Below are 72,089 nucleotides of genomic sequence, written 5' to 3'. Positions count from 1 at the left end.
GGGAGTGTTTTCTTGATTTCACTTTCAGATTTTTCACATTAGTCTATAGGAATGCCAGAGATTTCTGTGCATTAATTTTGTATCCCGCTACTTTACCAAATACATTGATCAGCTCTAGTAGTTTTCTGGTAACATCTTTAGGATTCTCTATGTATAGTATCATGTCATCTGCAAACAGTGACAGCTTTACTTCTTCCTTTCCGTTTTGGATTCCTTTTATTTCCTTTTCTTCTCTGATTGCTGTGGCTAAAACTTCCAAAACTATGTTGAATAAGAGTGGTGAGAGTGGGCAACCTTGTCTGGTTCCTGATCTTAGTGGAAATGCTTTCAGTTTTTCACCATTGAGGACAATGTTGGCTGTGGATTTGTCATATATGGCCTTTATTATGCTGAGGAAAGTTCCCTCTATGCCTACTTTCTGCAGGGTTTTTATCATAAATGGGTGTAGAATTTTGTCAAAAGCTTTCTCTGCAACTATTGATATGATCATGTGGTTTTTCTCCTTCAATTTGTTTATATGGTTTATCACATTGATTGATTTGCGTATATTAAAGAATCCTTGCATTCCTGGAATAAACCCCACTTGATCATGGTGTATGCTCCTTTTAATGTGCTGTTGGATTCTGTTTGCTAGTATTTTGTTGAGGATTTTTGCATCTATGTTCATCAGTGGTATTGGCCCGTAGTTTTCTTTGTGACATCTTTGTCTGGTTTTGGTATCAGGGTGATGGTGGCCTCATAGAATGAGTTTGGGAGTGTTCCTCCCTCTGCTATATTTTGGAAGAGTTTGAGAAGGATAGGTGTTAGCTCTTCTCTAAATGTTTGATAGAATTTGCCTGTGAAGCCATCTGGTCGTCTCCTTTTGTTTGTTGGAAGATTTTTAATCACAGTTTCAATTTCAGTGCTTGTGATTGGTCTGTTCATATTTTCTATTTCTTCCTGATTCAGTCTTGGCAGGTTGTACATTTCTAAGAATTTGTCCATTTCTTCCATTTTATTGGCATAGAGTTGCTTGTAGTAATCTCCCATGATCTTTTGTATTTCTGCAGTGTCAGTTGTTACTTCTCCTTTTTCATCTCTAATTCTATTGTTTTGAGTCTTCTCCCTTTTTTTCTTGATGAGTCTGGCTAACAGTTTATCAATTTTGTTTATCTTCACAAAGAACCAGCTTTTAGTTTTATTGATCTTTGCTATCGTTTCCTTCATTTCTTTTTCATTTATTAATGATCTGATTTTTTGATTTCTTTCCTTCTGCTAACTTTCGGTGTTTTTTGTTCTTCTTTCTCTAATTGCTTTATGTGCAAGGTTAGGTTATTTATTCGAGATGTTTCCTGTTTCTTAAGGTAGGACTGTATTGCTATAAACTTCCCTCTTAGAACTGCTTTTGCTGTATCCCATAGATTTTGGGTTGTCGTGTCTCCATTGTCATTTGTTTCTAGGTATTTTTTAATTTCCTCTTTGATTTCTTCAGTGATCACTTTGTTATTAAGTAGTGTATTGTTTAGCCTCCATTTGTTTGTATTTTTTACATACCTTTTCCTGTAATTGATATCTAGTCTCATAGCATTGTGGTCGAAAAAGATACTTGATACAATTTCAATTTTCTTAAATTTACCAAGGCTTGATTTGTGTCCCAAGATATGATCTATCCTGGAGAATGTTCCATGAGCACTTGAGAAAAATGTGTATTCTGTTGTTTTTGGATAGAATGTCCTATAAATATCAATTAAGTCCATCTTGTTTAATGTATCATTTACAGCTTGTGTTTCCTTATTTATTTTCATTTTGGATGATCTGTCCATTGGTGAAAGTGGGGTGTTATAGTCCCCTACTATGAATGTGTTAATGTCCATTTCCCCTTTTATGGCTGTTAGTATTTGCCTTATGTATTGAGGTGCTCCTATGTTGGGTGCATAAATATTTACAATTGTTATATCTTCTTCTTGGATCCATCCCTTGATCATTATGTAGTGTCCTTCTTTGTCTCTTCTAATAGTCTTTATTTTAAAGTCTATTTTGTCTGATATGAGAATTGCTACTCCAGCTTTCTTTTGGTTTCCATTTGCATGGAATATCTTTTTCCATCCACTTACTTTCAGTCTGTATGTGTCTCTAGGTCTGAAGTGGGTCTCTTGTAGACAGCAAATATATGGGTCTTGGTTTTGTATCCATTCATCTAATCTGTGTCTTTTGGTGGGAGCATTTAGTCCATTTACATTTAAGGTAATTATCAATATGTATGTTCCTATTCCCATTTTCTTAATTGTTTTGGGTTCGTTATTGTAGGTCTTTTCCTTCTCTTGTGTTTCTTGCCTAGAGAAGTTCCTTTAGCAGTTGTTGTAAAGCTGGTTTGGTGGTGCTGAACTCTCTCAGCTTTTGCTTGTCTCTAAAGGTTTTAATTTCTCCATCAAATCTGAATGAGATCCTTGCTGGGTAGAGTAATCTTGGTTGCAGGTTTTTCTCCTTCATCACTTTAAATATGTCCTGCCACTCCCTTGTGGCTTGCAGAGTTTCTGGTGAAAGATCAGCTGTTAACCTTATGGGGATTCCATTGTGTGTTATTTGTTGTTTTTCCCTTGCTGCTTTTAATATTGTTTTCTTTGTATTTAATTTTTGACAGTTGGATTAATATATGTCTTGGTGTATTTCTCCTTGGATTCATCCTGTATGGGACTCTCTGTGCCTCCTGGACTTGATTGACTATTTCCTTTCCCATATTAGGGAAGTTTTCAACTATAATCTCTTCAAATATTTTCTCCATCCCTTCCTTTTTCTCTTCTTCTGGAACCCCTATAATTCGAATGTTGGTGCGTTTAATGTTGTCCCAGAGGTCTCTGAGACTGTCCTCAGTTCTTTTCATTCTTTTTTCTTTATTCTGCTCTGCAGTAGTTATTTCCACTATTTTATCTTCCAGGTCACTTATCCGTTCTTCTGCCTCAGTTATTCTGCTATTGATCCCATCTAGAGTATTTTTCACTTCATTTACTGTGTTGTTCATCATTGTTTGTTTCATCTTTAGTTCTTCTAGGTCCTTGTTAAATGTTTCTTGCATTTTGTCTATTCTATTTCCAAGATTTTGGATCATCTATACTATCATTATTCTGAATTCTTTTTCAGGTAGACTGCCTATTTCCTCTTCATTTGTTAGGTCTGGTGGGTTTTTATCTTGCTCCTTCATCTGCTGTGTGTTTTTCTGTCTTCTCATTTTGCTTATCTTACTGTGTTTGGGGTCTCCTTTTTACAGGCTACAGGTTCGTAGTTCCCGTTGTTTTTGGTGTCTGTCCCCAGTGGCTAAAGTTGGTTCAGTGGGTTGTGTAGGCTTCCTGGTGGAGGGGACTAGTGCCTGTGTTCTGGTGGATGAGGCTGGATCTTGTCTTTCCGGTGGGCTGGTGGTGTGTTTTGGAGTGTCTGTGGACTTATTATGATTTTAGGCAGCCTCTCTGCTAATGGGTGGGGTTGTGTTCCTGTCTTGCTAGTTGTTTGGCATAGGATGTCCAGCACTGTAGCTTGCTGGTCGTTGAGTGAAGCTGGGTGCTGGTGTTGAGATGGAGATCTCTGGGAGACTTTTGCCATTTGATATTATGTGGAGCTGGGAGGTCTCTTGTGGACCAGTGTCCTGAAGTTGGCTCTCCCACCTCAGAGGCACAGCACTGACTTCTGGCTGCAGCACCAAAAGCCTTTCATCCACACGGCTCAGAATAAAAGGGAGAAAAAATAGAAAGAAAGAATTAGTAGAAGTAGAAAGAAAGAAAGGAGGGAGGGAGGAGGGAGGGAGGAAGGAAGGAAGGAAGGAAGGAGGGAGGGAAGGAAAACAAGAAAGAAGGAAAATAAAGTAAAATAAAATAAAATATAATAAGGTTATTAAAATAATAATTATTAAGAAAAAAATTGAAAAAAAAAAACGGATGGATAGAACCCAAGGACAAATGGTGGAAGCAAAGATATACAGACAAAATCTCACACAGAAGCATACACATACACACTCAGAAAAAGAGGAAAAGGGGAATAAATTATAAATCTTGCTCTCAAAGACCACCTCCTCAATTTGGGATGATTCGTTGCGTATTCAGGTATTCCACAGATGCAGAGTACATCAAGTTGATTGTGGAGCTTTAATCCGCTGCTTCTGAGGCTGCTGGGAGAGATTTCCCTTTCTGTTCTCACAGCTCCCAGGGGCTCAGCTTTGGATTTGGCCCCGCCTCTGCGTGTAGGTCGCCTGAGGGCGTCTGTTCTTTGCTCAGACAGGACGGGGTTAAAGGAGCCGCTGATTCGGAGGCTCTGGCTCACTCAGGCCGCGGGAAGGGAGGGGCACGGAGTGCGGGGCGGGCCTGCGGCGGCAGAGGCCGCCGTGACGTTGCACCAGCCTGAGGCGCGCCGTGCGTTCTCCCGGGGGAGTTGTCTGTGGATCCCGGGACCCTGGCAGTGGCGGGCTGCACAGGCTCCGCGGAAAGGGGGTGTGGAGAGTGACCTGTGTTCGCACACAGGCTTCTTGGTGGCGGCAGCAGCAGCCTTAGCGTCTCATGCCCGTCTCTGGGGTCCGCGCTTTTAGCCGCGGCTCGCGCCCGTCTCTGGAGCTCCAGACTTTTCCGCGGACTCCCTCCCGGCCAGCCGTGGCGCACTAACCCCCTGCAGGCTGTGTTCACGCCGCCAACCCCAGTCCTCTCCCTGCGCTCCGACCGAAGCCCGAGCCTCAACTCCCAGCCCCACCCGCCCCGGCGGGTGAGCAGACAAGCCTCTCGGCCTGGTGAGTGCTGGTCGGCCCTGATCCTCTGTGTGGGAATCTCCCCGCTTTGCCCCCCACACCCCTGTTGCTGTGCTCTCCTCCACGGCTCCGAAGCTTTCCCCCTCCGCCACCCGTAGTCCCCGCCCGTGAAGGGGCTTCCTCGTGTGTGGAAAGCTTTCCTCCTTCACAGCTCCCTCCCGCTGGTGCAGGACCCGTCCCTATCCTTTTGTCTCTGTTTATTCTTTTTTCTTTTGCCCTACCCAGGTACGTGGGGGGGTTTCTTGCCTTTTGGGAGGTCTGAGGTCTTCTGCCAACGTTCAGTAGGTGTTCTGTAGGAGTTGTTCCACGTGTAGAGGTATTTCTGGTGTGTCTGTGGGGAGAAAGGTGATCTCCGCGTCTTACTCTTCCGCCATCTTCCCGGAAGCTCTCGGTCATTATCCACTGTCTTCCTTTGAGGCTAAAAGCACGGGCCACCTGCTTGATAAAGCTAATGTTAATACAGGAAGCCATTTTGCTTCTGACTTCTATTCTGCCCAGGAGAGATGGAAGCAAATCTAATAGTACATGGAATGGGGGAAAATATGTTCTGGGCAGGCTCCCAGGCTGAAATCTGACTGCTCTTAAGAACTTGTCATGAGGCAGTGAGCAAGAATTGCTTGGGAATCATTTGTCAATAATTTGTATATTGGGAGAAAGACAAATCTTCTTTGGCAGAAGGAGGAAAGTTGGGAATCTGAGAACTCCAGGGTCCTAAAAAAAACCTCCCTCATCCACCTGACTTTCTCAGATATACGGAAAACCTCTGGGTCTTCAGTTGTGAAAGAATCTCTTGATAGGATGGAGAAGAAAACAGGGAAGTTTTCTAGTGAAGGTCCCACCCTTTCTTCTAACTTAGAATTCCTCATCTGGGTCATATTACAGAGGTGGGAACAATGTTTCCAGAGGGCTGCATGAAAACATTCTCTGAGAAAGAGAACCGGAGGCTCTTAGGGTCCCTTTCTTCAACTCCTTGGCTGGATTATTGGTTTTTGACACCTTGGAGAGACCAACAAATCTGGGTTGACAGGGAAGGGGGGGCAGTTCTGGGTAGAGCCTTCAGGCATCTACCAGGCATTTAGAATAGCCAGCAGGAGCACACTGCTTTATCTTTCTGATGAATAAAAATTCTTCTATCCATGATAATATTGACTCTTTGCTATTTAAATTGCAAATGCTTTTATCCCATTTGTTGTTGCCTTTCAGCTCTGTTATGTTCTTTTTTCCTTACTGAAGGATTTTATTTTCATTTAGTCAGCTTTACCTTGGCCTTCATAATTTCCACTTTTGGCTTTATACATAAAGAAGCCTTTAACACCCAATATTATAAATTATTGATATTATTACCAAAATCTAGCCAAATAACTGAGAGCCCCGTTCTATAGTACACCTCCTGCAGGAGGATAAACTCTACCCTGTTGAACTCAGCTGGGGCCATATAACTTGTCGGTCAATGAAATGCAAACAGGAATGACATGTATCATGTATGAACAGGAGCTTAGAAAACCAGTGAGTGGCTCCAGTGCTTCTTTTCCCTCTATAACAATATCATTAACGTTTCTAGAGATATAGCTCCATCAGCCCGGGCCTGAGGATGAAAGCAATATGGAAGACAACTCAGCTTGACCCATGATGGATATACAGCTCGAGCAAAAACCAGAACTTTATTGTAGTGAACTCCTGAGATTTGAGGGGCATTGTTACCACAGCACAACCCAGTCTATCCTGACTGAGGTGTGTTTCTGGCCTTTCTCTTATGCCTGCTGTTGTATTGGAAACACAGAGTCTTAATTCTTAATTACCTACATCTCACCCAACTAAGACTTAAAAGAAGCATAACCTCTCATCTGAAAGTCCTAGGAAACAAACAACAACAAATAACTATGTATATACAAACCACCTCCTCAAAGGTTTTACATGTTTGCTATTTTCTTCCTAAATTCAGCATTCCAGAATGATGCAGAGTGGCAAAAGGTGGGAATTGAAAAGGAAGGATAAATCCTTGGGGGAAAAGCGAGAGTTGCATTAAAACCATCTTGAAAACACTTGGTTTTAGGGTTTTAGTGTTGCCTTTCTTCCACTCACACAAGAGCCCTGGAAGAGAATGGGTTCTCGCTGGGCAGGTCTGCATCACCATTTCATCTGCGACCACCTCCCTCTGTCGATTCCTTCTCCATCTGGGCCTGACTCAAAGCTCCACGTCCAGTGGCAACATCGGGTTGCCAGAAGAGGTTTGGGAAAGTGAAGAATGGAATTTACCTAGGGGAACGCTGAAAGGGAGAGAAGCAGCAAGCCAGTAAACGTTTGCCAAAATCCTGTTTCTTCCAGCCTGTGGCTGCTGTTTATTCCTCATGAATGCAAACACGTCTGGAGAGGCTGCTGTGTCACCGTCACCCTGGAATGCACTGCGCTTCCTCACAGGTGGCATTGTGACCTAAACGCCACCGGGGTTGGAACGGTCAGACGCACAAGCCAGGAGAGATTTTCAGGGGAAGATTTTTTTAATACTCTGCCTCTATCTGGAAGAGATTCCTCCATCCTCAAAGGGGTGGAGCAGCTCTGGGAGATGCCACAGAGGTCCTGGAGAACGTTCAGAATTGCATCTTCTCAACTTTGAAACCATCTTCATAGCCTCTGCATTAGCCAGTAATGAGAATTGTTGGATTCTAGTCAGAATCCCATTTCTGTATGAATAAGACCTACTTCCGCTCTTCTGCCCAAATTTTGACATTGAAGAGTAGCCAAAATTTGATTCTTTTTTTTTTTTTTTTTTTTTTGCGGTACGCGGGCCTCTCACTGTTGTGGCCTCTCCCGTTGCGGAGCATAGGCTCCGGATGCGCAGGCTCAGCGGCCATGGCCCACGGGCCCAGCAGCTCCGCAGCATGTGGGATCCTCCCGGACCGGGGCACGAACCCGTGTCCCCTGCATCGGCAGGCGGACTCTCAACCACTGCACCACCAGGGAAGCCCTGACTCTCTTTTGAGCCTGAAGTCAGGGCAAACGATACTGTTCCAAACCCCTCTGCAGCGCCCTCCACAGCTCAGCAGAGATTCACAGACATACAAACCAGCGCTGGCTCCATGTAGAAGAGGTTGGAGATCCGGACAGCTGCCGGAGAAGTCATACCCAGAACAATTAGTTACCAGCAACACGCATTCCAAACAACGCATCACAGAAAACAGGAACCTCCCAAGTTTGGTGCACGTAAGAACAGAAGCAGCTGGAAAAACAGAAAAAAAAAAATTGGCAAAGATTCTAACACAAGGCTACATTTTTGCTTGAGACTGAACATTTGTGTCCTCCCCAAATCCATACGTTGAAACCTAATCCCTAAAAGGATGGGATTTGGAGGTGGGGCCTATGGGAGGTGCTCAGGTCATGAGGATTCTGCCCTCATGCATGGAACTCATGCCCTTAGAAAAGGGACCCCAGAGACCCCATGCCTCTTCCACCATGTGAAGACACAGAGAAAAAACAGTTAAGAACCAGGAATCAGGCTTTCACCAGCCCCTAACCTCCAGAACAATGAGAAAGAAATGTTTGTTGCATATAAGTCAGTCTGTCTATGGAATTTTTGTTACAGCAGCCCAAACAGACTAAGAGAACTTTGAACAGTGAGAAGAAGAAACAGAGAAGCCGCTACAGCTGTTACAGGAAGCCCTACCATGAGAAAAGGACATTCCAAAACGGCATTGGAAGAACACATCAGTGAATTAGTTGATGGAAAGCAGGAAAGGATACAAACTGGACCAAATCAAAGATAGTCTCATCACCTCCTTCATAGGAAGGAATCTAAAGGGAAGTATTATACAAGTTAGTTTTTACCATGATAGTCATACTGAAGATACTATGCAGTAAATTCAATATGGTTCTCACTTCATAGCTTATGTGCAATCATTCAGAATTAATAAAAATATTTTTTCTTCCTAAACTCCCAGGGTAAGGAATCCCTTCAGGTTTTTTCTAGATAGGTATCTGATAGGTCTAGATAGGTCAACCCTGCCGCCAAGTAAAGTCAGGATTCCGGTGCTCAGACTGGAGAGCTCAGATAACCAATGCTCCCTACAGAACTGCACCAGGACCAGGCTTCGTCCCACCTGGGTGTGCTCCAAGCTACCCTTCACATCTACCATCTCCTTTCATGCTCACATGCTTTTGTAAGGCAAGTAGGGTAGATATTTGACAGGTAAGGAAAATGAGGCCCAGGAAAGCGAGCATCACGAAGTTGGCAAATGACAATGCTTTATCATTGAAATTGACTCTTGGGTCCTTTTCTCCAGCCCCTACTGCCCACCTGGCAAACCCTTCCAGAAAAGTGCTGTGAATACTCAGTGTTCAAGGCAACAAGGAAAGATGTGTTTTAGACACTTCTGAGGATGGCTTCACAGTTTCTCTGGGATCTACCCTGAGCCCAGAGGTGGACCCTCAGTAGACATATCTAAAACATGAGACCTTGCTGCACCCTGGCCATGGCTGATGGATCCAGGTGGATACCTGTTCCATTCAGAACATATCTCACAAACACACACACACACACCAAATTCAGAGAGAGGGAGTTGTTGGAGCTAGATTCTGTTGGGGGAGATTCTCTGAAGCAATTTTTTTTTTTTTTTACATCTTTATTGGAGTATAATTGCTTTACAATGGTGTGTTAGTTTCTGCTTTGTAACAAAGTGAATCAGTTATACATATACATATGTTCCCATATCTCTTCCCTCTTGTGTCTCCCTCCCTCCCACCCTCCCTATCCCACCCCTCCAGGGGTCACAAAGCACTGAGCTGATCTCCCTGTGCTATGCGGCTGTCTGAAGCAATTCTTCTTGGATGCTGGTGAAATACTTCAGTATCCATTCAATTTTTTAATAGAATTTAATTTTTAAAAAAATTTGCCTAATTAATCACTTTCTGCTACCTGCAATCAAAGAACCATAATTAATACAATACAATTTCTGCAATCTCTCCCATTCTGGGTCTTAAACGTGTTTTCACATAACACCTCTTGCTTTTATCCAAATGCAGTTCTCTCTTCATTGATTATCTTCTCTGCATTTCTCTAACAATGGCAAAGTTGGGGTACTTTCCATTTTGGCCACATTTTCCTTAGACTCACCAGCTATTGACCTTCTCAGATGACCAAGAAAACAAATTAGAGGCTGGAGAGAAAAAACACACTTAGGCACTTAAGAGGGATGAATGGACTGGCAGAAAGCCAATGGGATTGTGAAATTCCTGTTAAATTAATAAACTCCCTGTCAAATTGCCTCAGTTCCTCTGAAAACTGAGAAGGCCCACCAAAACCAGCTGGTTGATTCACATTGCTGGCTGGGTCACTTCAGTATTCTTAAATCACCTTTCTTTTGAGTAGACATTGCAGTTCACATAATACCAGATCAGCAGGCTGGTAGGTAAAATAACACTCAGAAGAAGAGTATTATGAGCTCTGAGCTTGCGAGTGGAGTTGTACATATCTTAAAAATCATCGTTTAAACCTTATTCCCTGCCTTTGCTTGAACTAAGGGAGACAAGGGTGGACTTTCAGTGGCTCTTCCATTGGATAAGGCTGAGTGCAGTGGCTATAAATTAGAAAATAACAAGTAGAGCTGTGAGGCAGCACTTGCCATGCCCTGGAGACTTCCCACAGCTTTCCTGACCGCTGTGCAGGATTATGGGGAAAGCAGATCTGGCCCGGACTCTAGAGAAGGGGAATGATTTGCGCAAGTGCCTAAAACACTGCACACAGAGCCCTTCTCATCCCTAGGTGGCATCAAGCATGGGTGACCAAGAGGGTATTTTATGAGCCTCCAGAGGCCTGCAGTGTAGCTAAAGGTGCTCTTAATTGGTTTTCTATTCAGAGGCATTAAATGAACTTTACCTAAAAATATTGCTTACTTAGGTCAATGAAGGAAAATTGGATTTAGATTTAGAGACTCAGTACAGCTGCAAAATAAGCTCTAAAACTTCCACGTTTGTACCATATGGGCGAAGCGAGAGCAAATGACTTTGCAATTCTTGATTTGAGTGTAAGTACTATTGTGTCTGACACCAACTACTTTTTCACTCTTTCAGTTTGATATTGGGGGAAGATAAAAAAGTTAAAGAGACAGAGTCAGACTTGGATTCCTCTAAGCCGTTAGTCACCACAGATGGCTAAGCCACCTCACTGAGCTGGAGCCAATAGAGAGCAGCCTTGCTCTCTTAGTCGGATATATTTAGGCACAAAGAAAGAGCACTGAGGAGTGAGTCCTGAGGCTCAGGTCCAAAGCCCAACTTAGACAAGCACTTTCTCCCGAGTGAGACTACAAAATAAAGGATCTCAAGATTCCATCACCTCTAAATCTCCTTCCAAGTCTGAATCATGCTTATAAATGGCCATTTTCTTTATTCTTTCTTATTATCCTAAAATTTGGGTAAATTTTATCTCTAAAAGTTCTATGCAAAATCTGAAGATAATAAACTCTTTTTTTTAAATTTTATTGACGTATAGTTGATTTAGTGTTGTGTTCATTTCTGCCGTACAGCAAAGTGATTCAGTTATACATATATATATTCTTTTTCATATCCGTTTCTATTATGGTTTATCACAGGATATCGAATATAGTTCCCTGTGCTATACAGTAGGACCTTGTTGTTTAGCCTTCCTATATATGCTAGTTTGCATCTGCTAATCCCAAACTTCCAATCAATCCCACCCCTCCCCCTCCCCCTTCCCCTTGGCAACCACAAGTCTGTTCTCTGTATCTGTGAGTCTGTTTCTGTTTCATGGATATGAACATAATAAACTCTTATTTATCTAAAATCTAAGCACCCCAAAATTTCAAAGAGTCAGAATGATCTTTGTGAAAACATATAATGTTCATATTAATGGTTACTACATTGTACAATATCCTAAATGAGCTTCAAAATCATAAAGAAAAGATAAATTTCTGTTCAGTTTGGCTTTAGGAAGTATATTCTAATTCTCTTCCAGGGAAATTCTGAGGAAGTGAGAGACAAATCAGAGTGGCTCAAAAAAGATGAGCATCCTCTATCATTCCGCCAGATTCTCTGAACCTCAGCAGTGCGGCTGTGGCTTGCATTGATCTTTTCCCCCCTTGTAAGTAAATCTCCTTTCATTTGAACTTGCCTCATTTCCATCAGTTATTCTTGGCATCCAGAAAAGAGATAATGGTTTGCGGGTTTTTTTTAATTTGTTTGTTTGTTTTACTAAAATGAGAAAACTGCCAGGCCAGCAACACGAAGAAGAGAGTCACAGAGGGCTTCCTTTCTTTGGATCTTAAAAGGACTGACCCAACTTGGAGGGAAAGTTTCCTTTAATCCAAAATTGTGTTAGAGGCAACTTCTTTTGTTTTATCTTAGAGAACTAAGTGCAACCATTGAAGAAGTTTATTCTTTCCCAGAGCGAACACAGTTGCTCAGTAAAGATGCTCAGAGAGCAGCACGAGCCAGCCACCCAGCGGACCTTGCGCACATGGTGATGTGTGAGATGCTGTCCCCTCTTCAAGGCCGTACCATCTCTCTGGGAGACAGACAAGTCCACCCTGGCAAGCCCCTGGCTCGGGAAAACACCACGTGCCATGGGGCAGCAGAAGGATGGGAAGAGAAGCCCCCCTGAGTGCCGTTTGCGTTAGGGGAAAACTTCAGAAAGGGTTGACTTTACCCTTTCTTTTCATTCTTTTTTTAAGGGATTGTATAATAGTGATCAAGACCAGCAGACCGTAGAGCCAGGCAGGCGGGATTCAAATCGCAGTTTAGCCACTTACTAGCTGAGCGACCCTGGGTAAGTTATTGAACCTCTCTGTGCCTCACATTTCCCACAGTCAAAAGGAGATAATGACAATGCCTGTTTCCTAGGGTTGTTGTGAAGATTTAAAGTGCTCAGACCCATGCCTGGAGCGAGCTACTTACAGGTTCCTATTTGCCTTCAATGTTTTAGGTTCTAATGCCTGGCCCATTTAACCTCAGTCTAACACTTTCAACGTTCTCACACATAGACGAGAAGGTGAAACTGAGTGGCAAGCTCTCTGAAGAGTCAGCGTGGTTTCCAAGCAACCTGGCCCCCATCTACCATCCCCACCTCCCCGCTCACCGCTCTCCCCAGTGAGCTCCTGTCTGCCCCGTCCTTCTGCCCTTCTTCCCACCCCAATCCCTCACCCACCCAGTGTTCTGGTCGCCTTCTACTTCCCCCTTGGAGGCTCCCTGATGACATCAGGCTGCGTTCCCTATCTCTGTGCTGCTCCTCAGGACACTCTATTCCTTTTAGGGTCCTGCTTTGCATACTACTCAGTATTATAGTTAGTATTTTAATACTTCTTTTAATCTCCTAGTCTTACTAGATTGTAAATTCCTTAAAGGCAAGGCCATGTCTTACTCGTATTGGTATGAGTTGCGAGCACAATGGCTTTCAAGCAGTTGTTCCTGAATTTGTTGCATACATAAATGTATGAAGTAAAAACAAATAAAACCCATAAAAAACATAGCCAAGTCGAGGGCAGCTTCTGAAGTCAGACAGACTTCAGTTCTGCTCTGTCAATACTGGCTGTGGGACCTTGTGCAGTAATTCTATCTGTTCCTAATCTCTCCGTCAATAAAGAGGAAATCACAGGACCTCCCTTACAGGGTTGTTGGAGGATTAAATGAGATAATGTGTATAAAGGACCTAGAAGGGCACCTGGCATTTAGTAAGAGTTCAATAACTGTTAGCCATAGTTGCAATTGTCTTGTTACCTCCCTCTTTATTATAACTAATCTGGGGTAATTTTGTTTACGGGAAAACATCCCTCCACTTACCAATGACCTCTAAGGAGAAAAATGTATTCTAATGCAATACAGCCATTAAGGGTAACGACTATGAACCTGAGTTAATAAAAAAAAATTCTAAATATGCTAAGCATATCTGCTTAAGAATTCCAGGAAGTAAGTTTAGTATTTTAGGAACCTGTCCATCAAACAAACATTTTCAAATGTCAGCACTTCAGAAGAGTTCCCATCTATAAGTCATTTTGTCCCTAGCCATATAATAATACGATCTATACTTCACCTGTCTGAAGGCTTTGTAAAGGTCACTCGGTGGCAGGTTCTATTTTCCCTTAGTATAGCTAGTGGGAAACAAGGCATAGAGAAACGTTTGGCTCCAAGATAATAGAATTAGTGGCAAAGCTTATCCAGAAAATCTATTCATTCCCAAGCCCTTGTCCTAATACCAAATGCAGAAGCAAATCTCATTGAGTTGTTCTTTTAAGTATAACTTCTAGTAAAAGAGCATATCATTAAACTGAACCTTCAAAAATCCCAATCTCCAGTGAAGATGATGTGATTGAAATATATAGCATTCTGGTGGTCTTGCCTGTTGATAATAAAAACTTCAAGTATCAGCTGGGACCCAGGCAGGAGATAGAAACGAGTTATTTTAACAGAGAGAAGATAATATAAAAAGTTGTTAACTAGCTATCAGAAACCTTAAAAGGAAAAGAGAAGGCTATCATGGAGGTAGCAGCGGCAGGAAGCAGCTACCAACACTAGACCTAGAGGAAAAAAGGGAGGATGTTGGAGTTATTAAAACTTAGAAGCTTGGAGGTAGGGTGCCATGGAGATGAGACTCAGATGCTTAGAAGGGGCGTTATACCCATTATCTTGTAATAACAGATAATGCAATGTATCTGCCAAAATACTGAATCACTCTGCTGTACACCTGAAACTAACACAACACTGTAAGTCAACTATACTCCAATACAAAAAAGGAGGGGCAGCTATTTGGCTGGTACTGGTTTCCCTGAGCTTGGAGGGAAGGCTCCATGGGCCTGGGACCCAGACCCCTAAAGAAAGGGCATCAACCAGCTGCTGCTAACTTCTTGGAGGGGTGTGAGGGGTCTGATTCTGAGTATTACAAACACTGCTGCCTGGATTCAACTACTACTCCAGGAGTGAAATGTGACTGTAGGATGACGGCTTTGCTAGGGTGATACAAGGACAGGAACCAAAAGGAAAGAAGGAAGTCCCCTTACTAAACCCTCCTCCCATCTTCTTGTCTTTGGCACGTGCAGTCCACAGAGCTGAACCAGAAAGCAGCTGGCGAAGCAAAAAAGATGCTTTGCAGAGGCAAGCCTGGTTGATGTCACAACGTAGTGAAGGAAAAGGCGGGTTGGGGACTGAGAAACTTAACTGGCACATGTGCCTAGAGGAGGGGACGTTTTCAAATATTTTGCTTCACTTTATCATAATTTGTACCCAATCAGTGATCTGCCTCGTATATTTCGCTTGGCTTCTGTTTGCAAACTTCCAATCGTAACTGAGGTAAGAAAATTGTCTTACCAATCCAAACATTTGTTTTTATTAGGCTTTTAGATTAAAATTAGAGGTTTTTTAAGAAAGTACAACAGCAGATTTTTCTACCCTGAAGCCCTAAAAAATTATGATTTATCCACTATACTTATTTTCATAAATGCTGTTTATCGTCAAGAAAATATATATGAATCTGTAATTGTGAAAGACGATTGAAAAATAACACTGTGAACCTAATAGACTCTGTAATGTATCAGTAAATAACTATAATGAATAACTTTAGTACTGGGAATTGCTAATGGAATGCACATATCACTGGAAAATGCTCAGTGTTTTTGTTGCTGGCTTCGTTTGAATTGTTACAAAGAATGAATTGTCCAAGACATCTAATCCCTAACCCAGCCTGTTAAAACTTGATTTCATTTTGCTCAAAAGTAACTAAGAGGGCTTCCCTGGTGGCGTAGTGGTTGAGAGTCCGCCTGCCGATGCAGGGGACACGGGTTCGTTCCCTGGTCTGGGAAGATCCCACATGCCGCGGAGCGGCTGGGCCCGTGAGCCATGGCCGCTGAGCCTGCGCGTCCGGAGCCTGTGCTCCGCAACGGCAGAGGCCACAGCAGTGAGAGGCCCGCGTACCGCAAAAAAAAAAAAAAAAAAGTAACTAAGAAGTTGCATTCAGATTCAATGGAGACCAATACTGAGTTATTTAGCCAAAGAATATACTCCTATTCATATAGGAGTGCTATCAATTCAAGAAGCATTCTTAGGATGGCTTAAATAATACATATCTGTCACTAAATATAACTTTGTAGATTAAGGTTAAAAGAAGGTCTGTAATTCAAGGAGCCAATATTTTAGTTGAAAAGATGCTCCTAACACATGGAAAAGGGTCTGAGTCTGAGACAGGTAGCTGGTCGCCTCCTGGCAGTGGGGCATCTGGAAGCCCAGCTAAGCACATTTCCCAGCCTCCCTTGCAGCAATCTGTAGTGATAAATTTCTTTCCGGTGGACTCTGACAGAGTTGGGATGCTTGGGTCATACAATAGCCCACACTTGCCCCTCCATGTTTCTCCCCTTGCCTTGGGATACAATGGCAAAGACTGACTAGAGTGACACTGAAGGCCATGTACTGAGGACAGCAGAGCCACATCATCCTGAGTTTCTAAATGACTGTACAGAGCAGAGAGGATCCCCTCCCACCTCCCCCAATCCACAACCTAGAACTACTTCCTTGGACCATAATAGGAGAAATAAACCTCCACTACAGGGAATTCCCTGGCGGTCCAGTGGTTAAGACTCCACGCTTCCACTGCAGGGGGCACGGGTTCAATCCCTGGTCAGGGAACTAAGATCCTGCGTGCCGTGCATTGCGGCCAAAAAGTAAAAATTTTTAAAAATTAAACAAACAGAAAAAACCCCTCTACTACATTTAAGCTAATATACTTTGGGTCTATTTGTTACAGGATTTGCAGTAGTCAGGTTAGAGTTCCTAGAAGAAATAAAACCTAATCTGGGTTTTAATTAATAACAGCCACAATTAATTTAGAATCTTTTCATGCCAGGGACTATGTCAAGAACTGACATGTATTATCTAAGTGTCACAACAGCCCTTCACATCATGTGTTATTAAACCTTACTTTGCCAATGAAGACACAGAAGTTCAGAGCAGTTGGGTAATTTTCCCCTAAGTCGTACAGCAATAATGAATGTTAGGCCTATAATTTGAATGCAGGTATTTCTGCCTCCAAAGCCCTTGCAGGTGGGTTGGGAGATAGTATAAGGAAAGGCATGGAGGGATGTATTATCATGACAGGTGTGGGCTGGGGGTGACAATGGCTATGACTTTTCCTTCCCAGTAATACTCTTGTAGAAAAAGGAATCCACCTTGCTCTCCCTTTCCTCAAACCAGCCTTGACTCCTGAAATCTAATCTGTGCTGCTGTCTTCTCCATCAGTGCTACAGCAATGGGAAAGCCCAGAATAAATTATCAAAGTATTCAGAGATGATAAAGAAACCAAAACCCAGCTCTCATTCACATCACCCACACTCCCAAACAGGAGCCCAGTCCATCTGAGAGATGATTGAATAGACACCAGAAGACAATAAAATGGGTGACCCTTCCTATGCTGAAGAAGGCCCAGGAGGATTGGAAGGGTGAGGGGATAGGGATCTTGGCCACAGAACAGAAGAAGCCTAATCAAAGGCAAATACACATTGTTCAAGATTGCCAACCCTTTGCATAGATGATCAAGAGTGTAATGACTGTAAGTCATCTGTTTTTGGCATTTGGATGGCCCTACAGGAATCCAAGGCAAATAAACAAATGTAGGCCTGGGGATATCTAAATAAAACCACATCTACTAGGCCTTGGGAAACCATGCAGAGCTTTGAATAGAGGAGGTGGACATCAGTGGTGTGGCAGGGGGAGGTATGGATAACACTGTCTTTGACCTGACATGTTTAAAGTCTTAGAACTGGTCTTTTTAGTTTTAATGGAGAACATTTATAAGTCATTTATATTGCAGACGGTTCAGTGGCTCAGATTGACATGCAAAAGTTAAATAGAGCCTTCTGCTCAGCCTGCTGTTCTCTAAGACATCCCCATTCTCCCTAACCAGTAGTGACAGCCGGTGACCAAAAAGGTTAAGGCCACTCAGACCGAGAGCACCAAACGCTTTCACTATAGAAGCACTTAGGATATCCACAACAGAAACTGTGGATGTCCTGGCGCTGTCTGCCCCAAATCCTTGCCCTCTGCCTTCTGGGCACATGGTACGGCATGTCACATCCTGGCCTCTAGGTGGTCAAGTGCGGCCATGTAACTAATTCAGGCCAATGAGTTAGGAGCAGAAGAGACAATACCACTTCCAGCCTGGAGCATTTAACTGCTGGTGCAAGACCCTCCAGAATTATCTTTCCTTCTGCCACAGTAACTGGCAGCGTTTGAAATAATGGCTACTCCCCGAGGGCCATGTAGCCTGAGCAAGGAATGAATCATTGTTATTTGAAGCCACTGGGATTTTGCAGTTATTTGTTAGATTAACCTCGCCCTTCCTGACTGATAACAATAATTAGCTATCATTGAGTGTTCTATTCTGAACACTTTATACATCCTCATTTAATTCTACAAACAGTCCTTTGAGATGGCTAGTATTGTCTCCTCGTGGTGCAGATGAAGATATGGAGGTAGAGAGAAGTTACATCAGTTGCATAAAATGGTGTAACTAATGCAAAAGGTAGAACTAGATGCAGGTACAGGAAGTCTGTCTCCAGGGCCTGAGATCTAACCACTGAGCTATGGCATGTCTTGACAATACATTTTAATATGATCGCTGTAACAAGCTTTAATAAAATTGCTCATCCTCAAAAACATACACATTGAAAACTGCAGTAAAAACATACTGTCGTATCAAAGTCACCATATGCTATCCTCAAGTTTAACTCTTGTTTGCAGTTAATTGCAATTATTTTATAAGGTGGGGAAAAAATTGGCATTTGAAATAACTGCACCCCAGATGCTACTACTTGAATTGCCAAGTTGCATGACAAAAAAGTAATAGCACACCCATGAAATAAGTAACCTCTAATCATGGAGGCTGCACTTTCTGCAAGCTCTGGGCCTACACCCTTGAACCTGAGTTGGAGTCATACCTTAAAAGAAAAACAGGAACTGGAAACTTTATCTATTTAGCGTGTTTCATTTTAGATTAAACAGATTTTACTCCCTGTTCCCTGGTAATTATATATAATTAAAAAGCACCAAGGAATGTGCGTAAAAGCACGATGAAGTAATAATCATGTGAACGGTGGCTTATTTTAACTCACCCCTGCGGGGAAGCTGCTTTTATTTAGATTAATTTGTTGAAGGACTGATGCAAACATGACAGTGAGACAGAAGGGAACATGTTCTTTCAAACTGCTTGGCTCAGAAAACACAATTAATGAAACACATCTAATTGCATCAGTGTTTCAGAAGGCATTATTACCGAGTACATTTTAATGTACTCATGCTCCTAGGGAACAGCTTTCTCTTTGGGGGGACCCATCCTATTTTTCAGAACCTTACCTGAAATCAGACTGACTCAGATCACTGCTAAAGCAAGACCTCTCTGAGTAGCTACAACTGTTGGGAGTTGTGTTCAGGCATCATCTTAGTATCACGCTGCCCTCCCCTCACGTGTATTCTCCAGAACAAAGGCAAGAAATGCCGACCAACAGCTAAGTCTTTCACTTGTTTAAAAGCAATGAATTGGGCATTACTGCATTAAGACACTGAGCTGAAATTATTAGAGAAATGCAAATCAAAACTACAACGAGGTACTACCTCACTCTGGTAAGGATGGCCATCAGTAAAAAGTCTACAAATAACAAATGCTGGAGAGGGTGTGGAGAAAAGGGAACCCTCCTATACTGTTGGTGGGAATGTAAATTGGTGCAGCCACTATGGAGAACAGCATGGAGGTTCCTTAAAAACCTAAATATGATCCGGCAATCCCACTCCTGGGCATATATCCGGAAAAAAACATAATTCAAAAAGATACATGCACCCCAGTGTTCATAGCAGCACTCTTTACAATAGCCAAGACATGGAAATAACCTAAATGTCCATCAACAGGTGGATGGATAAAGAAGATGTTGTGTATATACACAATGGAATACTACTCAGCCATAAAAAGAACAAGATATGGCCTTTTGCAGCAATGTGGATGGACCTCGAGATTATCATACTAAGTGAAATAAGTCAGAAAGAGAAAGACAAATACCATATGATATCACTTATATGTGGAATCTAAAATATGACACAAATGAACCTATCTACGAAACAGAAACAGACTCACAGACATAGAGAAGAGACTTGTGCTTGCCAAAGGGGAGGGGAGAGGGACAGATTGGGAGTCTGGGGTTAGCAGAGGCAAACTACTATATATAGAATGGATAAACAACAAGGTCCTACTGTATAGCACAGGGAACTATGTTTAATATCCTGTGATAAACCAGAATGGAAAAGAATATAACAAAGAATGTACGTGTATGTATAACTGAATCACTTTGCTGTACAGCAGTAATTAACACAACATTGTAAATCAGCTATACTTCAGTTTTTAAAAAGACACTGAACTGAGTACTACAGCATGCAAAGCATAAGGACATGAACATGTGCCGGGAGCTTACTCTATGTCAAGTAGTACCTCATTTAATCCTCACAACAACGCTATGAGATCACGATCATTATGATCACTATGTTTACATCAGGTAGGAAATAAGCCTTGTGTTAACACATATAGAATGCTATATCGTGATTTAGGTGTTCAGAAGAAGCATGGAAGGAGGGTTGGAAGGGCCAGGGCTACATAGCAATTTTAAATAGGGTGGTTAGGGAATGTCATGAAAGTGACATTTGAGTAAAGACCTAAAGGAAGTGAGGGGAAAGCCGCAGAACTCTGTGGGGGAAGGCACTCTGGGCAGAGAGAAGAGCAAGCACAAAGGACCTGAGATGGGGAATGTTGAAGGGACAGCAAGGAGGCGTGTGTGGGAAGTAGGGGGAGATTTGTCAGAGGGGAGGGAACCAGAGCATGGCGGGTCGTGGAGGTAACTGAGAGACTACGGACTTTAAGTGACAGGGGAAGACCTTGGAGTGTTTTGGGTGAAGGAGGGTCAGGATCTGACCACAACAGAATCACTCCAGCTGCTGTGCTGAGAATAGACCAAAGGGCAGTAAAGAAGAAACAGGAGGCTTGTTAAGAGGCTACTGCAATTAACCAGGCAAAAGGGGACAGTGGTCTGGCCCAGGGTGGCAACGGTGGAATGTAAAAAAAAGGCCAGATTCTGGATACACTATATTTTTAAAGTAGAAACAACAGGATTTGTGACAGATCAGATGGGGCACGTCAGAAAGAGTGGGGTCAGGGATGGCCCCAGGTCTTTGGCCTGGCAACTAGAAGCATGGGGTGGTCTTTTACTAAAGTGGGCAAGGCTGAGAGGAGCAACTTTGGAAGCCCCAGTTTGGGGCAGTTAAGTTTGAAATACCCAGGAGACAACCAAATGGAGATGTCAGAGAGACTAACAGGCCTTGAGCTAAAGAGACAGAACAGAGCTGGAAATAGACAATTGAACATCATTAGCATTAACATGGTACTTGAAGTCAAGGGAATGGAATGGGGCCACCAGGGGAGTGAGTGTAGAGGAAAGAAGATGCCCGGAGGCTGAGGCCTGGGTCGTGCCAGTGTTTCACTGTTGCAGGATGAAGAGGAACCAACAAAGGGGATTTGAGAGCGGGCACAGAGGCAGGAAGAAAACCACAGAGTCCAGAACAGCGACCTGTGAGTCAACCACGCCAGAGGAAATAACTTATTCCAGCTCTCTCTCCTTCAGCGGTGCTTTGAAATAAAATAAGAGGATAAACGGGAAATCCTTTTAAAAAGTTGTAAAGCCTTCTATGTGTCTAAGATTCTTAAGAACTTTCCAAGTGTGCATGCAAACTAAGTATATTGATTTTAAAAACTAAGTGCACACATTTATGATATTGATTTAAAGTGTATCAATTTAAACAAGTCAATCAACCAAAGTACATGAGGTAAAGCTCCGGAAATAACAATACATTTCAAAATACTCAAGTTATAAAACCCATCAGGATTTTTAAATGTTGCTGTCATCCTGCAGCCGTTCGATCAATCTTTCAGTGGCTGTGGCAGCTGAAAGAGAAAAATATTTGCTTCTTGTGGTATCGGTGTCACTCCGGGATTTAACCTCCTGTTTCTCTACCAGAGGCTACAGAGCTATCCTTAGAGAGTCAGGAACCAAGAATGAGGCTGTGTCCCCATTATCCCAAAGACGGTGACATTCTAAACCTAGTGACTCTGAACCTTGTATGCTATCTGTCATACATTTAAAACCTATTTTTAGGATCATGATATTTGTGTTTATTGGACTTAGAGCTTATAACGAACATATGAATCTTTAAATAATGGTGATGACAGATGCCCATTCACTTCTTCAGCAAAATGTTAGAGAGGCAGCATAAGGCAGTTTTTTTAGAGCACGTGCTCTGCAGTCAGACTGCCCAAGTTCAGATCCTACCTGAGGATCTATAAAATAGAGACAAGCGTAGGACCTACCTCACTGGCCTGTTGTGAGGATTCAATGAGTTAATATTCATAAAGCTTTCAGGATGGTGTCTGGCACATGGTCAGTGCTACGTGAGGGCTCATTCCATATTTGGAAATACCTCACACATGTCCCCTGTGTGCTCGATATTGTCATAAGCGCTGGGGATACGATGGAAAATAAGACAAGATCCATCCATGGGTGGTGGGGAAAAACAAACAGGGAAACAGATCAGTGGGATAATTTTAGAGTGTGTGAAGTATTAAACAAAGACATGTGACAGAGAGTGGCTAGGAGTGGAGGGAAGTGAGGAAAGGCCTCTTGGAGAAGGCAAAATTGAACTAAGGCCTGTGCACTAAAAAGGTACCAAGCACGTGAGGATTCCCAGCGGAGAAAACCACTTAAAGCAAAGAGATGCAGCCACTAAGACCAAACAGCCAACTTGATCTCAGAAAATAAACCGTCTAATTTAACGTGGGCAAGGCATGTGAGTCAGACATGCAAATTAAGCCACTCAGAAATCAGGCAGGGAACATATCCACAGGGGAATCGTTCACACCCGTGGGCAAAGTTTCAGAATGTATCCATGAAGTATTGATAAAGCTTGGTACTAGAACGTAAGGATACATTTGAATTCTAATGTGATTGACCTGCAGATTTTTGCCACAGGATTTAGGAGTAGGCTTCCTCCTTTCACCCACCCCTTCTCCCCTCATTAATGTGTTAATATGACTATTTTCATATATGCTTCGAACCAAGGCAGAACAAGGGACAGGTAACTTTCTCCCCTGTATGAAATGGCCTTCCTGTATGTCTTATTTTGCCCATCTAAATCTGCTTCAAGTCCTTTCTTTCAATTGCTGAAGAAATGGCATGAATTCAGGCAAAAGGATTACCTGGTCCATCCGCTCCTGTCTGAGGCTGTCCTAAGTGCTAAGTTAATAACCACCTAGAATCAGGCAGCTCAGGAAGGCTTTCCACCTTCTGCTTGCACAGCCTGATGGATGAGCTTTTGCCTTTCTGCCATCTCCAGTCCTTTACTTTGTTTTGCTCTTGACAGCTACAGACCTCGCAGAGAAGCCAGACAGGTTTAGAAACCAGTTTGGTCCCAGCAGACCTGCACAGTGGGAACTCACCTCTACACACACAGATCTGGGGCAGTGCCTGCCTGGGTACTAGGAAGTCAGCCCAGGTTCCCAGAGAGCCCTAAGACATCCAGTCTAAACAGATACATCAGTCTGCTCACTGAGAGAAGAAAGCTGGCTCTCCCAATATAATTACGAGGCTGCTGATTTATTATTCTGAACTTTGGTGCACGGCAGGGGTAGTGTTATTTGTGCCAGTTTTTGGTATTGGGCCAAAAGATAAAATACCTAGTTAGTCTGATTGGTTCCAAGAATCCATTTGCACAAACAGAGTTCCTGCATATGCCAATGTGTGTTCAGGGATTCTGCATGTGGCTTGATCTCTTTGGCAAAGCCCTTCCAAGAAGGAAATTACAAGTCTCCATATATTCAGAACCATTTAATAGCTGGCAAGCTACTGCCAACCACCAAGGCTACTGCCAAATCTCCTGAAGTATCTTAAAGGGTCCATCCTCGTCAGGTTAGTTTTAGAGCTAAATAAAGATACCACAAATGACACACGCTACATTTTCTCTAAAAGAAAAAAACAAAACAATTATTTATCTCTAGCCCTGGTCCCTGGCAGTATAAACAGGCTAAAACCCCAGATGGGGTTTTATAAAATAATACTTTATAAATATAGTATAAAATACTTTTATAAAATAATACTTTATAAAAGACCATGGACAGGCATGTGCAATCACGGTCCAGGGAATGGTCCATGGAATGACAGAGACAGAGAATGGAGGTTAGAATTATAGTGCCTCCACCCGACAACTTCGTATCCTTCAGCAAGTTTTATAACCCCTGCAAACCTCAGTGACCTCATCTGTGAAATGGGAATTAAATGTTGTTACGGTGAGTGAGTGGTTCTAGGTAAGTCACCTGGCACAAGAAAGGCACTCAATAAACCAATGTTTCTCAAAGTGTCAGGGTCTGATGATGAATCTTTTGGATTTGGCATTCTCTATGAAACATTGTTACACTGTGTTTACCTTTCAATCATAATTTGAAATTAATATAGCCATAGTCTAGGTTAGCTGAAAGACCCATCTGGATTCGGTTTTAGGCCTCAACTTGGAATCTGCGTTTACAGTTCCATTGGCAACAAGTGGTATTACTTGAACTGGCAGGAGCTCAGGAGGATAGAAGAAAATTAGAGTTGATATAAAGGAAGCATCCATGCCGAGTGAAGGCCCTTGACGCCTGTGGGCTGTGTGCATTAATTCCTAAGCGTTCAGGACAGAGAGAAGTGGTGGGACAACAAAGTGATCCCGTAGCCCTGGTCCCATAGGCACCAAGAGGACATGATGCTTGGATCACAGCAGTGAACAACAGTCAAACTCACAAAACAATGTTTGTCGTGTTTAATTAACATTGTTGTTTTGCAATTTATTGCTTTTGTAGTTTTGTTTCTAACATATAAACTTGTTTCGATTTCATGGTTGTTTGCAAGTAGTAAAGAAGTTTATCCCTGGTTAGTAGAAATAAAAGCAATTCTTAGCCACAGTGGATGTTGAGGCAAATTTTTGCCCCATAGAATGTGTTCATAGAGTATTCAATTTTCAGAAACCCAGTAATAACCGGCCACTGTTAGTATAATTATTATGAATGAAATAAAGAACTTGTTGCAAGGAATAAACAGCCTTATGTTAGGTGAAAAGGTAGATATTATGATCAACATTGTGTTTAAAAAATGATGTCCAGGAAAAACAGCAACATAAAGGAATATTGTAAATAATAAATGTAACATTTAGGTGATAAAATTATGAGTGATTTTTTTCTATTTTAAAACATTCTAATTTGTCCTTAAGAGACATGAATTTCATCATTTTAAAACACATATCTCAAAGGTAAGCAGCTCCTACAGGGTGAGAACAAAACTTGCAGCAAATTCAGGCTGACTCCAGACCAGCCACCGAAGGGCAGGGGACCCCTCCCTTCCCAGCACTTACATCCCGAGCCCCCAGTCCCTGGTTTCAGTAGATTCCTGCAATTTGTGCTTCAGATCCCTAAATACCCCCCTGGTAGCTCCAACAGATGTGATTTACAGGGAAAGTCTCTCTCTTAAAACACCTTTCCGGGAGCTCTAGTTCTCCATAGCACTGGTGTGTTTCAGGAACCATCTGTGCAGCAGTGAAGGTGGTCACCACGCCCCGCCATCTTTTCCCTTGGCACGTCTCCAGGGCCCACCCCTGGCAAAATGGGGAAGTAAGCTTCTGATGGCTCTCTTGTCTAGCACCCCTTTTGGCCACCTCTGCCTTCTTGCTGGCATTCTTCCCCAGCCTTAGTCATTGCACCACACCCGTACCAGACCTTCCTTGGCTGGGTTTCCAGTGTTGTCTGCCCATTCCTCCTTAACACTTGCCTCGGATAGTGTGGTGGGAATGCCTGCCTATGCCAGCTGCACTGGCAGTGCCTAAGGCTAATCAGATTGCAACACACACACACATATGTATATGTATATTAAATACATATCTATCCATATACATATTTAATACCCTGGCTACCCCAAAGCACATAAATTAGTATCTTTGGAGGTCGGCCCTGGCTTTGGAAATTCTAATGTCCAGCCAAGTTTGAGAACCATCAGATCAACAGCCCAAAGCTGAGGCAATATCCCAAAGGTCTGAGAACACACACTCTGAAACCAGCTGCCTGAAATTGAATTGTGGCTCCACCACAAACCTGCTAGCTGTATAAACTTGAGCAATTTAATTTACCCCTTCCTCTCTTCATTTCCTTATTTGTAAAGTGGAGAGAACACTGATAAGGGTTTCTGCCTCATAGGGTGGAAGCAAGGATTAAGTCCCATAACCCCTATGGAGCACTTAAGGTGGCCTTGCATACAGTAAGTGCTTCATTCAGGCCGCTTCCTACTGACAACAATCATTACTCATCATCTCCTAATCACCTAGCTCAGGGGCGCCCAGCATGGCAGCTTCAGGAATAAAGGAACAGAAGCTTTTCCCTCTGGCAGAGTTGGATGTGCTCTGTAGGTCAGCAGGCTGGAGAAAGGGTTTGTGACGCCCTCCTCTTCCTCTGAAAGGAGAGCTCCTGTCCTGAAGAGACCTTTGCTGGTCCTCAGTCCCCATCAGGGGCTGCGGCTAAGGATGCCAGTGGGTCATGTTCATCAGTCACCCTTGTCTGGTCCCCTCCTAAGAGTCCCCGGCAGAACTCTAAGAAGTGCCTGATGGGTGCTTTTCATGTGATTAGGGAACCGATTTCTGCAGCCATCTCACAGGTGAACCTGATTTTCTTTCTTTCTTTTTTAAATTGAAGTATAGTTGATTTACAATATTGTGTTAGTTTCTGGTATACAGCCATTTATACATATATATACATGTTCTTTTTCATATTATCTTCCATTATGGTTTATTACGGTAGGACTTCGTTATTTATCTCTTTTAAATATCGTAGTTTGTGTCTGCTAATCCCAAACTCCTAGTTTATCCCTCCCCCTCTTTCCCCTTTGGTAACCATGAGTGTTTTCTATGTCTATGAGTCTGTTTCGCAAATAAGTTCATGTGTGTCATATTTTAGATTTCACATATAAGGGACCTGATTTTCAAGGGGCCACTGAAGCCTTTGGCAACCCTCCCTGCGCCCCAGGCTTGGGGAATCCCGGGTGTGGGGTGACCATGTCCGGTTGGGGTCAATTTCCCCACTTCACCAAACCCGGTTCACCAACCTTCGCGTTAGAATAAACACCCTCCCGCTCTGTGTGCTGCACACCTGTGAGTGTTTGTTTTTAGCTGACAGTGTTGGTTTAGCATTAGGCCCATCAGGGGATGTGGTTACAGGGCTACGATAAGGCTCCAGGCCACTCTGTACACAGGAGGAAAATGCCAAGTTCGGTACTGAATGCTGAACCACCTCGGGCTCTGGCTTAAAAATATCTTTACCAAAATTATGAAAGCACCACAAAAACAAAACACAGCACCAACCGTCCCTCTTCCCCAGGGTGATTTTCCTTCTCCAGCCTCCTCCACCCCGGAAAGCAGCGTGGGTGTTGGAATTGGCACTTAACTCAGGTGGGAGTCCTGTGTTCTAATAGTACGTTCCCCTCGCCTGTGTGGGCAGTTTTTGCCGCTCCGTGCCTCAGTTTCCCCAGCAATGAAGAGAAGGGTTTGAATGCTCTGATCTCTACTATTCCTTCCAGTGCCCCATCTCCTTAGCTGTCGTGTTGGTGAATCCACGGGGCCACGGGTACATGAGGCATTCAGTCACTGAGCACAAATATGCATCAGGCAGTGCGGGAAAGAGAAAAGAGACCAGAGCACCCTGGGAGTAAGTGTGTAAACAAACAGGCACGACCCAGCGTTTTGTAAACACATGCTGGCAACAACATACGTTGAGGGGAAAGATGATTTTTGCAAACCAGGATCAGAAGGTGACTCAAATTGAGGGTTGAGTAATGGTTAGGTGCTCGCCAATGTGGGCCAAGTTGTGAAGGGCCCTGTCACAAGCAAAACTTCAGTCAAGGCTGAGCTGCAGCAGAGACTGGTGGGCTGGGGAACTGCAAGCCCCTCAGAGTCAGAGACCTAGATTGTGAGGGTGTGTGTGTGTGTGTGTGTGTGTGTGTCTGTGTGTGTGTGTGTGTTTGTGTCTGCGTGTGTGTATGTGAGGGGGGATGGGATGGAGAGACCAGGAGAGATGAAAGCTGTTGGATAACAGAAGAGAGGAAAAGTGAGTAGGGGCCACATGAAAGATGTATGATATAAAGGAATTTAGAGTTTAACCTATAAACACAGAGGAACCAATCACAACCAGTTGTAAGCACAACCCAACCAAATCTGAGCCAATGAAAACTTCATGCAAAATAGTTATATATGCAAATGCTTAAGAGATTAGAACAGGTGCTTTGTTTCATTGGCCACATGTTTTTTTCATTTTTAAAATATTTATTTATTTATTTTTGGCTGTGCTGGGTCTCCGTTGCTGCGCGTGGGCTTTCTCTAGTTGCGGTGAGCAGGAGCTACTCTTTGCTGCGGTGCGCGGGCTTCTCATTGCGGTGGCTTCTCTTGCTGCGGAGCATGGGCTGTAGAGCGCAGGCTTCAGTAATTGTGGCACGTGGGCTCAGTAGTTGTGGTGCACGGGCTTAGTTGCTCCGCTCCACGGCATGTGGGATCTTCCTGGACCAGGGCTTGAACCGGTGTCTCCTGCATCGGCAGGCAGATTCTTAACCACTGCACCACCAGGGAAGCCCCCGGTTTTGTTTCTTGTTGTTTTTGTTTTTTTTTACAGTTAGATAACAAATGTGCAAGTAGTGGTATAATCCTGTTTCCTTGCGTGCTTCTTAAATGACAGTACTTGAGGCTTCAGGACATAAGTTTACAAGTGGTTGGCTTTAATTTGCAGCCTTCTTCTTAATGCCCCTTCCATTTAGAGGATGCAGATTGAGAAACTATCACTTCCTAAAAGCTTTCGAGATTAATTCCATTGTGCTCTTACCACTCCCCGACTGTCCTGTCTCCCTCTATCATGCATTTTTCTTCTTTTGTGTGTACCTTGATTATCATCTGGCAAGCGGAGATTATACCATGAATATTTTATAAGCCCATAGTGCCTGCGCAGAAGAGGCTATTAATAGCTGAATGACTTAAAGGAATATTCCCACACACCTAGCACAGGCCTGGCATGGAGCAGGTACATAATTAGAAGAAAGCATATAGGCTACAGGAGTCAGAAAGAGCAGGAGTTTAGGCCTGGCTAGGTCCCTTGATCATTAGTGGTCCTGAGCAAGTCATTTCACTCTGAGCCTCAATTTCTTCATCTGTAAAATGGAGTTAATAATATTGTTAAAGGATTTTTTTTAAAGATAAAATTATACCTCTTGTCCAGATATGAAAATTATACCTCTTGTCCAGATATGCATGTCATGCTAAAGATTTTCTTTAACCGATAAATGTTAAATTGGTTCAAAGGAGAAATAAAAGAAGCATGGATATTTATGGTGTAAATGAACATTGAAATAAGTTTATAAACAGATAGAAACTGGCTTTTTCTAATGGGAGAGGGAGGAGTGAGTGGAGAAGCCAATTTTTTTCTATCCAACCAGTATATATTTGTATACCTATAGACAAGAATCATTTGCATTGCTATCTGTTATCGATAACGTACAGAGTAGCAAAATAGCTTAAAGGCAATGCAAGGCTCAGAGCCCCCCCTCTTAGAATCAGAGTGAGATAACTTGAAAGAGTGTGCACTAAACAATGCATGGTTTTCCACTGAAGCAGGAACTTTTCTCTATAACACCTAGTTGGCATCCTGTTGTTGCCAAGAGGTTTAGAGCTCACGAATGTGGAGCACCTTGCATAGTTCTGAGAATATACCAGTTTCCCAGCAAGTGATAACTGGTTTTATTATTATTAATATAAGCTTTGAAAGAAAATTGCTTCTTGGGTAAGTTGTTGCTCATCCAACCAGAATCTGTATTCTTTCATCACTGTTATCTAACGGCATCCCGTAGAGTGCTGGGCACTGGCTTGCTACTTGGTAGATTTTGAATGAGAAATTTATATTAAGGGTGACACGCTGATGAACTGTGAAATAGATTTTTTAAACAATTGAAGATTAACCTTCTGAGTTAGGAGAGATGGCAAGGGAATCTAAATGACTGCTGCAATCATGTTCTCTTTCTGAAAGGCAGTGCTCCTTGAGCCCTATTCGTATAAAATGATGGCGGTTGAACACTGCTGTGCCGCGACCCCTTCCCACTGGAGGCCAGTGTGAGTTATACTGAAAACGAGTATTTGCTTTACCCTGGCTCTAAGTCCTTGTTCAAGTACAGCTCTCACTGATGCCAGCTGGATTTTCCACTGTGCCTGCTATGACGTTCCAGTTGCATTTTCTTCAAAGAACCCAAACCAAATTATGATGGTACCATTGTCACTGGCAGTTGAATTCTTGTGGGAAACAGACTAAGACACACTCTGTTTCCTGAACTCACCCCCTTTTAAATGATATGGAAGCAAAGAGAGAAGGGGAGCTCAGTAAGGAGAGTTTGTATGTACGTGTGTGCACATGTATGTGATTAAATAGTAGTAACAGAACCAGCCACCCCAAATGTAAAATGATGCTCTTTGCATAAAGCTGAAATAACTTTTTGGTGGTAAAGAGGGACGTGGGATGGGATAGGGATAAAAGTTGGATGTATTTTGGAACTGTCTCTGGTTTTAGCGGTTTGGACCCAAAAGTGGTTTCATTTGGCTGTTTCTTCTTCTTCTTCTTCTTCTTCTTCTTCTTCTTCTTCTTCTCCTTCTTCTTCTGTCTTTAATTTTAGAAGGGTAACAAGGGACCATTCAATTTGTACTTAGCAGTGAACTTGACTTCTATTAATTTTCAAGAGCTAGGGAAAGACAGAAAAAAATGCCTTTGATTTTCTTATGCTGGACAGAGTCTCTGGTGCCCCAGCCCACACTGCACCCCTTCAGGCATCCTGCCTGGGATTTGGAGGACTGCTGGCCTAGAGACAAACATCTCTCCCACAGCTGCTGATAACCCCTCCGTGCATAAAAAGAGCTCTTTGACTGGACAGAAAACTTGTCTGAGGACAGGTATGGGCCAGGTTTGTGGGAAAGGAGTGATGTCTTTAATCGGAAAGCAAAACTCACTGTGGGTAAAGACAGGGCTAGTCTTTTGATTGAGGGGCTATCTACAATGATTTCATGAGTTTCTGATTAAAGACCCATTCTGCCAAAAATAACTATGCTTTGCAAGAGGATGCCAGAAAGGCCACAATTTTGAGCTTCAGTCCTGTGACTTAAGTATCTGTTAATTTGCAAGGATGCATGTATCCAATTCTTTCTTGAAATCTCAAGGAAAGAAATGACCATCTAATCTAGCGATTTTTTTTCTAATAAATTTATTTATTTTATTTATTTGTTTTTGGCCACTTTGGGTCTTCGTTGTGGTGCACGGACTTCTCACTGCGGTGACTTCTCTTGTTGCAGAGCACAGGCTCTAGGCACACAGGCTTTAGTAGCTGTGGCAGGTAATTAGTGATTTTTAACCTTTTATGGATTATGGATGCTTTTGAGAACCTGAAGAATTCCACACCTCAGAAGGATTCTCACATGCACATCGTGAGTTGGACTTTTCGCCCGTTGCAAAGAACAGAAGCCGACTCTGGCTAATTTAAGCACCAGAGGGATTTGGTGGAAGGAAATGGATTGGGAGAGGAAATAAAGCTGCTTTGGGATCTAGGCAGCAGGAACTCCTCGTGGGCACGATTTGGTGTGTGCTGCCAGTGGAATGAATCAGATAAGTCATTGCCTCCCTCGCTTTAATCACGATTCCCCGAGAGGAATTCTGTTTGGCCTAGATTAGACCCCTGGTCCCTCCACAGCTAAAGGAAGTGAAGCTTATTGACCGGTGGTACCATTAAGACACTATTTGGAGTGAATTAAGGTCCTAAAGAAAAATCAAGGTCCTGAGTTTACCAAGAGAGGAGAATGGTCCAGCTAAAACCACAAATGTCCACTAAACACACCTACTCACAGCAGTCTGCATGTCATGGGAATAGGGGAGACATGGACCTTTGTCATGGACCCCAGCTCTAAAAACTGGGATCTAAAAACTGCTGATGAGCTTACACCCTATGGCCAATATTTAGATGCCTTCTTCAACATACTCTATTTCCTGAGCATCTGTGTATTGTTGGAAGACCTAGAATGAAAGAAAATTGGGCGGACCTGATAGAAAAAATGAGAGTGAAGATACTAAGAACTGACGAGAAACAAATTAAAAAGCTGAGAATAGTAAAATGAAGTTTTCCCCAGACCTGATCCTAGATTAAGTCATCTCCATGTAAAGAAGAAACCACTCTTAACACCACCCACAGGCTCTTACACCAGGGATCTGCTGTACATGCATGGGGCCCAGGGCCATTACAGTGACTAAAGTCCCAGGGAGGATGATCAAGAGAGACCTTCTATGAAGGATGATGCCCTGGAGTGAGTGGTGCTACAGAATCAGGCCTTTGGCTTGATTTCTGATTTCCCTGGAGTGAGTACATCACCAGAGGAAGCCGTGATGGGGGAGGAGAGTCTCTTGCCCGTCTCAGCAGGGATGTGGCATGACCTGGATCTGAGATGGCCTGGGACACAGACCCTGAGGACCAGCAAACACACTGAGCATCTCTAAAACTGCTTGTTTTATACATGGCTATGGGCTATGTGGAGAAATGAGCTTCTCTTGGATGACTTCACCATTTGAGAGCTTTATAACTCAGTTCCTGAACAGGTGGTACAGATACCCTGTGAGGCCCACTGTGATTTTTTTTTGTCCCTTCCCACTTCTCCAGGTGTGTCCCAAGCTCCTCTCACTCTCACACACTAATCTTCTACATCTACAGGAGGCCACACTGGCTTCCTTTCCAACGCGTCATCCTCCCTGAGACCTCAAGACTTCATCACACACTGTACCCCTGCCTGATGTGGTCTCCCCCAATTCCGGCTAACTCCAAACTATTTCTCAGACTAAGCTTAAAGTTTATTCCTCAAAGAAATCTTCACTGATGCAAACTTGATCAGGCCCCCACCCATCAGCCTGTACCATTTTTTCATGGCGCTTCCCATACTGGTAAAGTATTTTGTGTTAATCTATTGCATCCCTGTCTCCCTAACCTGGGAAACTCTGCAAGGGCCATAACTGTCTCATCTATTTTGTAACCCCAGTGCCAGGGACATGATAGGTGACCATTAACTATATGTTGAATAAATACTGCACAGAATTATATTGAAGAAGAGGAGCTATCGAGGACAAATAGTAAAACAAAATTGGTTAAGTTAGTAAATTTAGAGAAAGACTTACATGCTAACGAGTGTAGAGGTGGAAACAGATACAAAACATAAGACACTGGCAGAATTGTAGCATATCTTCCATTCTTTCAACCTCAGGAATGAAGGCAGCCAAGAAAACATATGGAATGTAGCCAAAGAGAGTTAAGGTTTTAGTTAAAGCTAAAAGCTCATATATCACATTTGGTTGCCCTGGCAACAGAACCACCATCTTATGATAATGACATTATAATATGAGAAAGCAAATACAAATAAATTAACAACTTATCAGAAATGGAGCAACAAATGGTCCAGTTAGATTCACCTTTGGAGATTCTAAGGTGAAATCTTAGAAAAGACTCTGTGCTGCAAAGGATGCTGTCCTAGAACTTGAATTATGTATAAAAGGGTTAAACCAGGTCACAGAATCTGACAAACCAGTTTTAAACTCTATATGGGGAAGCACATAAGGCTATGATCAACTAAGATGGTTTTAAATAACAGAACAAGATATGAGACTCACTGCATATGTCGGTTATCTTTTAGCACAGTTATGGTGTAGAACCCACAAGTACAAAACCTCAGTGGCTTAATACAATAAGCATTTATTTTGGCTTAAAAGTTTATGGGTTGGCTGTGCGGTTCTGGTGATCTGAGCCAAATGTGGCTATTTTGGCTAAGCTCGCTTGTAAGTGAAGCTGGTGAGTTGGCTGGGCACTGGCTGGTCTAGGATGGTCTCAACTTGGATTGACTCTATCCTGTATCGTGTGCTGTCTTATCCTTCAGCACACTAGCCTGAGCTTATTCTCACAGTGAGGGCAGAATTCCAAAAGAGGGAGTAGAAGCAGACAGGGTCTCCTGATGCCTAAGTTTGGAACTGGCACAGTGTCACTTCCACAACATTTGATTAGCCAAAGTGAGAGGCAAGCCCAATCTTGATCAAAGGGTGGAGAAATACATTCAACTTGTTGATGCAATGAGCTGCAAAGTTGCATTGCTAAGGGCATGGATACAAGGAAGTCATTAATTATACCCCTCAAGTCAATTAACCTACCATACCAGAAATCAGCTTATTATGAAACTGTAGTAACTAATTCAGTATAATATTGGTATAGAAATAGGTATGATGTAATATTATAATCCGAAAGAGACACACATGATAATAAAATATCATAACAGAGGTGGCATTGAAGATTCTCTGGGGAAAATGTTAGACTATTAAACAAAAGGTGCTATGATAATAGATTATCCAATGGGGGAAAAATGGATCCTTACTTCACATCATACACAAAAATCACTTCCAAGTTTATTAAAGATCTAAATGTAAAAAGCAAAACTTTAAAATTTTAGAAGAAAATACAAGAGAATATCTCTACAGCTTGAATGTTGGGAAAGATTTCTTAAACAAGACACGAAAGGTACAAACCATAATGAAAATGTAGATAAATTCAATGATGTTATCATTTGTATTTTCTATGCAAAGCAAACACCAAACATTGAAAAGAAAAGCCCCGGTCTTCAGGAAGATAAGAGTCTGTGCTTGTCACAAGTTACCACATCTTAAAGTACCTAGTAACCTACTTCATTGCAGCACACAGCCAGAACTTGGCTTGACACAGCCTGGACCATTTGGGGAATGATGTTAACAGAGCTTGCCCAGGCACTCTTTAAAGTGAGTGCTCTGTTTGGTTCTAAATCCATCCCCAGCTAATGGAGAAAAATCTATTCTGTTAAGAGTTACTAGATACATGGGGTTTGTGTGTAAAAGGAGCTGCAGCAGTATGCAGGGAGATTAAATAATTGCTTGGAGGCAGGGACTTGATGAAATCTCCCCAGTTAGCTGGGCTGTTCCATGGTTAAACTGAACAGAGGATCCAGCCTTTCTTATGTGCCAGCCTGTGCTGTGCTTGCTTGCCCCAAAGGCACGTGCTTTCTTAATGGGCTACTTTTACAATATCATTTGCTCTAGAGACAGATTCAGAATGACATGAGGCCACCTCGAACCTAGCAAGGCTGTCATGCCAAAATGACCTTCTCCTTAAGGAGAAGCAGCCATAGCACGGTGGTAAAGAGCATGAATTCTGAAGTTCAGCTGCCTGGGTTTATGCCCTGGACCTAACTGTGAGATCTGGGGCAAGAGACTTCAGCGACCTTCACCAAATAACCATACTCACCTGACACGGCAGCTTTGAGGATTAAAGGAGCTAATCCAGAGACAGAACCGTGTCTGGAAAGTAGACTGTAGTCCACAAATGTTGCTTGCTATTACTCTCGGTGTAATGAAAGAACCTCAAAAAATCACTCTGAGATCAATTTTTTCTCTTTTAAATTGTGAAAAGGAAAAATAATGATACCAACAAACAGGGCCACCTTCATTTTTGTATATTAACGTCTAGTTCCTAGCACACCTGGAGTGTGAATATAATTTTATATGGTGCTCTTTTTAATGTAAGCAGCGTCTGTGTTCCTACAGTTGTTCTAATTAGCTGTATAGGGTTCTGTTGAATTAATGCCCCAAATTTTACCTAACATTTCTCTTATGGTTAAATATCTGAATTTTTTGCTTTCGTTATGTTAGGTACCACTGACTAATATCACTTTGTACAAACCAGTGAACTTTTTCTCATTAAGACAAATTAACCAGGACAATCACCCTTAAGCCTCTACCTCAGGCTCTTCGTTTCAATTTAACCCTCCTCCATGTGTTCTGACCTGAATTACCTTCCTCATAATCACTTCCCCACCTTCTGTTTCCCAAGCTCTAGTTACGAAAGCCAAATCTCCTTCACTACTTCTTATTCTTCCTCTGCAGATCTCCAGGCTCCATGCTGTTCCTTGCTGGGTCATGTCACCCTGGACCTACTCATCCCTCCCTCCACTCCCCCCTCCATTGAGCTCACAATCCTCTTCCAGGGACATCCAATAGGGGGACCACAAGGTTGGGGCCATTTGGCATATCGTGTACTCCCCTTCTTATGCTGTGTGTGTTCTCAGAATCTAAAAGGGAAACAGTGTAATTCTCTCTAAAGCATCCTCCCTACTGCTCTGTTCCTGTCAGACTCCTGTTTATCCTTCTACGCCCAACTCAATGCACTAACCCCCAGGCATAGATGACTGATCCATCCTTACCGTTCCTAGGGCACTTGCTATGTATCTTGGTATTCTCAGCAACAAACAGTGATTGCATATTGTAGATAAATAAGCCAGTGATGGGCAGATCTGTGTATGAGAACTTAGAAGCTTCTTAAATTGCCTGTTTTGACATGATTGGATAGGAGTACAATAGTTAACAACAGGGACTTTGGAATCAGATAGCCTTGATTTGAATATTAAGTCTACTTTGTGCTAATTAGGAAACTGGGAAATGTAAGCCAACTTCTCTGCAAAATCCCATCTCTCTGCAGATCCCCATCTGCAAAATGGGATCATTTCTGTCACCAGCTTTCTTGGACAGATAAGACATGGATTAAATGAATTAATGGTTGCAAAGCACATGACAAGCACATGGTTTAAATGGCAGTTTGTAATACTACCAGAAAAAAAAAAAAAAAAAGATGCTAGAAAGTCAAACTGGCCAAAAATTTTGTCCACCTCACTGGATTTTGTCAATGGACCCCAGGTTCTCACCTCAAGATATAAATGGGGGCAGTATCATTAATTTATTAGGAGGACTGAATAACCCATGTTTTCAGTGAATTTCCGGTATTAATGTTGATGGGCATATTCTGCTCTGGTCTCTCACTCTTCCTTGCTCGCTCTTATCAGGATGCTCATTTAACATAAAGGGCTGCTAAAAGCACACCCCACCCTGTCCTCCTCCAACTCTAGTCCATCCCCAGGGCTTTTTCACAGCTGCTTTGTTGCCTGAGATTCATCTCATTTTTTTTTTATCTTTGAGTCGAGGGTTGTTGCTAGCCAGTCGCACTAAATGTGTGAATTCAGTGTGTGATGTGGAAGGACTGACATATCAAGTCGTGAACAAACATAACTCGCTGGTTATGACCAATAACTATAACGAATATAATAAAAGATTATTGGCTCCAAAGAAAGGATCACCTAGAGGAATTGTTATGAGTGAAGCAGGAAGCACATAGGAGAAAATGGAGATCTAGATGGAATTCCCAAAATGTGCCCCTGAGTAGCAGGAGGGTGGTAGACTGTGGGCATCTCTTAGGAAAGGAAGGGAGTGCAAAAAATGGGGGGAAAGGCGGACAGAGGAAGCGTGGTAGCCCACTTCAGGTTTTGCCAGGGATCAGCCTTCCTGTGCCCAGCGCCACTCAACATTCATTTGTGAGGTTGGTGAATGGGCTGCAGGCCTTGGGGGAAGCCAGAACCATCAGGGTTGGATCAGCTCGCAGGCCTTGGTAGCACTGGACCAGACCTTCCAGGGGCAAGTAAAGATGCACCCACTGGCCCTAGGAAGGCTCTAAAAACTTGAAGCTTTGCATTTGATTAAGGTTCATAAGATACAAGATAGAGTATTAAAATGTAAAAGGCTGCTAGGAAATAAAACCAAAGCAATGCCAAAGAATTTAATCTAAATTCAGACACAAAATAAAATCCTAACTCTGTTTGCTTGGCCCAGATGCCTGAAGCATCTTGAAAGAAGGCACATTTCTGCCCCTGAATAATGTTAATCTTGGATTCAGAAAAAGAGTGAATATGGAGAATTTGGAGATTGCTGAAAATCACTTCTGATTACAATCAGATAGTCTAGAAAATCAACCAAATATGAGAAAACTGCAATGGAGAAAAACAGTGCAAGAAAATAATGATGATAACATTTATTATGGTACTTTACAGTTGACACAAAGCTTTTTACCTGGTGAAGGATGCTCCCTGATGTCCACATAATATGCATGTGTGCAGTATGGTATGAGGCCTGATTTTCTCCCCTAAGGAGTTTACAATCCAGTAACAAAAGAAAGACATGTACACAATGTAATACAAATTGGATCATGATAAGGGCTATATAAAGGTAATAAATTTTGGTTGTTAAGGAGTAGGCTACATAAAGGAAGCACAGTTTAAAAGGTACTTTGAACTTTTGATAGGTGGAGGTGTGAGACGGGCACTTTAGCAAAGAAAACATCACTGTACTATGGCAGGAAATGGAAAATTGCAGCATGTATTTAAAGAATGACAGGAAATGCAGGAAGGTAGACTGTAGTCGACATCTGTTACATTTGCCTAGTCAATATCCATTCTCTATTCTCTTCATGGTGGTAACTCTGTTTCCTTTGGGGAAACCCATCTATTCTCAGTATCTGCAGAGTGGAGCTGACCCAACTCTTGGGGTCAGGGCAGGTCCTGTGACCAATCACTACCTTCCATCTCCCTGGATATAGTTAATACTTCAGAGTTGGGTACATGACTGAAGTTATCTAATGTCCCAAACTTAATCCCAGCAATTTTGTTGGAATTTTAAGAAAGAGTCATTCCCTTCCATGAGGTTTGTAGCTGTAAGAATGATGAAAACCTGGCATTTCCAAGGGTCTCTTTGAGCAGAGTGCCTACCACAGAGAAAGGGCAAGTCTTTTATATGCTTGGATCTTGTTGTGTCTAAAACAATCTGCCCCTCAACTTTTCAGATACAGGAGACAACACATTCCCCATTTGTTCAGCCAGTTTTCATTGTTTTCTGTCGCTTGTAGCCATAAGAATCGTACTGCATAGCCTAGGACCCATTGGAAAGAGCCTTGAGTGCCATATCATGGGATTTCATTCTCTAGTCAACAAAAAGTCACAAGCTGTTTTAGGAAAGGGATGGATTTTGAAATCCCATACCCAAACCAGCTTGAAGGCAGTTTAACAGACAGGGAAACCAGATAAGCGATTTTTACAAAGGCAAAGCCAGTGGTAAGCATCATTGGCTTTTTGTAAGTTCCCTTTGTGAGTTGCATGGAAGGATCATTGTCATCACTTCTGAAGCTTAGTGTGCACTAGCACTTTTCTAAGCATTTGCACACACATTAACTCATGCATGTCAACCCTATGAAAAATGTCCAGTTATTAACCCTCACAGCAACTCTGTGAGGAAGGTCCAGCTATTATATTCCTCATTTTGCAGAAGATGAAATTGGGGCATGAGGAAATGAACAAATTCCCAATGTCCCACAACTAACCAAATGGTAAAACTGGGATCTGGATCTTGGGAGTCAGGTCCCAGAGCCTGTCTTCAAAGAACACAACTGCCAACACCAAGAGGTCTTGCAAACACCAAATTCCCTTCCCAGTGGCCCATTCTTTTCTCCCACTAGCCTAGATGTCCATATTTAGAATCACTTCTTTGACCTAGAAAAGGAAGTTGGAAGTATTATTTCTAGAATGCCCTTGTTACACTGTTACTTGAGTAGGAGAATAGGATGCTGGCCTTTTCCCATTAAAACATCAACAGAGCTTTAAAGGGGATAGGTAAGTTTTAAAGAGGAAAAAATGTGGAGAAATTAGGATGTTTGGGCACTACTCTAGGAAATGTGACTTTTCTCTGATATTGGCAGAATGGCATCGCGTGTATGGGTGAGGAAAGAAGGGGCACAGAGAGAGACTTTGACTTCTAACAAAAATCCCATATATCCTTCAAAATGCAGACTTCTGTCAAAATTCCCAAAAGCACATTCTTGCAGTGCTATGCTTACTTCCATAAATGGCCCTTGTCTGTGTTGTTTCAGTCAGTCCCTGGATACGAGGAGGTGAAGTCAGGCCTCCCAAGTACTGTCACTGTCAAGTACCCTCTCTCTGCCAGAGCTTCCCACAGCCCCAGATGGTCTAGCTTCTCCTTCCCTGTCATTTCCTGAGGGGGTGGGAGAGAGGAAAGAGAAAAGAGGCAAGAAGCATAGACTTTGCCAGTACCAGCCCTGGATCTCACACAACCCACCCAGCCGGGCTGGTCCCAAGCAAACCATGGGTTGGTAAGTGGTTGCAGCTTGGCCCCATGCCCACACCTCCCTGCCTGCCCACCTTCCCCTGCAGGAAGTACCACCCACTTCCTCCCCACCTCAGGCTGCCAGTTCCCATAGGGGTTCTCACTATATCCTCATTGCATTGATGTAAATGATTAATGAAACAGAGAAGTGATGCCCTCCTGGGTCACTTGGGTGATCACACTAATGGGATCATGTTGAGGGAGAATTCAAAAGAGGACGCATCATGATTCTGGAGTCATTCATTCATTAAACAAATATTTATTGAGAGCCTAGAATATATCAGGGACTATTCTTCTTGCTGGAAACAGGGCGGTGAACTGCTGTCTTTGTGGAATTTTATTCTAGTGTGAAAGACAACCAATAAACAAAGCAATAAATATACAAGCTAGTGTCGGGTGGTAGAAAGTGCTGTGAAGAAAAAGAAATCTGGATAAGGGTAATTAGAGAGTACAGGATTTCAGTTTAGGACGAGTTGGCAGGGAAGTCCACACTGAGGACGTGGCGCTGAATAAAGTGAGACCAGTGAGCCAGGTGAAAATCGGAGGGAAGATCATACTAGGCTGAAGGAAAGGAAGGAGGCAGAATCATTGTTAAAGATAAGAAGGCCCGGGTGGCTGGAGCACAGTGATGGAGCAGAAGAGTCATTGGGAATGAAGTTGGAAAAGGAACCACGGCCAGATGAGAATTTTGTATTATATTCTTCAGGTGATAGGAAGCCATTGGAGGATTTGGCACAGAAGAGTGATACGATGTTCTTTAAGGGATGCTTGAAGCAAAAAACAAAAAGTAAGAGGACAATCGTGGAAGCAGGAAGGCCAATTGGGAGGGTTTGTAGAATTCCAGGTGAGAGATGAAGGTAACCAGGACCAGGGTGATGATGGTAGAGGTGCAGAGAAATGGTCAAGTTCAAGACATATGTTGAAATTAGAGCCTTAAACCTCATTTGTTGCTGTGTAGTGGAAGCCTCTGGTGACTGTGTTACTTGCCTGTGGCTCCCCTCTGATTTCAGCCATGGCTGTGATGGACAGTTCTCAGGAGCTCACCCTCACATTGTGCTATGTCCCCAGAACCGAAGGAGCCCTCTTGGCCTGTAGGCAGGCACACAGGGAGTGCAGGCTGGGGGAACCATTACACTGGCATAACCCTCAACCAACTAGCTGCATAAACTAGCTATATAAATGCTCCAGCCTCCTGTCTTTCAGGAGGAAAATTCTAGAAGACATTCCATATATTTCTCAGAGGTCCAGCCTACATGGGTAACCTTAAACACACCCCCTCATATTAATGTCTCCTCCTCACTTGCTCTCCCTGCTCTCCCATTCCTACCTCCTAGGATCACCTCCCAAATAAACTACCTTCACTCAGTTCCTTGCTTCAGTCTCTGCTTTGGGGAACTCAAACTAAGAGAATTTGCCCACTCTACCTATTCCTCACTTGCCACAAAGCCCTGCTCCTCAGCAGCCATAGAGATACAACCCTCATATACTGGTTTCCAATCTTCTTCCAACGATCTATGAGCCTTACAACCAGAAACAGAGCTTTTCCTCAACTCCTCCAAAACATCCATCATCCATTCTCACTTCAAAGGTCAACATCTACATCCTTACTTGTAGACATTCAACTGAAAACAATTGCAAAAAATAACAATAATAATAATCAGGGACAGCTTCCAGTCAAGAGAATATGGGATACTGTAAAGAAGACGTAGTCTCAAAATACAGAAATGACTTCGTAATGGACCTGAATGGATGCAATTGTCAAGTTTATAACTGGTAAAAGGACAGGGATATAGCTGACTGACAATTTGGCCAAGAGATAAAATGCTTAAAATGAGACTTGGCAAGAATCACTTAAAGTGTTTTGGCTGGTAGGCTCTGAGTGTTCTTTATTAGAAATAACTATAGACTAAAGAGAGATGAGACACAGGAGTAATACAAAGCAGAAGAAACCCTTAAATCAAAATTGACATTTTAATAACTATGCTTTAAATAAATCTCCCCTCTGAAGTCCTAATGTTTAACAGCTGCAGATAAATGTGACACCAGGTGAAGCTAATCAAAAAGTTTAATAATGCAGGAAACAAAAGAGGAAGAAGGAAACTGAAACAACCCATTTTCAGTCCCTCCAGGATTTCAGCTTCTCTCCTTCTTCTGTCCTCCCACCCGCCCAGCAACCTAACACCCTGCAGGTGGGCAGCTACCTGGCTAAGAACTATGGAGCCAGCCAGACTGGGTTCCAATCTCAGCTCTGTCATGTTTCATCTCTGTGTGCTGGGCAAGTAAACTTCCAAGCCTCAGTATTCATGTCTATAAAATGGGACTAAACCACCTGATAGAGTTGTTCCAAGATTTAATTGGGCTAATACATGTGAAGGCAGAGTAAGCACTCAATAAAATGTCAGCTATTGCTATCACTACTACTACTTTGCTAAAGGAGCAGAAGAAAACTGGAGGAAAGGAAATAGAGAAGGAAACACAGGTTAACAGAAGAGAGAATAATAGAATGGAGAAAATACAAGAAACGTTTAACAAGGACCTAGAAGAACTAAAGAGCAAACAAACAATGATGAACAACACAATAAATGAAATTTAAAATTCTCTATAAGGAATCAATAGCAGAGTAACTGAGGCAGAAGAACGGATAAGTGACCTGGAAGATGAAATAGTCGAAATAATTACCGTAGAGCAGAATAAAGAAAAAAGAATGAAAAAAATAGAGGACAATCACAGAGACCTCTGGGACAACATTAAATGGACCAACATGTGAATTATAGGGGTCCCAAGAGAAGAAGAGAAAAAAAAAGGGACTGAGAAAATATTTGAAGAGATTATAGTTGAAAACTTCCCTAATATGGGTAAGGAAATAGTCAATCAAGTCCAGGAAACACAGAGAGTACCATACAGGATAAATCCAAGGGGAAACACACCAAGACACATATTAAATAAACTATCACAAATTAAATACAAAGAAAAAATATTAAAAGCAACAAGGGAAAAGCAACAATTAACATACAACGGAATCCCCATACGGTTAACAGCTGACCATTCAGCAGAAACTCTGTAAGGCAGAAGGGAGTGGCAGGACATATCTAAAGTGATGAAAGGGAAAAACCTACAACCAAGATTACTCTACCCAGCAAGGATCTCATTCAGATTCAATGGAGAAATTAAAACCTTTACAGATGAGCAAAAGTTAAGAGAATTCAGCATCACCAAACCAGCTGTACACCAAATGTTAAAGGAACTTCTCTAGGCAGGAAACACAAGAGAAGGAAAAGACCTACAATAACAAACCCAAAACAATTAGAAAAATGGTAATAGGAACATACATATCGATAACTACCTTAAATGGAAATGGATTAAATGCTCGAACCAAAAGACATAGACTTGCTGAATGGATACAAAAACAAGACCCATACATATGCTGTCTACAAGAGACCCGCATCAGACCTAGGGACACATACAGACTGAAAATGAGGGGATGGAAAAAGATATTGCATGCAAATGGAAATCAAAATAAATCTGGAGTAGCAATTCTCATATCAGACAAAATAGACTTTAAAATAAAGACTATTACAATAGACAAAGAAGGACACTATGTAATGATCAAGGGATCAATCCAAGAAGAAGATATAAAAATTGTAAATATTTGTGCACCCAACATAGGCGCACCTCAATACATAAGGCAAATGCTAACAGCCATAAAAGCAGAAATCGACAGTAAAACAATAACAGTAGGGACTTTAACACCCCACTTTCACCAATGGAAAGATCATCCAAAATGAAAATAAATAAGGAAACACAAGGTTTAAATGATACATTAAACAAGATGGACTTAATTGATATTTATAGGACATTCCATCCCAAAACTACAGAATACACTTCCTTCTCAAGTGCTCATGGAACATTCTCCAGGATAGAGCATATCTTGGGTCACAAATCAAGCCTTGGTAAATTTAAGAAAATTGAAATCGTATCAAGTATCTTTTCCGACCACAACACTATGAGACTAGATATCAATTACAAGAAAAAATCTGTAAAAAATACAAACACATGGAGGCTAAACAATACACTACTTAATAACCAAGAGCTCACTGAAGAAATCAAAGAGGAAATCAAAAAATACCTAGAAACAAATGACAATGAAAACACAAAGACCCTAAACCTATGGGATACAGCAAAAGCAGTTCTAAGAGGGAAGTTTATAGCAATACAATCCTACCTTAAGAAACAAGAAACAGCTCAAATAAACAAGCTAACCTTACACCTAGAGCAATTAGAGAAAGAAGAAGAAGAACAACAACAACAAAAAAAAAACCCCAAAGTTAGCAGAAGGAAAGAAGCCATAAAGAACAGATCAGAAATAAATGAAAAAGAAGTGAAGGAAACTATAGCAGGGATCAATAAAACTAAAGGCTGGTTCCTTGAGAAGATAGACAAAATTGATAAACCATTAGTCAGACTCATCGAGAAAAAAAGGGAGAAAACTCAAATCAATAGAATTAGAAATGAAAAAGGAGAAGTAACAACTGACACTGCAGAAATACAAAGGCTCATGAGAGATTACTGCAAGCAACTATATGCCAATAAAATGGACAACCTGGAAGAAATGGACAAATTCTTAGAAATGCACAACCTGCCAAGACTGAACCAGGAAGAAATAGAAAATATGAACAGACCAATCACAAGCACTGAAATTGAAACTGTGATTAAAAATTTTCCAACAAACAAAAGTCCAGGACCAGATGGCTTCACAGGTGAATTCTACCAAACATTTAGGGAAGAGCTAACACCTACCCTTCTCAAACTCTTCCAAAATATAGCAGAGGGAGGAACACTCCCAAACTCATTCTACGAGGCCACCATCACCCTGATACCACAACCAGACAAAGATGCCACAAAAAAAAGAAAACTACAGGCCAATATCACTGATGAACATAGATGCAAAAATCCTCAACAGAATACGAGCAAACAGAATCCAACAGCACATTAAAAGGATCATACACCATGATCAAGTGGGATTTATCCCAGGAATGCAAGGATTCTTCAATATACGAAAATCAGTCAGTGTGATAAACCATATTAATAAATTGAAGGAGAAAAACCATGTGACCATCTCAGTAGATGCAGAAAAGCTTACAACAAAATTCAACACCCATTTACGATAAAAACCCTCCAGAAATAGGCATAGAGGGAACTTACCTCAAAATAATAAAGCCCATATATGACAAACCCACAGCCAACATCATTCTCAATGGTGAAAAATGGAAACCATTTCCACTAAGATCAGGAACAAGAAAAGGTTGCCCACTCTCACCACTATTATTCAACATAGTTTTGGAAGTTTTAGCCACAGCAATCAGAGAAGAAAAAGAAATAAAAGGAATCCAAATTAGAAAAGAAGAAGTAAAACTGTCACTGTTTGCAGATGACATGATATTATACATAGAGAATCCTAAAGAGGCTACCAGAAAACCACTAGAGCTAATCAATGAATTTGGTAAAGTAGCAGGATACAAAATTAATGCACAGAAATCTCTGGCATTCCTATACACTAATGATGAAAAATCTGAAAGAGAAATTAAGGAAACACTCCCATTTACCATTGCAACAAAATGAATAAAATATCTAGGTATAAACCTACCTAAGGAGATAAAAGACCTGTATGCAGAAAACTATAAGACACTGATGAAAGAAATTAAAGATGATACAAACAGATGGATAGATATACCATATTCTTGGATTGTAAGAGTCAACATTGTGAAAATGACTATACTACACAAAGAAGTCTGCAGATTCAGGACAATCCCTATCAAACTACCAATGGCACTTGTCACAGAACTAGAACAAATAATTTTACAATTTGTATGAAACACAAAAGACCTAAAATAGCCAAAGCAATCTTGAGGAAGAAAAACAGAGCTGGAGGAATCAGGCTCCCTGACTTCAGACTATACTACAAAGCTACAGTAATCAAGACAGTATGGTACTGGCAAAAAAACAGAAATATAGATCAATGGAATGGGATAGAAGGCCCAGAGGTAAACCCACATATATGTCACCTTAGCTTTGATAAAGGAGGCAAGAATATACAATGGAGAAAAGACAGCCTCTTCAATAAGTGGTGCTGGGAAAACTGGACAACTACATATAAAAGAATGAAATTAGAACACTCCCTAACACCATACACAAAAATAAACTCAAAATTGATTAAAGTCCTAAATGTAAGGCCAGACATTATAAAACAGAGGAAAACATAGGCAGAACACTCCATGACATAAATCACAGCAAGATCCTTTTTGACCCACCTCCTAGAGAAATGGAAATAAAAACAAAAATAAACAAATGGGACCTAATGAAACTTAAAAGCTTTTGCACAGCAAAGGAAACCATAAACAAGTCGAAATGACAACCCTCAGAATGGGAGAAAGTATTTGCAAATGAAGTAACTGAGAAAGGATTAATCTCGAAAATATACAAGCAGCTCATACAGCTCAATATCAAAGAAAACAACCAACCCAATCCAAAAATGGGCAGAAGACCTAAATAGACATTTCTCCAAAGAGGATATACAGATTGCCAACAAACACATGAAAGAATGCTCAACATCACTAATCATTAGAGAAATGCAAATCAAAACTACAGTGAGGTATCACCTCACACCAGTCAGAAAGGCCATCATCAAAAATCCACAAAGAGTAGATGCTGGAGAGAGTGTGGAGAAAAGGGAACCCTCTTGCACTGTTGGTGGGAATGTAAATTGATACAGCCACTATGGAGAACAGTATGGAGGTTCCTCAAAAAACTAAAAATATAACTACCATATGACCCAGTAATCCCACTACTGGGCATATTCCCTGAGAAAACCATAAATCAGAAAGAGTCATGTGCCACAATGTTCATTGCAGCTCTATTTACAATAGCCAGGATATGGAAGCAACCTAATTGTCCAACAACAGATGAGTGGATAAAGAAGATGTGGCACATATATACAATGGAATATTACTCAGCCATAAAAAGAAACGAAATTGAGCTATTTGTAGTGAGGTGGATGGACCTAGAGTCTGTCATACAGAGTGAAGTAAGTCAGAAGGAGAAAAACAAATACAGTATGCTAACACATATATATGGAATCTAAAAGAAAAAAAAATGGTTCTGAAGAACCTAGGGGCAAGACAGGAATAAAGACGCAGACGTAGAGAATGGAGTTGAGGACACGGGGAGGGGGCATGGTAAGCTGGGACAAAGTGAGAGAGTGGCATGGACATATATACACTACTAAGTGTAAAATAGACAGCTAGTGGGAAGCAGCCTCACGGCACAGGGAGATCAGCTCGGTGCTTTGTGACCACATAGAGGGGTGGGATAGGGAGGGTGGGAGGGAGACGCAAGAGGGAGGAGATTTGGAGATGTATTATATGTATAGCTGCTTCACTTTTTTATACAGCAGAAACTAACACACCATTGTAAAGCAGTTATAGTCCAATAAAGATGTTAAAGCAAAAAGAAAAGAGAATAGAAGGTAAGGGTGCCCTGGAGGCAACTAAGTTTGCCATCCAAGTAGGGCTAATATTCAGGCAGTGTGTCCAGGCAGGTTGACCAGCAGGCCTCAGTTTAGATCAGTAAGTACCAATGCCCCAACTAACTGATACATTTTGAATATCGTCCCTGCCTTGGCTTGTGTATTATTCAGCCACAAGTAATCCACAGGATGCAAACCTTTAAAATTTTTTAAGAAATCAACCGGACAACACATATTAAAGGCCAGGAAACTGTTAATACTTTATCCCACTCCTGGGAATTTATTCAAATACAGAAGAAAAATAAGCTATAGACTCACTGATGCTTATGGAGATTTTATTGATGAAGACAAAACATCACAAGCAACATCAGAGTCAACAATGAAGGAATAGTTAAATACATTGTCATTCTTTTCTTCAATGGAAATTATGTTTATTAAAATTATAATTTTGAAAAACAGAAGCCCATAGTTACATGAAGTGCTTATGGTATAACGTTCTGCCAAAAAAGGTAGCATAGAAAATTGTGAATACATTCTGATATAATCTGCAGATTACATAAGGATAGAAACAACAGAACATGCAAAAATAACAGTGGAATTACTGATTTTCTTTCTTTTTTCAGAAGTGTTTGGTGCATTTGTTATAATATTTTAACAATTAAAAGTGGCTGGCGGTGGGGAGAGAAGTGGTTTTCCCTTCCCAAAACCCCACACTCAGAGGCGAGGAATAACATTTAAAGCATGAGCCAGAGTTCTCTTTCTCCCAGAGACACCATTAGCCCCACTGAGGGCTTTTGGGCCAGTTAGGAAAAGCAGCCCCTGTTGAAGAACACCCTCCTGAGAATGCAGATATTCCTTTTGTATCGAGCTCTGTTCAGAGCCTTACCATCCTCCAATGGAGACTGGTGAAATAGGATTCCTCCAGGAATACGCTGGCAGGATTGCCAAAGGGGAAGCTACTGTAGACCCAGAGAGTAATTCTTTTAGGTGGCATGGAGATGAGAATTAGAACAACAGCAGCTGAATAAACAAATACGAGTGGTATAAAAGCTGATTTATATGGTCTACTAGAAATAAGATCTCTTTCCCCTCAAAACATCAGCAAGTGGTTACTTTCTAAGCATTCCTCTCCTGCCTACTGAAGATTATATTTAGACTGAACCAAGAAGGATATTACACCCAAGATCCCAGAAAAAGCTTGAGATGTGAGTCCCAGATGTACAAGAAAGTATATTTGCCAACCGTGCTGTCTGTACACTCTCTAGAGGCAGGACCATTCTAGGCCTCAGATGAAGGGGTGAAGACAATTTCCATGGTGCTTGAGAGGCACCAGAATCCGGAGCCCTGGGTCCATGGCAACTACGGCTCTTGGATCCCCGGCCCCTCACAAGATGGGTTGTGTCTTCCCAAGGAGACCACAATTGCATAAAAATGTTTAGGAGCACGTAAAACGTTTTCTATAAAAGGGAGCTTTCATAATCAGCTTCCGGCAGTCAGTGACTGGGTGTTTGGAACCACGCTCCAAAAATATTTGAACAATATGACCACTGCAGTGTACTGAAGAGAAATGAGCAAGGGTGGTTGATGTTCTGGGTGAAGAAGAAGTTGAGAAAGCTCCCTCCCTACGTTAGTTTCTATATAGCTCATCAGACTTTGCTTAGAGAGTTTACCTTGACACATGAGGGGAATCACTTTCACCAGAGGTTTGAATGAAGTTGGTTTGGGACTGAGGCCCAAAGCTATGTGATGTCCCTGGGCTCAACACATATGCCTGCCTCTCAAATATTCTTTTCACAGCCTCCTTCTCCTGTGCTGAGAGGCAGTGACCTCTGCTGAAACTGAAGGTGTGATTTCTCTCGGGTGACCTGGAGTTCATGCCTGACAAAGCCCCATGGGCCTTGGGGCAGGGTGGTGCGGCCCTGGGGAGTGGCTGCCTTCACCAGGAAGCGGGTTTCTGAAATTCAGCAACTCAGGATCCTGCAGACTTCCCTTTGGCCTGCTCCCTCCCAGGCTGTAGTCCCTGATGGCCCAGCACTCACTAACAGGGAGAGCTTTCTTGCCTGGACAGTCCAGTCAAACCTGCCACTGCCCGAACCACAGGTCAAAGGTGATGACACCCAGAGCCATGTGATGGGCCTCCTTCCGCAGCCATAGGGTGCAGCTCCCAAAGCCGGTGAATTCTTTGCCCTTGACACACAGATAGTTTAAATTTTCTGGAATAATTCCACCTTCATGTTATGGTTTGGTAAACAGAAGGCAGTCGTCAGGAAGGCGTTAATACAAATGTCACTGTGCACATCACTCTCCCCCAGAGCAACAGCAGCCTGTTCAAATGCCAAAGAATCTCGAGAAATTGGTGAGGGGCCGCTGGAGACAGAAGCCTAGCTTTTCTGTTTCCCGGTTTCCTGGTCGTGCTGCAGCTCTGCTACTTTCTCTGAAAGCTCTTGGGGCCTAGACTCTAAGCTGTGCTGTCTGTTCACTCAGAGCACGTTTGCACTCTACTTTGAAGAGTACAGCCATAAAAAAAGCCCTGGTGGGGAGTCCCAGGCAGGCTTCAGCACAGTCACAGCCCTTTCTTTGAAAGAGGGAACCATACTCTTGAGATGGGCTTCTGGCTGGCAGTTGAGCTTTAAATCTGTCACAGCTGACTGACCAAAGGTATAATTCTCCATAACCCTCAACTATGGTAGATCTACAAAAGTCTGTTTCAAAACGGAAATGTCTCCCTGATCCACTGATGGGCAGTTTGGAGAAGGTGTGCCAGTGATAGTTATAACATGCTGTATTGTTCTCTTCCTCTTGCTTTCTACTTCCTGTGACCTGGAGAACACCCAGCCGTCCTCACCAAGTTCAACTCTCCCTCTAAGATTCAGGTCATATGCCTTCATTCGACAAATATAGCTTAAGTACCCACTTTGTGCCATCATTGAACTATCAGTCTACCGGGGAAGATGACAATCAAAAGAGTGATATGGGCAGAGCTGGGGGATGTATCTGCTTTGGAAGTAACTTCATTGGGTTGGAGTTGGGGTCATAGAAGGATATCACCTCCTTTCCAAATTCTTCCTGGCTTTCCTCAAGCATTATTTTTGCTTCATTCCCGTGTCTTCTCAAAGGCACATATCTCTTCAGCTCACTGCCTGGTATTTCTACAGGATGCCTCTCCCACCCCTGCCATCCCTGCCATTTCATTAAGAGGTCTTCAAGATCATGGACTGTCCTATTAATCAATTACCTGGTAAATGTTCAATGATTCAAATAAATAAATCTCTACTAAAGGAACTAACTGTCATCTACCTTACCTCAAGTGTGACCAATAAGCTTTCTAAAATCCAGGTTTGGGCAAGCTCCAAAGTGACAGCATATTTGGAATGGGAATGTGCAGATGATCATGACTGAGCAGGTGAGCAAATGCTGAACAGGTAGTTAATGCAGGGGTGAGGGAATGGAGGCAATGAGGTGAGTAAAAGAAAGCAGGGCATACTTAAAGCGGCTGCTGAATCAGAAAGTAAACCAGCTGGGTGGGGTGAGGCAGAGATTCTATATTTCAAATAAGTTCCCAGGTTCTATCAGTCGAGTTTGAGGAGCCAGTTTGAAAAGACCAGGGAGAACAAGTTGCAATTTTGACAAAACACACTTTTACTGTTCTTTTTACATTTTTACTATTTATTGAAATTTTTCTAATACATGGTCGTTATGGTGAATTTGGAAACTGTAAAATATACAAAGAAAAAAATTAAATTACCTTCAGTCTCATAATCCAGAGAAAACCTGTAAAAATATTTTGATGTGTTTCCTCCTAATCTTGTTTGTTTTTATATCAACTCTCTATAAATTTTTTTCTCAATTTTTAAAACATTGTGTCTCACATGCTGTTATATTATTTGAAAACATACTTTATATTAATAAGTCAATCAGCAAACATTTAGAAGAGTGCCATGCACTCCTTTTTTATGTTTTTGAGTAGCGAACCTGAACCTATTTTTTTTTTTTAATTTTTATTGGAGTATAATTGCTTTACAATGTTGTGTTAGTTTCTGCCGTACAGGGAAGTGAATCAGCTATATGTATACCTATATCCCCTACCTCCCACCCCCCGCCATGCACTCTTTCATTCACTAAGAGTACAGCAGTTAAAGAGTCTTTGCCCTTGCTTTTTATTTATTTATTTTTAATTTATTTTTTTTTTTTTTGCGGTACGCGGGCCTCTCACTGTTGTGGCCTCTCCCGTTGCGGAGCACAGGCTCCGGACGCACAGGCTCAGCGGCCATGGCTCACGGGCCTAGCTGCTCCGCGGCATGTGGGATCTTCCCGGACCGGGACACGAACCCGTGTCCCCTGCATCGGCAGGCAGACTCTCAACCACTGCGCCACCAGGGAAGCCCTGCCCTTGCTTTTTAGTGAGGATAAACAATCTGATATACAGTCCGATGATAAATAAGATTGAATGGATACAATTCTCATTTTAAGTGATGGCATTATGTTCTACTTCATAGCTGATCACAGTATAGTTAACCAATATTTTCTTCAGGTAATTTCCTCTTTTTGCTATTTTATATATATAAATATATATATAAATATATACATATATTTCCATATATATGTAAAATATGTGGACTGTGTGGAGGGTCTTTGCAGTTCAATTTTGCATGTACTCCTGATTTCCTTCAGATAAATTTCTTTAAGTGGAATTTCTGGGTCATTGAGTGTATACAATTTTTAAGCTTTTGATACATATTGCCAAGTGGGTCCCCAGCAATATTGTACCACACACACTTCTACCAGCAATCAGGATGGTGGCCCAAAAAGCTTTATCACATCTTCTCCACCATTAGTTGTCATTCATCTTTATATTTGTCCAATTATTTTAGTTTAAATTCCCTTTATACTTACGGGGTTATGCATTTTCACACATGTATAAGCCATTGGCTATCTTCTTTTGTGAAGTGTCTATCTCCTTTGCCCATTTTGCCTTTGGGGTATTCGTTTTTTCCCTTATTAATTTGTAACTGCTTTTTATACATTAAAGAGATTAACCATTTTCTATACATTTTATAAATATTTTTCTAGTTTACTATTTGTCTTTTAATTGTGTTTCTGTTTTTTAACCCATGTGTTATTTAGAAGTATGTTGTTTAATCTTGACATACTTTGGGATTTTCCAGTTGTCTTTTTGTTATGGATTTTAAGTTTAATTCCATCATGGTCTGAGAACAGACATTGCATGATTTATAGTCTTTTAGATTTGTCAAGGTGTGTTTTATGCTTCAGAATGTCATCTATCTTAGTGAATGTTCCATGTGAGCTTGAGAAGATTGCGCATTCTGCTGTTGTTGGATGAAGTAGTCTACAGATGTCTGTTGTATCCAGTTGATTGATGATACTGTTGAGCTCAGCTACATCCATACTGATTTACGGCCTGCTGGATCTGTCCATTTCTGATAGAGGGTGTTGAAGTCTTCAACTATGATAGTGGATTCCTCTCTCTCTCCTTGCAGTCCTATCAAGTTTTGCCTCATGTAGTTTGACACACTTTGTTATGTATTTACACATTAAGGATTGTTGTCTTCTTAGAGTATTGATCCCTTTTTCATTATTAATGCTCTTCTTTATCTCCAATAACTTTCCTTGCTTTGAAATCTGCTCTCTGAAATTAATATAGCTACTCTTGCTTTCTTTTGATTGGTATTAGCGTGGTATATTTTTCTCCATCCACATACCTTTAATAGATTTGTGTCTTTATATTTAAAGTGGGTTTCTTGTAGAAACACGTAGTTGACTTGTTTTTGTTCCACTCTGACAATTTCTATTTTTTAACTGGTGCATTTAGACCACTGATATTCAAAGTGATTATTGATATAGTTGGATTAGTATCTACCATATTTGTTACTGTTTCCTACTTGTTCCCTTATTCTGTTCCTATTTTTTCTTCTACTCTTTTCCTGCCTTTTGTGGTTTTAAGCACTTTATATGATTCTATTATTTCCCTTTCTTAGGATATCAGTTATACTTACATTTTTTTCCTTTTCTTAGTGGTTGCCTTAGAATCTACAATATACACTTACAACTAATCCAAGTCCACTTTCAAATAACACTATCACTTCACAGGTAGTACGAGTACTAATGATAACAAAATAATGCTGATTCCTCCCTCCTGTCCCTTTTATTTTTGCTGTCATTCATTTCTCTTATACATAAGTATGCATAAATATATATTATACTTGTAAGCATGCTTATATATATACATACATAATTGAATATATTGTTGCTATTATTATTTTGAACAAATTGTTATGCTTTAGATTAATTAGTAAGAAAAATAAACCTCTAATTTTACCTTCACTTACTCCTTCTTTGATGCTCTTTCTTTCTTTATGTAGATCTGAGTTTCTGACCTATAGAATCTTCCTTCTCTCTAAAAACTTCTTTCAACATTTATTACAAGACAGGTCTACTGGTAATAAATTCCCTCAATTTTTGTTTGTCTGAGAAAGTGTTTACTTCTCCTTCACTTTTGAAGAATAATTTTGCAGGGTACAGAATTCTAGATTAGCAGAGTTTTTCTCTTTAAATATTTCACTTCACTCTCTTCTTGCTTGCATGGTTTCTGAAGAGAAGTTAGATATAATTCTTGTCTTTGTCCTCCTCTGTATGTAAGATGTTGTTTTCCTCTGTCTTCTTTCAAGGTTTTTTCTTCATCTTTGATTTCCTGTAGTTTGAAAATGATATGCCTAGGTGTGGGGGATTTTTGTTGTTTGGCATTTATATTGTTTGGCGTTCTCTGAACTTCTTGGACCTGTGGTTTTGTGTCTGACTTTAATTGGGGTCAGTTCTCAGTCATTATTGTTTCAGATATTTCTCCTGTTCATTCTCTCTTTCTTCTCCTTCTGGTATTCCTGTTATGCATATATTACACCTTTTGTAGTCGCTTCACAGTCCTTGAATATTCTGTTAGGGTTTTATTTTTCAGTCTTTGTTCTATTTGCTTTTCACTTTTGGAGGTTTCTACTGATATATTGTCAAGCTCAGAGATTCTTTCCTCAGCTGTGTTCAGTCTACTAATAAGCCCATCAAAAACATTCTTCATTTCTGTTACATGTTTTTTATCTCTAGCATTTCTTTTTGGTTCTTTCTGAGGATTTCCATCTTCTGCTTACATTGCCCAGATGCTCTTACCTGCTCTCTACTTTATCCATTAGAGTCCTTAGCATACTTAACCATAATTGTTTTAAATTCCCTGTCTGATAATTCCAACATCCCTGCCATGTCTGGTTCTGACGCTTGCTCCATCTCTTCAAATTGTGTTTATTGCTTTTTGGTATGCCTTGTCATTTTCTTTTTTTTCTTTTGATAACTGGATATAATGGACCGGATGAATTGGCGTGCTGTAAATAGGACTTTAGTGATGTGGCTGAGAGGCTGGGGGGTGGGGGGAGCATTCTATACTCCTATGATTAGGTCTCTTTAGTGACCTAAAGTTCACTTTAGTGAACTTATGCACCTGGGCTGTGCACTTCACACGTGTTTCTGTTTTTTCTCCCGCTCAGGTGGGACAGGTTGGATAGATTGGGCTGAAGTGGGATATTTCCCTTCTCTCACGTGGAAGGCTAGAGCCAGCTGAAGTTGGGTATATCCCTTCCCCCAGGCCAGTTAGGCTCTGGTAATAATACCCCAGCAGGTTAGGCTCAGGTTAACTAGTTTTCCCTGATGGGGAAAATGGCTTCTTTTCCCCTCACCTTGCTGGAAGCACTAGGAGATTCTTCTCTGATACCTACTGTGAGAACCTGGTCGAACTCAAAAAAAGTGGCAGCCACCTCTATGCCTGGGTCCTCCTGGAGTTTTTAACTCCCAGGCTTGTCCGCACTGAGTCTTCAAAAATTCATCAGTTACAGTTCAGATGTTCCTACCGCAGCCCTGGTTTCCATGGTGGTGTTGCTCGTCTCTGCTCCGGTAAGCCGTGGCTCTCTATTATTAGTCTGTTTCTCCAATCTTGGGGGCAGCAGTTTGCCCTGTGTCCTCCTCTCTGTTATGGATCCAGGAAGACTTGTTTATTTTTCAGTTTGTTCAGGTTTTTACTTGTTTACTTGTATGGACAGAATGGCAACTTCCCAGCTCCTTACATGTGGAACCAGAAACTGGAAGTCTCTGTTTCTGTTCTTTAAAAACCTCTGTGTTTTGAATTTTTGTCCTCTGTGAATTTGGTCTTTGTTTTTATGTTTGGAATAGGCTTGCCCACGAGATGAGAAATATATGGATCCGTGTTTCTTTCTAGTTTTGTAAAAACTTCTTACTTTATGTGTATAGGGGAAGTTTAGAAAACACTGTGGCAAGGATATTCCCTTTTCCTGTGGTAGTTTTTCTAAAACTGGGCTGCACAGCAGGCTCCTCATCAGAGAGTGAGGAACAGGGAAACACTGACATCTTTCGGGATAGTAGTATGAGTTGAGAGGCCAGCTTTTCTTTCTTCCTTTAGCACTCACACTTCTCCATAGGAAGGATATGATGGGGTCTTTCACCCATGCTTGGTGTGTATGGTAGACAGAATAATACCTTCCCCTAAAATATACATATTCTACTCCTTGAAATTTGTGAGTTCATTACATTCCATGGCAAAAGAAACTTTGTAGCTGATATTAACTTAAATATCTTGAGATTATTCTGGTGGGCTCAAAGTTATCAAAAAGGTCCTTGTAAAAGGGCAGCAGGAAGGTCAGAAGCAGAGGAAGGAGGCAATGGACAATATAAGCAGAGGTCAGAGAGAAATTTGAAAATACTATGCTGCTAACTTTCAAGATGGAGGAAAGGGCCATAAACCAAGGAATGCAGGTGACCTCTACGAGCCAGAAAAGTCACGGAAATGGGTTCTCCCCTAGAGCTTCCAAAATCTGACACCTTGATTTTAGGACTTGTGAGCTACAGAACTGTAAGATAATAAATGTGTTGGTTAAGCCACTGCATTTGTGGTAATTTGCCACAGCAGCAATAGGACACTAATACAGAATTGTCAGAGCACAAGTAGAGTACAGACCAAATCCCTGCAGTGGTTTCTGAATGCTGTTGCTTCCCAGCCTGTGTCCAGTTCAGTTGTATACCGCCAGGATAATAGAGGTGATTTCACCATCAGTGCATGGTCTCAGAGCACTGATATCTTACCCAGAAAGAGCCAGCTGGAGTCTCTTGCCTAAAAGTAAAAGGGCAGAAACTTGAGGCTTTTGGTTCTTCTCCTTTAATTAGCCTAGAACATTCTGAGTCCTCAGAGTATTTCTTTCTGATTAGTTTCTAATAGGGACAAAAATCATCCTACATTTTAGGGTAATTGTGAGGATTCAATGACTTTATATATATATATATAGTCCTTAAAATATTGCCTGGTACATGGAAAGCCTTCAGTAGGTGTTAGCTGTTACCGTTTGTATTAGTTAGCGTTCTCCTGAGAGAGAGAGATAGAACCAATAGGATTTGTGTGTGTGTATTATACCGAGAGAGTTATTTTAAGGAACTGGCTGATAGAGTTGTGGGATTGGACAAATCTGAAATCTGCAGGGCAGACCAATAGGCTGGAGACCCAGGAAAGAATCGATGTTGCAGTCTTGAGTTCAAAGGAAGTCTTGAGGCAGAATTCCTTCTCCCTTGGGGACTTCAGTCTTCTTCTTTTAGCTTTCGACTGATTGGATGAGGCCCTTCCACATTATGAGGGTAATCTGCTTGACTCACAGTTTACTGATTTAAATGTTAATTGCATCTAAAAAACATCTTCACAACTACATCTAAACTGGTGTTTGACCAAACATCTCAGCACCATAGGCAAGCCAAGTTGACATAAAGTCAACTATCACACTGTTCCTATCTTATTTCAGTGGCTAAAACCTCCAGGAAAACATAAAATAGTAAAAATAAATACTGGACATCTTTATCCTGTTTCCAGTTCTCATGAGAATGCTCTACTATGTCTTCATCTCTATTAAGTACTGTTAAGGAACTATTCTCTATTCCCACTTTGGTATATTTTTAATCATAAATGGGTACCATCTGCTAAGATGATTATATAATTTTTCTCTGACTTATTGAAATGATATATTTTATTTATAGACTTCTTATTAATAAACCATTTCTTGCATTCCTATGGTAAAACTTGGTCAGATTGTAGTTTTCTTTTCAGATGCTGCCAAATGTAATTTCTTAGTATTTCAGTTCATTTTTTATAGTTTATTTTTGCAGCATTCAGTTCTCACTCCCCCTTTTTAATATAAAGTATATAATAAGAGATGTGTGTTTTTAATTGAAGTATAGTTGATTTACAATATTGTGTTAGTTTCTGGTGTACATCAAAGTGATTCAGTTATACATATATATATTCTTTGTCAGATTCTTTTCCATCATAATTTATTACAAGATATTAAATATAGTTCCCTGTGCTATACGTAGGACTTTGTTATTTATCTATTTTATATATAGTGGTTGGTATCTGTTAATCCCAAACTCTTACTTTAACCTTCCCCGCCTTTGGTAGCCATAAGTTTGTTTTCTATATCTGTGAATCTATTTCTGTTTTGTAAATAAGTTCATTTGTCTTATTTTTTAGATTCCACATACAAGTGACATAATTTGATATTTGTCTTCCTCTGTCTGACTTACTTCACTTTGTATGATAATCCATGTTGCTGCAAATGGCATTATTACGCTCAGTAATATTCCATTATATATACCACATCTTCTTTATAGATTCATCTGTCGATAAACATTTAGGTCACTTCCATGTCTTAGCTATTGTAAATAGTGCTTGTTGTTGCTTTTATAAACCAAGAGTTGCACTCACTCAGCAACTATCATTTCCTCACCTAGTATAAGAAGCACAATTCAGTTCTGACAATACAGTGGTGAATTAGTCAAACTACCCTTGGCATTGCATCTTTAAAATTTTTACCTTTTGACACCCTTCACCCATTTCTCCCATCCTCCACCTCCCCCCAGTAACTACCAATCTGTTCTCTATATCTATGAGCTTGTTTGTTTTTTTCTAAGATTCCACACATGAGAAGGATCATACAATATTTGTCTCTCTCTATCTGACTTACTTTACTTAGCATAATGCCCTCAAGGTCCACCCATGTTGTCACAAACAGCAAGATTTCATTCTTTTTTATGGCAGAGTAGTATTCCGGTGCATGTATATATACCACAATTTCTTTATCCATTCATCCATCAATGGAGACTTAGGTTGTCTTCCATATCTTGGCTATTATAAGTAATGCTGCAGTGAACATGGGGATGCACATATATTTCAAGTTAATGTTTTTGTTTTCTTCAGATAAGTAGGTAGAAGTAAAATGGCTGGATCATATGGTAGTTCTATTTTTAATTTTTTGAGGAAACTCCATACTGTTTTCCAGAATGGCTGCACCAATTTGCATTCTCACCAACAGTGCACAGGGGTTACCTTTTCTCCACATGCTCACCAACACTTGTTATTTCTTGTCATTTTGATAAAAACCATTGTAACAGGTATGAGGTGATAGCTCATTGTGGTTTTGATTTGCATTTCCCTGATGATTAATGATAGTGAGCATATTTTCATGTGCCTTTTGCCTATCTGTATGTCTTCTTTGGAAAAATATCTATTCAGATCTTCTTCCTATTTTTAACCAGATTCTTTGGTTTTCTGCTATTGAGTTGTATGAGTTCTTCATATATTTTGGATATTAGTCCCATATCAAATATATGATTTGCAAATATTTTCTCCAATTCAGTAAGTTGCCTTTAATTTTGTTGGTAGGTTTCCTTTGCTGTGTAGAAGCTGCTTAGTTTGATGTAGTTCCACTTACTTATTTTTGCTTTTGTTCCTATTCTTTTGGTATCAGGTTCAAAAAATCATCACCAAGACCTATGTCAGGAAGCTTGCTGCCTATATTTTCTTCTACGAGTTTTACAGTTTCAGGTCTCACATTCAATTCTTTAATCCATTTCAAGTTCATTTTTGTGTATGGTTTAAAATAGGGGATCCAGTTTCATTGTTTTGCATATAGCTGTCCAGTTTTTCTAACACCATTTATTGGAGAGACTGCCCTTTCCCCATTGTATGTATATATTCTTGGCTCCTTGTCATAAATTAATTGATTATATATGCATGGGTCTATTACTGGGATCTCTATTCTGTTCCATTATGTGTCTGGTTTTACAAATACCATACTATTTTAACTACTATAGCTTTGTAATATAGTTTGAAATCAGGGACCATCATGCCTCCAGCTTTTTTCTTCTTTCTCTAGATACTTTGGCTATTTGGTGGTTTTTTTGTTTTTTTGTGTTTTTTTTGTTTTTGTGGTTCCATATACTTTTGGGGATTATTCTATTTATTTGAGAAAATGCCATTGGAATTTTGGTAGGGATTTCATTGAAACTGTAGATTGCTTTGGGTAGTATGAACATTTTAACAATATTGACTCTCCCAATTCATGAACATGGGATAGCTTTCCATTTGTGTCTTCTTCAATTTCTCTCATTAAAGTCTTATAGTTTTCAGTAGACAGGTCTTTCACCTCCTTGGTTAAATTTATTACAAGGTATTTTATTCTTTTTTATCCAATTGTCAATGGGATTGTTTTCTTTATTTCTATTTCTGATAGTTTGTTATTATTGTATTAATTTTGTATCCCACAGCTTTACTGAATTCATTTATTATTAGTTTTATCAGTTTTTTTTTTAATGGAGCATTTAGATTTTCTATATATAACATCACATTATCTGCAAATAGTGACAGTTTTACTTCTTCCTTCCCAATTTGGATGCATTTTATTTCTTTTTCTTGACTAATTGCTGTGGCTGGGTCTTCCAATACTATGTTGAATAAAAGTGGTGAGAGAGGACATCCTGTCTTATTCCTAATCTTAGAGGAAAAGTTTTCACCTTTGTACCACTAAGTATGATGTTAGCTGTGGGCTTGTCATATTTAGCCTTTATTATTTTAACGTATGTTCCCTCTATACCTTCTTTGTTGAGAGTTTTTATCATAAATGGATGTTTAATTTTGTCAACTGCTTTTTCTGCATCTATTGAAATGATAATATGATTTCTATCCTTCATTTTGTTAATGTGGTATATCATATTGACTGATTTATGGATGTTAAACCATCCTTGCATCCCTGGGATAAATTCTACTTAATCCTGGTGTATGATGCTTTTAATTTTAATTAGTTTAAATTGAATTTGGTTTGCTAATATTTTGTTGAGGATTTTTGCATCTATGTTTATTGGGGATATTGGCCTATAATTTTTTTTTCTTGTGTCCTTGTCTGATTTTGGTATCAGGATAATGCCAACCCATAAAATGAGTTTGGAAGAATTCTCTCCTCTTCTAATTTTTGGAAGAGTTTGAGAAGGTATGGATTAATTCTTTGTTTTAAAGTCTATTGTCTAATACTTTAAATTTATTTTTAATTTGTATTCCTAAGTCAGTGTCAGTTGCATCTAAATGGTTTTGTTTTTAATTGCTTGGGGAGGAGGGTCTGTCTTTGTGATCTTTGTTAAAATTATAGTTTTGCTCACTTCAAAAATGAATTGATAAGCATTCCATCTTACTCAGTGACATATAGCAATTCATGAAACCTGAGACTAAACATGTTCTTAGTGACAAGATACACAGACTATCTCATCAGAAAATTAATTTGGTGTCTTCTTCCCTTGCAAATTCCCTTCCATTGACTCGACATTAACATCATATCAATTTAATATTCTAAACATCCTTAGCATGCTAAAAAAGTATGTATATTTCCCTTATAAAAACATGACATTTCTTTTTCACTCTTTCAGATCTACTACCTACTTTTTGTAACTCTTGAAAAAATGTCTCTAGCATGAATATCCAGCTGTTGTACAAGAAGGGTGGCCATCCAAACCCAGGTCTCTTTATGAGTCATTCTGCTTTAGGCATCAATCCCATATTCTTTGAGTCGTAACTTTCCTTTTCAAAAGCATCACTGTGTGGGGCTTCTCCTACACTGAAACCAGCATAGAACAACTTGGCTTATACATCATGTGGTTTCCTACACAACAAACTCAAACAAACAAAAGCATAAAATACGCGGCCACTCTGATTGAAAAAAAAAGCCAGGATTTGGCCTGGGTGGTCTTAGTGAGGATAGTGAGGAGCTCAGGGTTCTTCTTCAGGGGACTGAGCTGCCACTTAGAGCTCTGGGTGCCTTCTGTTTAAAAGTGAGGCTATCAGTTGGAACAGTAAATCCTGATTCAAAATTTTAAAAGCCTGCCCTACCACGCTGCATGCTGCCCCTTCACAGCTGATGGCCGAGAGGACGTTCTTTACTCCCAGACTCCAGAGAGGCCAAGAGCCACCTGCTACATTGGCCCAATATTCACTGAGGCCAGGTTCAACACTTAAGCTTCTTTATATCTAACCCTCACTTTGCTTTCTGGTGATGGATCTTTAACTAGTCACACAACTGAAAATTATTTTCATAAACCAACCCGGTCCAAACAGTGTTCTGAGGGACACTAGTGACCTACAGATGTCAGTACGTATTCCAAAAGGAGAGGGGAAAAGAGTCTGTCTTCAAATTTGGAAAAAGCTGGGTTAAACAAAACTGATTTTTTTACTGCACAGCCATACAGAGCCTGTAGTACACTGATGTTCTCTGGGACCTCTGAAACATTTTTTTCTCACAGTACACCTATTAACATTTCCAAGTACATTATTGTTGGGTATATTTTAGGGAAACAGTATCTTAAGTAATTATTACTATCATCACCTATACTTAGTGCTTACTAGAACTTGAGTACTGTGTTACATAGTCCCAACTATAAATGAGATATTATTAAACTATATCTCACTTAATCCTTGCAACATCTCTAAGAGTGGGAGTTATTGTCTTCATTGCACAGTGCTGTAGAGAGGTTAAGTAATTAGCCCACAATGACAGCACTAGTGAATCACAAACCCAAATTTGCATCCAGATCTGTTTTCAAAGTCTACGTGCTTAACCAGTAAGCTACATTTGCTATAGCACTACTGCACTTTGCAATGGTTACTTCATAAAATAAGACTTTATATTACATTGTAAAAATCAACTTTCCCCATGCTCTGAGAGCCATCATATCTTCTCCTGCCCTGAGAGCCAGCCCCGCAGATCCTTCTGTCAGTGAGCAACTTCCCACCATACTGCAGCCACTCTCGACCAGTGAGAGCTGAATCAAGTGTAATGCATGTTGATTTCTTCCTTGGGGTCTCTCTGTCTGACATCTATGTATGTCAAGAGATGTCTAAATGATGACCAGACCTTCTACAAAGAAACAAAAGAGGACAGCAAGCTGGATGTTAAAATGCAAGTTTGATAGCATCTTCAAGGACACAGTGGAGGAAACAGAGGGTAAAGATTAGTGGGCAATTATGCTTTGGGGGAAATCCTTTGGCAAAATGAAGGGTACAACTGTGGCCTAGGAGGAGTGCCCAGCCATTGTGTGAAATTCTGGAGGCTTGCCATGACCTCAGAGGATCTGAAGAGAAGGAAAGAACTAATTCCAAAGAACTTGCTGGAAACTCATCTCCACAGGGACCTTTCATTCCATGTACGGCTATGGCCCCTCCCATTTAAGGGTCCCATCTCCTGTGCTAACAGGGCAGCCTTGTGCTGCCTCTTTTATTGGTATCCACGTTTCTCAGTCCGGTAACCAGCCTTCTTCCAGCTCTGTTCTATACGGCCTTCCATACAAAGAGACGAGAAGTTTATAACTATATAATTTTGCATATCAAAGGATGGTCTGCTTGCAGAAGTAACCTAGAGTGACCATCTTACTCAGCAAGGGCCATGACAGCATGTTTTTCAGAAAGAATGCCCAGTTTAGAAATTTCCCACCTCAAGACACCCAGGAATTTAAATTGCCAGACTTGGAAGGTATAGTTTTGAGGAACCCTATTCCTCCTCTCTTAAGATGTCCCCTCATCCTCTCCATTTAAAATGGTTAGGACTTTTCCACATGTGTGAGTTAGCTATTGTTGTAAAACAAACTAACCCTAATACTAGTGGCTTAAAATAACTAGCATTTGTTATTTATTATGAGTCTACAAATGGGCTGAGCACTTCTGCTGATTTGGGCTTAACAGGTTCTATCTGCGCATACTCGTGCATCCTTGGTTAGCTGGCCAATCGTCAGGAGGCTGGCTGGTCTAGGATGGCTTGAGCTGGGATGACTCACCTCCATTCCACATGGTCTCTCATCCTCTAGCAGGCTAGCCTGGGCTCATTGTCATGGTAACTGCAGGAGTTGAAGGAAGGAAAGAAAACAAATTACAATGTATAAGCACATTTCAAGCCTCTTGTGGTGCATTTCCTAACATTTCATTGACCAAAGCAAGTCTCATGATGAGCTTCAGGTCAGAATAGGAGGAAACAACAAAGTTACAGGGGAAAGGCCATGGTAGGTACTCTCATGCATCACAAATATCTCTTGACTTCAATTTGAATCATATGGTGAATAGAGTTATAAAAGTGGCTAGGTTAGAGCTAAGAAGAATCATACTAACCTAGGCTCTTTGATGACTCACAATTCCAGAATTAGCCTAAGACTCAACTCAGAATATTGGAAACCCTTTCTACAATTTCTACAATTTTGGTCAAAACTAAGAAAATGCAGTACTGAAGGGGATCAGGATATGCCACCCCAAAATATGCCACTTTAACATAAGAATTATTTTAAGCTGAAGACATCTGAAATTCAACAGATGTAGAAAGAAGGCTTCCTGGAGCTTCTCTTATCTGAATTAAAGCAGAAATTTCTGGGAAGTCAGGCTACCACAAATACCCTCTTCGGCATGAGTCTGTTCCCAGGAAAAACACCAAGAATAAACCTACCATAATCCCCTCTCCCAGGGAGTTTTATGGCCATGAAGGAGACAGGAAAATCACTCAGCATAGACAGATATCACAAACTTTTTAAACTCTCATTTGTCTCATTTGTCTTTCCTTAAAAATAAACAAACAAAAGCAAAAACTCCCTTATCTTTCATAAAAACAAAAACCTATTCGTCCTTCCCATAGAAACCCTTTCTCTGCTCTCTCTTTCCCCTAACAGGTTAGGTATATAGGCTGCACCCCTTTAAGTTACTCATCACTGAGCGCTCCTGCATGTATCTGCATTGCATGTGTAAATTTTTTCTCCTCTTAATTTGTCTTTTGTCACTCTAATTTACAGGACTCACTCAACCAGCATACAAGGTTAGAGGAAAAGTTTTTCCTCCCATACAGTACCATCCCTATGAACTACCCAGGTCAGGGTAGTTCATGCCCTGTTTAAGCCATTTGAGTTGGAGTCGTATGTTGCTTACAGCCAATAGCATCCTACCTAATTGAGTATTAGGTTTGAGTTGCCTATTGAACAACTAAAGGGAGATATCAGGGAAACAAATGAATCTGCATTTGTGGGAAGAGGTCAGGGTAGAAGATAGAGACTTGAAGTCTTAGGCATATAGGCTCTATTTAAAGTCACATGATTGGATAAAATCACATTGGAAGGAATGTAAAAAGAGCAGAGAAGAGGGTACAGGACTGAGTCTTAGGGAACTCTAATATTTTTAGTTGGGTAGGGGAAAAGGAGTTAGCAAAAGACACTCAGAATGATGAAGAAAGTAGGAGGAAAACCAAGAGAATGTGATGTTATGGAAGCCCAAAGGGGAAAGAAGGGATTTCAAGAGGGAAGAGGAGTTGTATTATGTCGAAAACTTCTGAAAACCCATGCTCTAAAGCCCTTTTGGACTTACAGAGCTTCATCTGTTCCAGAACCAGCACCCTTGCCATCTATGCTCTAAGTTGTTGAATTTTCTTTTCCTCTGTCTCACATCTCCAAGCCATGCTGTCCTTGCCTCTGTGACTTCACCTGTATTGCAGCCTCCCCTGAAAACATGCCTCCTTCCATCTCTCCTCTCTAACTCCTGCTGTCCCTCCACATCTCAGCCTAGACACTGCTTCTCCAGAACTGGCTGAGGGACCCCTTCCACATGCCTCCAAAAGACCCTGCACTTCCACTATCCTAGTCAGCTTGGTCTGCCATAACAGAATACTCCAAACTGGGAGGCTTAAACAACAAAAGTTTATTTTCTCACAGTTTTGGAGGCTAGAGTCCAACATCAAGGTGCCATCACGTTGGTTTCTGATGAGGCCTCTTTCCTTGGCTTACAGACAGCTGCCTTCTTGCTGTCCTCACATGGCCTGCACACAGAGAGAATGCTCTCGCATCTCTTCTTCTTATAAAAACAACAGTCCTGGTTGGTTAGGGCCTAACCTTATAATCTCATTTAACTTTAAGTACCTCCTTAAAGGCCTTATCTCAAATACAGTCACATTGGGGGTTAGGGCTTCAACGTACGAAATTTGCAGGGAGCACAATTCAGTCCAAAGCACTTATTGGATGATAACTTCTGTATTTCCCATTTGACTATAAATTCTGTGAGGCTAAGCCCAGGCAATGTGTATATTTTATTTCCTATTATCTTTAGCATGTAACACAGTGCCTGAGGTGCTAAACAAATTTATGGACTAAATGAATGAGAACATGAATGCAAGACTGGCCTCTGCTCTGCCATGTGGCTAACCCACATAGTTAGCCTAGGCGGTACCCTAATTGAGAATTCTCCTCCCAGGAGTGTCCCATTTTCAATGTTCAGTAAAATCCAGCCCATTTGAAATAAATGGAAGGAAACCCAGTGTGAATCAGTGAGAAAGTATAGAATTTTAAAAGAAGTTTTGGTACTTTCAAGGAAGTCCTAAAAAATCATCTGTCATGTCTGAACTAATGCTTTGTAATTTGTTCACTAATTGTTTGCCTTCCAACAAATGTTGAAAATAGTTTAAAATGTAATGAAAGGCCTTTCTTAAGTAAATGTTGCAATCATCCTGAAGATGAGTTTATACTCTCCCTTTGTTAGCAAATTCTACTTACTACATACAGAAAGAGCAAAGGTAAACTTTAATCCAGCTTCTGGAAAAAAAAAATGTTGAATTGTTTAAGTCCTTGTTCAGGGTTTCATCTTTAGGAAAGATGAAAATGGATGAGAAAAGGGGGCTGCAGAGGGGCTCAGAATTGTATTATTTCAAAACTCTGTCTTTACATAATTATGAAAGTAGTGAGTTTGATTTACAGATGTTAGAATACTATCTTTGGAAATAGGAAGTCAGCAATGGCATATATATTCTCCTTCCTCCGCTGAAGATTACACACATAGTTTTTTAAAGATATGAAAATGATTTAGAAATATGGAGAGAAACTGGCTTTTTTTAGGAATTTCATTTCTAGGTTTTCCTAAACTCTAACAAGTGTTAAGGGAAAAAACATCTTTTAACAAGTTTCCAACTGTTCACCAATGTTAATCCTTCAAGGGTGCCATTCTTCTTCTTTATTAAACTTGAGTGTATTAGGTAAAGGCTGGCTTGGGGTGTAAATGCCCAGTTCCAGTTATAGCAACACGAGAAAGAAGAGGCACTCAGCTCCCCGAAGGTTCCAGCTTTCTCTGTGTAACTGGATTAGGGCTATTCTCCCAGCGGTGGCCCCATGAGGCTTGGTGACATGTGACAATCATGCTGACTTGCAGCCCATGCTGACACAGACTGTACTAACAATAACACTCAGACACACCCCAGCTCATTCCTCCTTCTAACCCCAGGTGGTGTCAAGTGGAAAAATGATTCGAAGAGGCAGCACAGGCAATACCTCTAGCTCCAAGAATCACTGCCAATTCCTTTAACAACAGAATAGTACAAGAGGGAAGGGACAGATGCTGGGAAAGAAATACTAAACTTGGATAATTATTTCATTTTAGCACAGCTCCAAAACAACCTTACCTTGTCCCTTTTTGCCCCTTGACATACACATAGATTTGTGGGGATTTTCTGTTATGTCAGTGAGTTCTTGTGACATTATGGAGAGAAACAAATATGGCTCAGAGATTTTAAGAGATTGCTGAGAATTAGTAATACCCAAAAGGAAAAGTACAGTGGGCATTTGTGCCGTGGGCTAGTTCAGATGTGGCCTCTTCTTCCAGTTTATTGATGATGGTCCCCAGGCAAAACCTCACTGGTAAAGCCACTTTATAGTAAATATTTCTCCCTTTGGCCACCAGGCAGTTCTCTAAGGTAGCTGTAGCCTGCAGGTCCTGAAATGTGGCTTCAATTTTTGCCACAATGCAGAGTTTGAAGGTAGGCACAGTGCCATGTTTAAATGGAGCGAGGGTGAAGGCTTTGGGGGATACAATTGGAAGGGTTTGGTGGGTAATGTGTGTAAGTAAAGGCTGTATCTTAAGTGCCTGGCAGTTCTTGGCAAGGTCCAAGCAGGTCCTGTAAAAGGATTTTGGGCCTCTCTCCAGCAGAGTCTGAGAAAGCAAGACGCACCCTCTGGTCTTGGCTGTAACCCACGGGTGAAATTGCCTTTCCTGCTCCTGATGGGATAAGGAAGACCTCAAACTCCTCAGGCTCCCAGAATAACCTCTGTGTGCACACATGTGCGTACACACACACACACACACACACACACAAGCCTTCGGTGAGCACTGCCCCAGGTTGGTAAAAACAGTAATCCTTGCTCTCCTCTGGCCTGAGATCCTCTCCTTCCTTCTCACTGGGCCTGCCAGTTGAGAGGATTATGAAGCTTATTTTGATTTTGTTCATATCTGGTAAGTCAGAATTCTCTGAAGAGGGGCCTGCTCAGTTAGCTGTCCCTTCTGAGCTGGAAGGTTGGTCTTTAGCTAGAGTGCATTTGCAATGTCCCTAGGATTAACTTGCTTTCATAGTTTCACTCATTTGGGCCTTACTTTCTTCATCTGTGGATTGGGACTACAGTGACCTACTCACAGAATTGTTGAGGCTTGATGAGAGGAAACGATGTATGTCATAGTGCTTTGTAAATTGGAAAAAAAGGTAACCGTCATTAATAAGATTCATTGATCAATAATCAAATTTGCACAGATATAAGGGGATTCTGGGAACATCCTTCTTAGCCATTTTCTAGCTGTGTGAACTTTAGCAGGTTAATGAACTTCTCAGAGCCTTCATTTTCATACCTATAAAATTAGGGAAATGATATCTATTCTTAGGAAGCTTTTGCAAGAATTTAAAATACACCCTCTTACACTGAGCATGATGCCTGACACATAGCAGACACTTTTTAAATGGTAGTTATGGCTACTGCATTAACCCAGCAGACATCTGTGCAGATGGAATACTCCTTCCTTTTCTAACTTGCCAAAGTGTTCTTTCTTGCTCAGAAATTGAATCCCTACCTCATTTATTGTCATGAGTGTGCAGGGGTATGGCTAATAAGAATGAAGTCTGGGGCATGAAAATAAATAATTCATGGACTGCACTTTGAACACTTTGCTTGAATTTATATGAGAATTAGTATTTCAATTTCCTAGACTGAAAAGACGAAGGCACCAGGAAACTGAAAACAAAGCAAACCAAGTCAACTCATCAACCTTCCTAGTGCACAGTTTGGAAAATTTTCTATCAAGTTAGCAGAGGTTGGTGTCTTTATTGACTCACAGGAGAATGGAAAAACGCATATATATTAAGCCGTGACTTTCAACTTTTAAATTTAATAAAGAAAAAAATACCCTAAAGCCTTTCAAGAAATAAGATAGCTTTCAGAACCATATTATAGTCTGTTAAGAGAAAAAAAAAAAAGAGAGAGAGAAAAATCAGAAAGAAGTGGGCAAGATAGAGGGGAATAGCCTTCCATTATGTTAAAAAAAAATTTTTTTTAAGACCCTGTAGAATACAGCCATCGTTGCACATTTGCAAACACAAGCTTTTGTGATGGTATCTTCTCTTGTCACTCGTCTCACAGCAATAACTTGAGAAGTTTCCCAACTACCCAAATTCTTAGATGAAAGAACTCACGTACACGTCCGTTACCACTGAGGACCCAAATGAAGCTCGTGGGTCCTGGAACCAGAGTCAGCCACGGCTGGGCTGGCACTCGATTCAATTATATCCTCCAAAGAAAAAAGGAGCTAGTTTTGAGGAGAAAGAGTAGAAAATGAAGAGAGCAGGAATTAGGGGTGCAATGGACTGAAAAAATCTCTGTGTGTCTCCTCCATCCCCTACACTCAGAGTCACTCTCTCACACACACACAGACACACACTAAAAGGTGATGTCACTCACTCTTGCCACAATGGTCCTATTTGGCTGTCATTTTTGTAAGCCCGGGTAACATGGCAACGCAGGAACAAAACTTGCTGGTCAATTGGTCATCAGCTGTAACTTTATCTAGGGGTACTGCCAAGCCTTGTCCAGGAGCCTAGAGACCTGACACGCAGTTCAGGGAGTTTCTGTTTTAACAACCCTGAATAGAGATTTCGTATTGGTCACTCTGCAAACAAACACATTGCGACCAGAAACACTGCAGAGACTGCAGAGAGATCCCACCTCCCACGCCAGCTCTGATCACTGAGCGCTGTGGGGAGAATTGCTCTGAGACCATTTGCAAGCTTGCTCACAGAGGGCTCTGAAAGTGGAAACAGTGAGACCGATAATATATTTGCCACAGTCGTGTTCGATAGACTCACACAAAACAATCACACACATAGAACAGCAGAGTTACTGTCACCTAAGGATCGATAGCATCTGCAGTATGGTTGGTCTTTGGGTTGCAGCTGCTCCTTGGGACACACACAGCCTCCAGAAACATAGTGCCAATAGGATTTTTCTCACACTAACCCTGCATTAGTTTGAGTTTCTGTCCTACCTGGTTTGCGTGCTGTTGCTGCTATAATTTCCCCTCTCTGTCTGAGTTTTTGTATCTGCATAATCCTGCCTGAATTATACAGCTAGGTTGGAGAAACATCTCTGGCTAGTTAGGAAAATCAATAACTTTCTTTGATTTTAATTTCACACATTTGGTGCTTGGTAGCCTTCCTTTAGGTTCACTTGGCTCAATATATCCTGTGCAACCCTAACCCAGTAAGGGACTGTATCCCTAACTGTGCTCATCTGTGCCCTTCACTGTGCTCCTCTTTGCGTCCGTTTCTCAAGGTAGCAATCTTTCTTTGGCATCTGCCCCTGTAAGGTCTTCGGGTCCTGGTAAGATCTCGAACTTGCCTCAACTGCCAAATCAATGCCCTCACAGACTCTGAAGCATTGGCCCCAGGCTCCAGTAGCCCCAGCCATATCGATCATTAGTATCTCTCTGCATCCATTGTTCACTTCTGCTTCCCACGAGGAACTACCCCATGATGCGGGGCAGGAAAGATGACCTTCTAGGCAAACTGTCAAGAAAAGTCGTAAGAAACTGACCCGTTTCAGAAACTTCCTTCTTCCTCATTGCTGCTACCTCTGCAGAGAAATTCCCTTTCAGACTTCAAGTCCTTTTTTGACTCTTGCCTCCCTTTGGGCAGATACCAGATAGCAGCTTCAGTCCCCATTAGGGCACCCACGAGTGCAAGGAGGCAAAGAGGAGACAGAAGAGGGATTTGACAGGTGATGGAAATACCTCCCCTTGTACCAATACTGTGCTTCCTTTCTATCTGCTGTGCTTCCGTTTGGTCTCAGGTGCCAACCCCACATGGCCCATGTACACAGGAAGTCGAGAGGGGCCAGAAGCCCTTCCTCACGGCAGGAAGAGAGCAGACGCAGCTTGTTAGCTTGAAGAGGGAGACGTGAAAATAAAAGTTTTGTGGCGTTTACCTGTCCCTTTGTAGAGGTCTGGCTACTGGTGTACACTCCATTAGACTCTTTCTGGATGTCCTATTATACTTATAAAAAAATGGCTCAACCGGGACTTCCCTGGTGGCGCAGTGCTTAAGAATCCTCCTGCCAAAACAGGGGACACGGATTCGAGCCCTGGTCCGGGAAGATTCCACATGCCACGGAGCAACTAAGCCCGTGCGCCACAACTACTGAGCCTGTGCTCTAGAGCCCGTGAGCCACAACTACTGAAGCCTGTGCTCTCGAGCCTGTGAGCCACAAGTACTGAACCCCAGCAACAAGAGAAGCCACCGCAATGAGAAGCCCATGCACCGCAACCAAGAGTACCCCCCGCTGGCTGCAGCTAGAGAAAAGCCCGAGCACAGCAACGAAGACTCAACGCAGCCAAAAAAAAAAAAAAATGACCATCAGATGGTCTCATCACTGCCACCAGGAAAAAAAAAATCATGGAAATTCATGAACACAAAATAGATTATCAAGTAAAAATTAAGAGTACAATTAATATTTCTCTAGCCATTTGGCAGATATCAGAGAGATAAAATTTAAATTTAGATTGATAAACCTGACTGTCAGAAAGGAAGAGAGAGATGGGTGACTAATCTGATTCAGGGGAAGAAGAAGGTATGTTTCTTACATTAAATAAATTTACCTTCCAGTCTTCCATGTGGGAAAAATAATATTTGCTTTTCTTTCATTTTTCAGCCACTTGTGACAAGTACACAGTCTTGAATTCCTATGATTGGATTAAATCACTATAAATAGACCTCAGAAAATTCACTCTGACTTTTATGCAGGGTGACTGCATAGAATAAAATAAAAGACACTCTGACTTTTATTCACTCCTGGCACTTAGATGCAGGAATTTCACCTCTCCTTCCTGATTTTTTTTTTTTAAAAAA

This window comes from Aethalodelphis obliquidens, unplaced genomic scaffold (assembly GCF_003676395.1).
Source record: "Aethalodelphis obliquidens isolate GAN/ISIS:26980383/991018 unplaced genomic scaffold, ASM367639v1 scaffold8, whole genome shotgun sequence".
Taxonomy (NCBI): domain Eukaryota; kingdom Metazoa; phylum Chordata; class Mammalia; order Artiodactyla; family Delphinidae; genus Aethalodelphis; species Aethalodelphis obliquidens.
The sequence above is the reverse complement of the archived record's forward strand: the minus strand, read 5'-3'. Positions refer to the sequence as shown.